This window comes from Opisthorchis viverrini (genome assembly GCF_000715545.1).
Source record: "Opisthorchis viverrini unplaced genomic scaffold opera_v5_148, whole genome shotgun sequence".
NCBI lineage: Eukaryota > Metazoa > Platyhelminthes > Trematoda > Opisthorchiida > Opisthorchiidae > Opisthorchis > Opisthorchis viverrini.
In genome coordinates, this window is record NW_008751805.1 from 393,605 (window position 1) to 458,444 (window position 64,840).

Genomic DNA, 64,840 nt, shown 5'->3' on the forward strand with positions numbered 1-64,840 from the left:
AACTTGGCCAAAGTGTTCAACACCGATGTTTCGCTACCAACAACAAAGAACGAAACGAGATGTCAGCGTAATTGTACGCTGGCTTCTGAGGTTAACGCTAACTTAGCTCTTAAAAAAAGAGACAGGTTTTGAGAGTCATATATTATGAACAGGGTCTTCTTGTTTGTGGGCCTAAGATCCTAGATATTTGGATAGCATGCATTGTGTCGAGCAAGTGAGGCGAGAGACTGGCTGATTACAGTAACAGAAAGTCTACCGTTGCAGATCATATAGTCTGAAAGTAACCACAAAACAAATTGCACCAATTTGGACTAAGTTGGAGAGAATGAGTTAAACCGAGACTGTTGCCAGTTGGCAGTTACAGTTTAACCTTGCTATCTTCCGTTTTCTACTTCATGCAAAGACTAACTAACTGTTTTGTGAATAGAATAGCCAAAGGTACAGGTTTGGTCACGATACGGATTTAGCTTAGACTGCTCTGTACATCACTGGCTTTAATTGAGTGCGCGCATACATCTTTCGCTCCACTGACAGATCCGCTGATCAACCGAATCCGGCAATGTGATTTGTAAAGGCCCCCATTAACTTAATCAACTTTTCGACCACTTTGCTTAAGACCGGCAACCAAATAGTTAGGCCAGTTGATGTGTATTTCAGAATGAATGATGGTTTCGTTATCTAGAAGAGTAGGAGTCGAGACAGGCCCAGGCTTAAAAAATGAGATCAATGAGTTGGTCAGTAGAAAGTGTAAAGGCTCTATCGGGTTCCCTAAAGTCACTATGAGGTAGCTTGAACTATCATTGGATATGGCAGCGGGTACCAGACCAGTGAAATTATGTTCAGTGCGGTAACGGACTCTGAGAGAGCCACACTATGTAGGCCGCAAAAGCGGTTTAAGACGGCCACAATGTACAAGAAGTTTGGAACCATTTGAAACCTCTGAGATGATATGAGATGGATTGTTCTGTGCCGGAGTTGAACCTACAATAATCTGGACCACCTCTCCTTATGCTAGCCATCTCATCATCTGTTGGAAAGGGCGTAACATTGGCACAAATGTGGAAGTATGAAGATCTAGTGTTCTGACCAGTTCAGTGAAGTAATGCGTACAAGAAAGACGATCATCAAATGCCGGTGAAATGTATTTGGATCCAAGTAGTTCAGTGAGGCTGTGGAACGATTGGGACTGAGAGTGCTAGCAACAGTCGGTGATCATGCATGATGGGTAAGTCGAAATTGGAGATCCTTCCACTGTTGACGTGTATAAGAATGGACATCAGGTTGAAAGATGGACACACCTGAGTAGATAGGAGTGATCCATGGATGTCTGGACAGGACCGGCAAATTTGAGTTGAGCATGATCAAATCGGCAGTGTGAGGTGGCAAATATTCTACTGGGTTCGTCTGGACAGGACCGGCAATGTTGAGTTGAGCATGATCAAATCGGCAGTGTGAGGTGGCAAATATTCTACTGGGTTCACCAATTATTAGTAATAGCTACGACAGAGTTACGTTCTACCTGTTTCATTAGGTTTTTTACTCAATAGTGTTAAATTGGCTGCGAATTAGGCCAGCTCCGAATCAAGTTCTTTCTTTTTCATTTGGAGGTATCAAGCTTTGTTTTGCAAGATAGGCGGTGAATTCGAACTCACCCTTAGCTATCTAATAATTTTGTTCTTGATGCGAGCAACTTGACAGGCTATATTTTTAAACAAAGAACAATCTATTTTTGATGATATAAGGTATTTTGTGATTTGTGAAACTGTTGCATGAAGAAACCGTTATCCATGTCTTACAGCCTAAATGAGATTCGCAATACGTCCAATGTTGACAATATTTTAAGTTTGTTTTAAATGAAGTTCAACAACATGACAAACTTGAATTTCCGAATGTTACTTTTTGAAAACAAAATCGATTCTCAAATTTGTTTGACTTTCCCATCCTTTGTGAGATAAGCCTTCACACGGGATGAAAGACCAGTGCTATAGGCACCCATAGCCTCTTCAAGGAATACAGTGATACTGGATGCAGCTGAGGTGTACTGAATACTGTCGGGTAGATATGCTATTCAGTACTTACAGCATCGCAGCTCCATCCAGTTAGCGCCTTCTGCCTCCAGGGACTTATAATAAGCTCACTAGTCGGCATATACGTAAAATCGTCTACTGGAAACCGTCGAATGCAGAAAGGGATGCGCGTCTGCCGACAGTTTTGACAGCTGAACAATTACGTCCCAACTTCTGAACATGAATGACAAGGCTGGACGGCCTAGTTAAATCAAAATTCATGAACAAGATCTGCGCAGCAGAATGTGGTCAATCAAGGTAATTAATAAAAGCTGAAGTCCATCTAGACTGAGTGGGGCAACAACAGTGTTTGCTGAAAAATCAGAAAAGTCCATTCACGATTTTACTCCATTTGTCTGACTTACGTTCTGAATGACACATAAAGGCAGCTCTGCCACGCCAAACTTTACAATATCAGGTGAAGAATCTGCGACTCTCCAAAAGCTGACTTCCTGGTAGGCTGGTTGACATGGGCTATGTCAGATCTCCGGTGTTACGTGTGAGTATGCTGTGAGAAGACAATGCTTTCTTGGTAGCCGGTAAGAATGCTTATGCAAAACAGCAAAAATGTAGTTAGGAGGGAAAACGTCGTTCTTTCTCTGCATTTTTGAAAGTTTTTTTTCTAACTGGAGGCTGTAGTTTTTTGGGAATAAACTTTTGCCATTTCGTCACCTCAGCTAGCCCTCTAGACNAAATTGGAGATCCTTCCACTGTTGACGTGTATAAGAATGGACATCAGGTTGAAAGATGGACACACCTGAGTAGATAGGAGTGATCCATGGATGTCTGGACAGGACCGGCAAATTTGAGTTGAGCATGATCAAATCGGCAGTGTGAGGTGGCAAATATTCTACTGAGTTCACCAATTATTAGTAATAGCTACGACAGAGTTACGTTCTACCTGTTTCATTAGGTTTTTTACTCAATAGTGTTAAATTGGCTGCGAATTAGGCCAGCTCCGAATCAAGTTCTTTCTTTTTCATTTGGAGGTATCAAGCTTTGTTTTGCAAGATAGGCGGTGAATTCGAACTCACCCTTAGCTATCTAATAATTTTGTTCTTGATGCGAGCAACTTGACAGGCTATATTTTTAAACAAAGAACAATCTATTTTTGATGATATAAGGTATTTTGTGATTTGTGAAACTGTTGCATGAAGAAACCGTTATCCATGTCTTACAGCCTAAATGAGATTCGCAATACGTCCAATGTTGACAATATTTTAAGTTTGTTTTAAATGAAGTTCAACAACATGACAAACTTGAATTTCCGAATGTTACTTTTTGAAAACAAAATCGATTCTCAAATTTGTTTGACTTTCCCATCCTTTGTGAGATAAGCCTTCACACGGGATGAAAGACCAGTGCTATAGGCACCCATAGCCTCTTCAAGGAATACAGTGATACTGGATGCAGCTGAGGTGTACTGAATACTGTCGGGTAGATATGCTATTCAGTACTTACAGCATCGCAGCTCCATCCAGTTAGCGCCTTCTGCCTCCAGGGACTTATAATAAGCTCACTAGTCGGCATATACGTAAAATCGTCTACTGGAAACCGTCGAATGCAGAAAGGGATGCGCGTCTGCCGACAGTTTTGACAGCTGAACAATTACGTCCCAACTTCTGAACATGAATGACAAGGCTGGACGGCCTAGTTAAATCAAAATTCATGAACAAGATCTGCGCAGCAGAATGTGGTCAATCAAGGTAATTAATAAAAGCTGAAGTCCATCTAGACTGAGTGGGGCAACAACAGTGTTTGCTGAAAAAGCAGAAAAGTCCATTCACGATTTTCCTCCATTTGTCTGACTTCCGTTCTGAATGACACATAAAGGCAGCTCTGCCACGCCAAACTTTACAATATCAGATGAAGAATCTGCGACTCTCTACAAGCTGACTTCCTGATAGGCTGGTTGACATGGGCTATGTCAAATCTCTGGTGTTACGTGTGAGTATGCTGTGAGAAGACAATGCTTTCTTGGTAGCCGGTAAGAATGCTTATGCAAAACAGCAAAAATGTAGTTAGGAGGGAAAACGTCGTTCTTTCTCTGCATTTTTGAAAGTTTTTTTTCTAACTGGAGGCTGTAGTTTTTTGGGAATAAACTTTTGCCATTTCGTCACCTCAGCTAGCCCTCTAGACTCTAACCGTCGTAGTGCGTCGCATGCCATGAGTTGCGTTTGTCCTAATGTGGCTGAGAAAAGTAAACTGTTCTACACGCGAATGGGACGATATATCCGTAAACAGTCAACTGACCAGAGACCTGAGTACTCAGAGTATACACATGTTTGGTGGGGTGTTTTGTACCACAGTCAACCCAAAAACTTATGAGTGAATGTGAAGTCACATCAATACTTTTATTGTGTCACGGTGAGATTTTTTCATAGTCCAACCACACCACATTTTTACGTTCGTTTGCTTGCCATCCGATTCTGCTGTACTGAGTCCTCTAAGTGAATATCTGCTGCCAAAATTTCGTTTTTCATGTCCTGGAATGCCTAAACAAAAAAAGGCTCTCAAGACGGTTGTGATTTGTATTCAGCAAAGTATTAGAATTTTGAATAATAACGCCCGTCGCATTGAGTAAACAATGGGCTTGGATGTCAAAAAACAACGAGAGGCAGCTGACAGCGCCAGATTATTGTCAATAACCTATTGTTACGAAAGTTGATATCTTGAAACTGACCCAATTGGAGTGTCGCCCACAGCACGATTGTGAAGCAAATTGGGGCTTTCGTTAGGAAAATAACTCAGTATTTACACGTAATACATACACTATGCGCGAGTTGAACAGCTAAGTTTAAATAAGTAACACCCTCAAATGGCCTCCCGAATGAACGCGAAAGCTCAGGTTTCCAAGAGCCGCCGGAGTAACATTTTACAGGGCCTGCTGAAGGGAATGAACGCATGAATATTTTACTTCCTTTAGAATTAATACACATGCGCCCTAAAAAGGAACTAGGTTTTAATGTCCAGTTCTCATCCCAATCAATCAACCGAAGCGTTTTCTTCCATTGTGACCACTACCAAAATTTTCCCCATTGTGTTGTGCACATCTTCGATTCACAAGTATGTGTGGACCATCGCAGGAACATACTGTCTAATATTGGCGCCAAACGGGGCGTCAAATTCATTCCCGGAAGGAAAATGTTTTTGTGACATCCATCTTCTTTTCTGACCAAATACATCTTATGTGAAGTTTAGCCTCTGTAACTTTTGTTTGGTGCTGGAATTCTCCCACGGTGGATCGCTAACATCTCGAGAATGCTAGTAGGGACAATAGTATCAGCTCGGATCAGTTGTGCCAGCAAAGTTTAACCGACTGTTGTGGGTAGGTTGAAGTAAGAGTAATATTGTGATGACATCAGAATGACAATTGTTATGTACTAACGTCTCATGCACCATCGTCCTACCCACTGCATAGAACCAAGCATCCCCCAAACTTGAAAGAACACGAGCAGCCTAATGCAAAGATTTAAGAATCTTTATGATGAATGTGGTTCAAAAAACGTTTATGAACCTTTACTTGTTTGTCCTATAGATGTCACAACATTCTGGCATTGCCCGTTTGGCCGTAGCACTCTTTTGGTGCTCAGCTGCCATGTCACCAGAGGGAAGCACAAGGTCTGGGATACTGCCAGGTTGCCCAAGCCTAGACAGGGGAAGTCGACAGGCAGAGGTCGGGTACGAATCACGGACCTTCCGGTAAGTAAATTCATGCTCTAATCACTCAGCCATGTCACAACTCATCTTGCCTCGTCCTTCGATATCAGATTATGTAGCATAAGAGGTAGATACTTTTAGAGGCTGCTTCTGAAAGCTTCTCCCTTGGGGCCCATTGGCTCTTGCAATGCAATTGATAGTGAGTTCGAAAGACTTTCCACGACGAATAAAAATGTGTTATCTCGCGAATCCTTCTTTTCGAGTCTAGTGAACCGGCTGTAATGGGGTTCGAGTTTTTTCAGCCATGCAAATTTCGGAGAAGCCTTCAATTACTCCGCTAAACGATCAGTATCGGAGAACTTGAATCTGAATCTGGTATTCCACCAGCCTGCAGGTTGCTGACTGTTTAATTCATGAACGTCGGTTTATTGATGAGATGGTTAGCATAAGGAGAAGTGGTCCAGATTACTGTAGGTTTAACTGTGTATACAAAAAGTTCTAGGCCTTTTACAAATCAACTTGGTTTTCTCGGAAACAGTCCAATTTGTGTTCAAGTAGAACATAAGGTTGACGGAAACTCGGGGACTGCGTCTACCTGATGAGCCCAAGTAGGGCGAAACCGGTCGTGGGCTGTCGAGAAGTTTTCAGCAACCTCGTGAGTAGTTTCCTTTATGAGTTTTACGCCTCTTCATAGAGCAACCTTCAATGTTCTAGGCCTACAACATTCTTCACAATCGAATGATGGAGCCGACTTCAGACCAGCATAACTTTTGTCAATAAGAAGCGAGACAATAAGCTGGAAGAAGCTCAACCATTCAAGTTTCCTCTGGCCATAGGTTGCTCAGCTGTTTCATGGCAGTTTAATTATCTACCCCTTCATCTTGCAGAATATTGGGAGACTGAAGGGGAGGAAGTATGCTGACTTGGAGTTCCTGGTAGTCAAAGAGCATGGTTGTATGTAGAGAAGGGTTACGAGAACTTTGGTATTGCTTATGTTGCCAAAATCACCAGGCCTGTTCACATTACGCGTGTAAGGAGTGATGCATCCAACAGAGACTTTGGGACGCTGCCGCAGGTCCGATCAGGATGAGGGCGATCCTCCCGACATTTTAATTTTCCACATCTGGTTCCACAGAAAGTAGTCCATAAACTCCATATACGCTACTATTTAAGAGCGACAAGGGTAGAAAGAATGTCAAAAACTGGAAAAAACTGCTGCAATAGCCGTAAACGCTCTCTCCAACATATCTGCAGCCTTCAGATGGTCAGTGAATGTCTTGTCGCAATCCTCACAAATAGAAGTTCAGGGGAACGTAGAGAAGTCATTCGTACTTCATTGAACGCAAAAGTGCAATTGTGCAAACTTGTTCATTCGAGAAATGTGACAGTAGACTGACACTATCACGTAATACACTGCGCGCTGTTATCCAAATTGACAGAATGTCTTGTTCCCTGCAGGCTTATATGCTTGATTTGGGATCGAGCACAATATTGTCACTTCCTACTCCGATGCGTGGCCTCGGAGCATCCGCGTTGATTCTACTAAGGTCACACCTGTATTGTTTACAGTATTCTAGCCGTCTTAGTATCGTATTGGTTGGTGCTTCCCAGGATAACGAAAACAAGGGTCTCAATAAAGTACTGGCTGTAGACTAAAACACGGTACGGTGGCCTTTGTTTCCACAGTGTTCCTTAGGGCCAACTCTGATGGTAGATGCGTTGAGTGTGGATAGATCATTTGAGCCACTGAATGCAGTCCAAACGCTAGCAAAAAAAAGATTTCGCCCCGAAGACTCCATAAAAAACAGCACTTTGCTTTGCACGCAAGAACAACAGTTCGTGGCGCATTCCGAAAGCACAACAGGCGCGAATAGCAGTTTCGGTCATTACATCCGATCTGCCTTAGAAATGTGAGATTCTAAGTTCTGCTGTACAAGTTTTCTATTAATCTGTAACTGTCTCCTCACCGATTTGGGGTAAGAACAAAAATGCAAAGTCCTTGCTTCCTAAATTCCCAAAGTTTTGCAATCCAAAAGTTACATTGGGTTTTCAATAAATTCAAGGCTTCTCGCACTCTTGTCAGATGAGTGGGTGTGACACAGGTGGCTGAACGCCATATGGTGTGGCCCGTGACTGTGGCCATTTGGTTGCCAGCTTCATTAGGATTCTCACATCCCAACGTACAACGGGAAATTGAATTTGGTTACTGGGTAAACTAGGTGGTAGTCTTGTCAGACCGACCGCTCATACAGTGTGCGAAATGCATCAGCTACTGGAGACATCACAGCGAGCATACTGTCAGAAGTTTGTGGTATCCGTGAAACACCTTACTAAGTACATCGGGACGGCTGGGCCCAATCTGATTTTCTATCTTCGATCTTTACGCAACGTAAACAGTAGAAGTGGAAACCACGGTTGTGGCCTGTTCATGACTGATCTAATCCATCTGACCCCCGGAACTGCTGAGACAAGCTCGCAGCTGTTGATCACAGACAATTTTAGGTCTTCGACATGCCTGATAAAGCTGCACACTAGAGTGAGGGTATTCAAGTTAACTACCTGAACTATAGATGAATGCTGGTTGTCTAGTGAGGGCCAAAGGCATGATGGACGTCGCGCAAGAGCCGAAATATCTAACCGTGAAATAACAGGCTACCGAAACTTCCTTGCTGAATGAAATTAAGACAAAAATAGATCTTAGCTTACATAGGGGAAACTACTCACAAGGTCGCTGAAAACTCTTCGACAGCCCACGACCGGTTTCGCCCTTCTTGGGGCTCATCAGGTGGGCGCACTCCCCGAGTTTCTGTCAACCCGATGTTCTGCTTGCTCTTAGCTTGGTCACTTGACGAACTGGATCAAAAGAATCAAAATTTTTTTGCAAATGTCCCATCAGACTAGCCCGCATAGAACTATTAATACCAATTCCACTAAAATTATGCAATACTAAAATTTGTGTAAGCGAAAACCTGCAAATCAGAAATGATTTTGAAGTTATGAAAAGTGCCAGCTGATATGACCGAATAGTTCAGACATTCATTCGATTACGCATGCGGGTCTCATAAAACAGGAAACCCAGTGGGCCTTTGGAGTGGCATTCTCCAAAACTCATTCGGGATTTGAACCTGACACGGAAAAGTCTCTTTGAACGGTCGTATTACATTTTGCCAGTGATTGTTTTGGGTTAGAAGATTCACGGCAGATTGAGCGTCGATCAAAAAGCCGAGTTTATTTCAAAGAGGCAAATGTTTATCAAAACTGCATGCAGTCTGAAACGAGATCCGTAGAAATCCCGTTACGGAAAGTTAGAATATTCTGTGTGCATAAGCTGTTCTAACCATAAAATAGGCGCCCAGAGATGGTTATCAAAGGAATGAGAGGGTAGGTCTACCAATATTTCGCCTTTGCTTCCATATTATTCCAGTTTAATTCTCCGCATTACATTCTCATCAAGTATTGCTTTGGCAGTTGCCCGACGTATTCAGTCTTTTTTTTTCAAATTTCTGTCGAATAACTACCAATGCTCATTGTAATCACGCAGTATAACAAAGTATCTTCACATTAGGCAGGGGAGTCCTTACATAACGATCAAAATGCAATGACATTTTCAATATTACACATTGTCGACAAAGTCAAACGACAAAAAATATTTCCTCCTGTTTATGTTCACTCGATTCCGAAGAGTGAACATACTGTTCCACAATTTGACCGGGATTTTATAATCACTCGGTTAACCCTATTATGCTTACATGAACCATTCTTATACTCTTGGGAAACAGAAAGTTTTCTAAAAATCATCCAGAGGGATTTTAAATTAAATCGCTAGGTTTGTGAAAAATAACGTAACGTGTCTCCAATCATACAGTGTACGAACGGCGAGTTGGTACAAGTACTCTGTGAAAAAATTTGAAGGTAAATTTTTCATTTTGGTGCCCCTAATAGCCGAATTCGTAAAATATACTTGTCGAGGTAATCCAGGTTACTGATGCCACGTAGAAGCCTTTTAATTTGATGGGAATATGTGCAAACATAAGCAGATGAGTCACTCGCTACTGACGCCTATTGAAGGACTTCCAGCTGATCTGAATTTTCGGGGTTTCCATGTGTTTAGAAGACCATATCGATTTTCCAATCAACTGCCGCATCGATTATGGGGTTTCTGTTTTATTTTCGGGTGTCGGACAGCATTAGCCCTGGTCAAATGGGCAGCCTTTTCGGAAGATTTGTAAATCGTTAGGTCTACCTAACCTTTTCACCCCTTCGTTTTTAACTCACTGGTTCGCGTAACTAACAACAACGCATTGCCAAGGTAACTTTGGGCTGATGTTGATTATTTAATGTCCACACAACTTTGATGTCTGTCCCCCTACTGCTCGCATTAAAATTGGCAGTACCTCCAGCCAACGCCTACTCTGCGTTATGTTCATTTGTTAACTGGCATTATGTTAGAACGCCGGTCGCTGATCATGGTTGGCTAGATGCCGGGCAAAATCAGCAGCAGCGTTGTGGCCAATCAGGGCACGAGCAATTGTGACTCAGTCAAATAAGTGAATCCGATTGGCTGAATGGACCGAGGGTCAAGCAGCTGTTTGCACGCCCGACTACATGACAAGTAAACATATACACGAGAAGAATGCCGGGCTATTAGAAATTGTAGCCAACGCATGTAGTTTACGTTGATTTTCGAGGGGATGCGATTGTTCACGCAATCAGTGGGACTAATCGTGTCCTCCATTGGGATTCGATGATTTTTTAAACCTTGTGCAAAATGTCTAACAGCCCCAGACATCCTGCTTTTTACACCTCACGTCGACAGCTTTGGGCAACACTTCCCAGCCCAAAGTCAACGTGCACTAACAGATGGCTGACAAGAACAGGTCTTGGAACTAACTGTACAAGTCTGTTTGATGTGTGGCACGCACTGTTCACCACAGGGACAGTCCTGTGGCTCATAGTTAATGCAATTTGGAGATATGGAGAGGTCAAAGCTCAAGCCTACCATCCCCGTTTCGGTGGTGGTTGGAATGATATCTTCACCCTGAACGTTCAACTTTCTGCAATGATTATCGCCCTGAGCCTACTACCGGTGCTGGTTTATGCCACGACCAGCCGCACTGGTCACTTGGCTAATGATTCGGTCATCCTTGGTCGGGATGTAATGCATTTGCACAAATGTCTGTCCTCATGTGAACCACTTCAGGGTGCGTGGAAGTCCTCCGTCTCTGGTTCTGCTGGCAATTCTTTGGATCATCCTGCGGGACAGAAGTCCACGCGTGCTGGGTCTTTTGAAGATGAAGAACTCAACAAACTGATATTGAAGAGGAGGAGAGGAACATTTTACCGCAAACTGGCTGACAAGTTTCGCCCGTTTTCATCGGTTCTCTACGTCGTGATTGTATATATCCTCCTATTCCCGGTTTGTTTGATAGAAACGGAGCAGTTGCGCCATGAAGCTATCCATCCACGTAAGTTTTGCTCTGTCAAAAGTCTTTTCATATTAATAATATGGATAAAGAAAAGTATGATCTGAAATATGGGAATAAAGACATCAGTAGTTTAGTCTTTCGAAGGTGATTTCGACAAGCTGGACTGCTGTAAGAAAGATGAGCTTGAAACGTACAAAAGCTCTATTGCACCTTGCAAGATTGAATTCTGTTTATCCGTTTGTTGCTATTATACTGGCTGCTGATAAGTTTCGGAGGCGTACTCTTCTCTCAGGTGCTGAACATCACGAACGGATTGATCCGTTTCGTTTTTCACAAGGTGATGGATGTTCAGTCAGAGACCCTTAAAACGCAGGCGCAGGGGGAAAGGGGTTCAAAGGATAGACAACCAAGGTACGAGAGTATCATATGAGGTCACCCGCAGAGCACGATTAAGTTGTAAATTCATTAACTTGTTGCGCCTCGTTTAGTGTTCATTTGGTGTTTACAATCCAACATTCTAAATGTGGTTGCACACAACAGTGCACGGTACCATTCAAACTTTGGTGATCAGCGCAATTGTTTATAAGAGTGAATCATGACCCAAGGAATTCCAGGGGTAAGTTCGTGGCTAAGTTCTCAGAGAGCAGGCAGAAGAAAATGAAATTTAACAATTTGTGACTCTATGTTTTACAGCATCAACTTCCTTGAGCTTTAGTCAACTCAAACTGACTCGAGTATACTTGAACAACAGAGAATTTTTATTTCAAACGGAATACTTTTCACAGCTTATAAATGACACTAGTGTTAGTAAAAGACCAGGAACTCTTTAAACCTCAAGTAGAATAGGGGGTAGCGACGGCACCAATCTAAATTTTAAAGTGTCTGAACAGTGGATTGTTCACCGGTCGATTTTTTTCAGGTAGCCCTTTCTTCAGGTAACCTCTCTTATGTAGGTTTTGCGCACCATGTCCTTTGCAATGAAAAACACCGTTTTTTAAGCCGCTCAAACGTGATGGTCCATGAAGCAAACAACATCACTTCTCAGCGCAGAACCCTCTGTACAGCAGTTTAAACGAGTTTAGTCAATAATTTGTCATCGTTTAACACTTGTTCGCCTGTCTTGTACATGAGCAGCAAATTGTGTCACAGTTGTTTACCTCTATGGAAATCACTTCAAGGAACCAAGCAGAAGTGAATATTCCTGGGGTTTTTCTCCAAATCTCACGTATTATCTGACACTGATGCGGTGATCCTACATGAAGGTCTTACAAAGGAAATTGAAATTCTAGAACGTTGCTCTCATCGCGCTGCTCCTACCTACAGTAAAACAATTTACACTCTTTGGTGCTTATTATACGGATTACAACCATATTGATTTATACAAATTAGGTTTGCGGCATGAATACTGCATCTAACCAAAATCTCCGTGGTAGAGTTCATTGGTACGATCGGTGTTGAGTTACGATCTCTATATCCATTCTATGGATAATTCAATGTCTGAAATTTAGCCGTTGGCCACACTACACAGTCTTGGTTCACACATTATTCGAACTGAATCTCCCTTTTCACCGAGAAGTCTGGAGGTAACACCCGTGACACCTTAATGAGTGTTTTTCGGATCAAGGTTCATTTCACGGGTGGTTCGTGAAAACAAACAAAATATATTTTTTAATGAGGAGCTTTACCGGGGCTTGAAGTAGAGGTCTTCAGGACCGCTTGAATTTTGGTTGCACGAAGTTACATACGATTAGACACTTTATTCTGTTTGTTGCGGTTAAGAAATGGGCCTTTGGACAAGCTTGCGTTGTGTATATTTGATCGTCGCGTATGAATATTTCAGGCTGAATGTTTCAGATGAATCCCATAAAGGGTGAAACCGGTCGTGAGCTGTCGACGGATTTTCAGCAACCTTATGAGTAGTACATTACAAAGATATAAATGTTTCAGACTATTCACTTATGAGTATACATTACAAAGATATAAATGTTTCAGACTATTCATCTGTTTTGGGGGGAATATTGCTGTTTCAGAAAGTGAGTATTTATAGTAGTATCGTTTACTCTATCCTTCATATGGTTCCAGCCGGTTAAATACCTTTGGGTGGCTTCATCAACCTGTATGATACGCACGAAACCCTATGCTGTTACATATCCTGACTGAGATCATTTTGTACAACGTAGCAAACATCTGTTTTTGACTGTTATTCCCGATTACCTGGGTTGGATTGGATAGTATCCACATTTGCCACTCTCCTAAACATGACCAAGTAAAATTTGCTATGGAGTTATATTCAAGTAGTAGTGGCGAGTTTTTGTGCGTTTATTTGCTCACCGTTCCACGTTTAGCACCCGAAATTCGAATAAAAACTGTGATATTTATATTTCCGTGGTGCTGTCTTCGTATTCATCCAGTAAGAATAATAAACTATGGTCGAGAATGGCCCATATTACTCTCCCAACATGAGGACTGGCAGGCGGTTTTAGTCTGATAACATAAGAAGCTTTCATTTTTTCACAGAGGTGTGGTAAACAATCGGTGGATTTATTGTTGGGCAAGGTTTCACTTTTGGAACAAAAGCTTTGTAGGGCCAACTGAGTAAGTAAGCAGGTTGATTGGGTTTTAAGGCAGTAAGGGAACCAACCCATGAGATTTCTTATGCCTAGTCGACTCGGTCAGTCTTGCGTCAGTCTCTGAAACGATTACTATCCAATTGGTCCCAAAAATTTTCCAACTGATTTAAAGGCTTTCATTTTTGTTAATTTAATTCATCGAGGCTGTCCTTTCCATCGTCAAAAAGTAAATAATTTTAACTAAACGCAGTGCCAGCCAAATCGTCGCGCTGATGTAGGTACAGCCTATTGGGGGGTATTAATTGTTGAGGACACACTAGAATAACAAATGAAAACCAAATAATCAACGGAGATTTCGTCCTGCAAGTGAAGTCAGTTCGTGTTGGCTAGCCAAGGAGCACTTTTCAGCTGTTTCATCCTTATTGGGAATCATCTCTAGTTGCGCGACTCGCGCATTTGAAACATCCTGGATTTCGTGAGATACGCACTTTTGATGATTCTCAACAACCTACAACATAAATTCTCTTAACTTCGAGAACAAAATCGCGATTGGAAATCATGAAATCCCCTTACACTAACAATACGCTGATAAAATCTTTCATAGCTGGAGGTGACGTTTGATTGTGCTGCACTTGTACACTGGCCAGCCATACCCTCAAGTTACCTTATCTAATAATACTTCAAGCTATTCTTCTGATGTTGTGTTTGAGCAGCCATCATTGCCATCTTCCAGAATATTCGTTGTGCATGACATTTTACTTCAATATGTAATCCATCCCATCGTATTTGGGAAGCTGAAATGCCACCTGCTTCTATTCATTCCTCTGCAGGACTGTCAACAAGCTGAATTTTATGCACTCCATTTCGCGCTTCATATACCCTCACAGACCAACTCCTCAGTCTTGAACTTACATATCCAGGATACCATTCAAAGCGTCAGGAGATCAACATAGATGAGGAATTATCTACCTTCTGTGTCGTAGTTTTGAGTATGAAGAGCAAGTTAGGGTGAAGAATTTAAATTTCCTAATAATCGGTACACCAAGTAAACCGGAACAAGACTGTGGTTTGATCAACCCTTTGTTTGACCAGAAACGCCAAATAAATTGAAAACGATAAATCTAAAGAAAAAATGAAGTTGCTCCCTCTTGAAGACAATCTTTATTTTTGGAAAACACTGGTTCTCCGGTGAAGTACTTATGTGTGTACATAACGCGCCTGTATACTCATCGTTTTGGTCCTCATACTGCGAGGAAATCAGCCTGTCGCAAATACGTGACCGGAACGTCGGGTTTCTAAAAGACAAGAATATCTATTTTTTAGTTTTACCGGACACAGGGCTGTATGCTTTTGCATCACGCGGTGATCAATATATTAATGACTGACAAACAGGAGGTTCATAACAACAGCTTTAAATAAATAAGATAAACGAAGTAGATGAGTTAGATGTTTTAGTCTTCTGGAGATTTAGCTGTCAGCATGTGCCAAGACAAACAAAAGCAAAAACCACGAAAATAACTCCAAGAGATGCACAGGATCACGCTGTTCACGAACCGTATGTAGGGTGAGAACAGTGCAGAAAGTGAATGGTAACTTGTTTATTGAACCGCTGAATTGTTGAATGCAGGTTGACAGGATGACTTTAAGACGTTGAAATTTGCAGAGATAAAATGGTTTACGGTACACCACAACAAAGGAGCTCAATGGGGGAATGACACAGGTGTTTTGTAATGTGCTCATCGGCTTGAAAAATGCTTTCTTTCCTGTTTTTTTGGAAGTAATTTTAGTAAAAAATTGAGCACCGACAGGAATCATCATCATCAACATCATTGACAACACGATATCAGTGTTCAATACTGATGATACGAACTCACACAGTTTTGATGGCATGGCAAAGTGGATAAAAACGAGGTAAGATGAATTGGGATTTCAAAACCCAGGTGCCACGAATATTAGAAAAAATTGTGAACAATAACTGAAAAATTACATCTGGCAGGAGTAGCGAACGCAATAGTTCGACCACCACTGGTAACCCACATAAAGACTCGCGCAATCAAATCAGAGCGTGGATGTGAATAAATGTTCACGAAAATTGGGATGCAACTCTGATTACTCCTTGGGCTCTATGAACGTGCTGATGGCCAATATACCAAATCGTTTCCAAGGTCTACAAAACTGGTCTTCTTAGTCACCAAAATATTACACACACTATTAGGGACGTTGAAAGATGTCTCACCAGACAAAACAATTTTGGCGAACGGCGGCATCGCAATACATTCTCGTCAACTCAGTTTTGCAGAACGCCTCACATAGTACATCGGGCAAGCAAGACAGAATCACCGTCAGCATTCGGATGCCTCACATAGTACATCGGGCAAACAGCAAGACAGAATCACCGTCAGCATTCGGTCAACGATCACTGAACATTGGAAACAGCCGAGTTGGAAGAAACTAGGTTATTGTGTTAAGTTCTCATTAGCACCGTTTGGCGATTTTAGGTCGTAGGAATGGCGGAGGCACTGCACAAAACAGGCCTAGAAGGTGAATACACACAGTTCGCATGCGACTAACACTTGTCACACAAACTACGTTCACAGATGCATCGCGTATTAGTTAACCTAAACTCAAGGACTCGACACGTAAACAGGTACTTACCACTACAGGAGCAGACAGCTGAGCACAAGCTATTTAACGACCAGATTCTATGATGGTCTGCTGATTCGATTAATCATCTTGATATTACACGTCCGTAAGAAACGTTATGCATGGTGGTAGGAGCGTCAGAATTATTACTAGTCGTCATGATTTATTGGAGAAACTTCTCCATCTGACAAGTTATACATAGCGGCAGACTTATTCGGCGGAAATCCTAGATTGATTTCGCTCTACTTCACACGGCAGATTAGAAGCCTGAGGGAAATTCATCAACGAACTTTGACAAACGTGATGTTGTATAAAACTTGGTTTATCGACAGACACCTATTCAGTGCATTCGTCTAGTGTTCAGTTGTGCGAATCCTCTTGCAGTGCTCTGTTGCTACGATTAGATAGCAAACTAAATAGTTGTCAAGTTTGGTAATCCTTTCCAGTATGTCAGTTAAATTACTTTATCGTCAGTGTCTTGAAGGGTACTCCTTCATAGAAACACGGCATAGCCAACTGTGTCTTGACAGTTTGGGTGACACCTCACCATCGTTTGAATACGCTAATGTATTGAGAACTGCTCAGTTCTGTACGTAACAGGCCTTATGACATCAGGCTTCCACTGGGTCAACTTTATCAAGTCGGCCTCTTAGGGGACTCAGTGCAAACCGTCGGTAACGTGGACTTCCTGGATTGGGGTATCTTAAAATAGTCCGACGTAACAAACAAATACGGAAGTGGGTGCCAGTGAAGTACATCATATTAAGACTATTACGAATGTAAATAATATGACGAGGTTCCTGGTTCAGTGTTGCAGCGCCTCCATTAGGTCAGTACCTGAAAAAAGACGAACTTCATAATCACTGAACTGAGTAATATCGACAATTCAGTAACGAAAAGAGCGCTAATTACCACCTTCAATTTTCGTAGGAAAACAGTGTTTGGATGATGAGCCACAAGGTGAATTGTAGTATGCCTCCTAGGATTTCTATAGATTTGGTCACTCCAGTAGGTATGGTATTCTACCGGATTTTCTTATGGTTATTTCAAAAGTTACTTTGTTTGGAAAGACCCTCCTACAAGGGCACGTTGCAATTAATTCCTACACGGTGGAATGTTTATCAGGAGGCGCCGAGTAAAACCAAATGGTTGTTAGATAAGAATTTGAACTCTGAATGTTCTGGCCACTATAATGTACCACATCAACTGGGACGACTGTCAAGAATTGCGGATGAACATTTGGCCACAAGTGGTGAGTCACACAGGACTAGTAACTGGTCCAAATATTTCTGGAATCACTCTGTTCCCTGAAAACTCTCAGATATTATCCATCCCGTTGCGCGTAGAATTTAGATCATTTAGCCCCTACACACATTATTCCACGTACGTTTGGATGGTCGGTAATGATTATTAAATTCTCACCTAACGCTCAGTTCATTCCTGAGAACAGTAAACCCACGCACGTCAGCATCCATCACTGGTGTCATAACCGGCAGCAATAGCCAATCAATCAATTCTATTCTTCATTTGCTGTAAAATGAACCAAACACCGACGCAGATGAGCCGTCAAAAATCGTCCTGCCTCCGCCGTAGGATGTGACCGGCTTTGTCTCAGCTACAGAGCGAAAGAAGATGGAAGTCACAAAGGGAATCCCTCGCGCAAAGATATTTTGTTGACGGGTGTTACATTGTGGTGACTGAGTCTTTCTCGTACCAAAATTAGGCGGATTTGCATTGGAAAAAAGACTGCAAAGCTTGTTTATCCAGGATATCTTCAGATGAAAGTTTCCCTTAAATCAGATATAGTGTATTCATTAGAAAAATTAATAACTGAAATGACTATTGTACTTCACTTTGTCACATGTATTTTCCGGGAGCAGCTCGCTCGAAAGATTTTCCCAATTGGTCCATTTATTTCAGAGAAAAGTGACTAATTGAGTCCACCAGCTCGGTTGAAATACATAGCTCCCCCCAGTGCCTTCATCATCCTTGAGTTTAGAAGAACAAACTAAAGGTCAAAAAGGCCTTCACTACGGGATACTTTTGCACCATGAACTAGCAGAATGCCCCGCATTTGGATGCGAACTGTTTATCGGGTTGGAATCGGAGGGTTAAGTAAGAGTACTCAGTATTGACACGACCAATGGTAATAGAACCAACAAAAGCAACTGTTTCTCCGCAGTCAGGCTGTGCGTCATCTTCAATGGCTTTTGGCAAACTCGTTTACTAAGCGACCTTTGCGTTACGAATCACCTTTATTCGATGTGAGGTGAGAACAAAACCAGAGACTGAATGGAATGAGTAAGTAAGGATATAACGCTAGAATGAGTGAAAGGAATCCGGTACGCCGTAAGCCCGGAGCTCCAACAAACTGTCACCAAATTAGACAAACCTGATATGTGGGATATGAAACGTATCGCTCTGTTTTTTTTTGATGCCGAATCTGAAAATCGCTTGAAATGCTGAATTTAGCATACTTACTTGGCTTAGCATACTTACTTACCTGTTTGTTCAAACGATAGTCATAACCGCGTACCTTGGAAAATTTCTGGTACCTGGTGGCAATTAATTTTCACATCGTTTTAAATTAGACAGGAAAGACTGAAGCTCAGGGGTGCATAAACTAGTCGCTGTATTCATGACAGATCGAAGTCATTTTGATTCAGTGAGGTCCTCATTCCAGCAATTTCACATTTAGGTTTTAGCTACGTAACTCAGCACCGTGATTTCTTTAACAGTTCCAAGTGTGGTTTTGTCTTTCACACATCTATGTGAAGTCATAGGTTTGTGTGTGCGATAGTAACCAACATATTTTCAAAGGAAACCTGATACCAGTTTCCTGAATGGGAACAGTTTGTGTGACCAGTCGAGGAGTAGCACCAAGTCTATGCGATCTATCTGAAGGACTTTTAAAGATGGGGAAGTTGAGTTTGTTTTCATCATTGCATTGGATGCGGAGTGCAACACCGGCAAGGCTAAAGTACCTTGAAATGTTTTCTGAACGTGAGACCTGTCAACTTTCAATCTGTTTTGTTCAATCCATTCCGGTTGTCAGGAAGCAGGTTGACTCTCAGTAAAGCCAACTTCTGTCGACGGTCGAAGTAGTTAGCTAATAAAAAAACTCGGAAAAATTAAGCGCCGAAGCATTTTCATTTTAAATAAAGTAAAAAAATAAACAGTTTTTATTGTTATTTTTTCCACTGAAAAACCTGATTTTTTGCAAATTATCCCAAAGAATTGGCCGGTCAGCCCAATGGAAATGTATATTTAGAGAATGACTGGTGTTCATTTACTGCTAATTGGTATTAAGGGCTATTTGGGAGTAGAACTAAAGTCACCTCACTCAAGTCAACTTTACACTTTTTATTTCGGACAGAACTCCTCATTAATTTAATTCTTGAGTCATTGTTCACGCCAAAATACGTGAAACCGGAAATTTAATGGTATCCGTCTATGTAAATATCAATTTCGTTCTCCTTTAGACAGTGAACAGCTCTATCGTTCTACAATTACTAGGTCATTTAGAAGCGTTTTATGTGCGTACCATCAAGCATCCGTTTCAACTACATCGAACGGTAATATGAGGTCGAATGTAACTTTCAAACAAATTTCTCTATACACCAGGAACTGGATCCTGGGACTTCACCCACCTGCTGTTCTCCAAGCGGTGGGAAACCGGAAGTACAATGTCTGGAAGTTCAGTCAATCGGCCCACATTAGCAATATAAGTCCTTGGGTTATGCTCGACAGTAAACAACTTTTCACAGTTCAACCAATACACTCATTTGCATATCAGCTTGGTTTTCACAGGAGGCTCACGTGACTTCCAGCTGAACCTCTCGTTCGTGATATTCCTCAGCTGAAGATGTTGATCGAAGGCCACCACATGTTGTAGTTGCCTTGATAGTCAGATATGGCAGCATATTTTCATGAAAGAAACTACCCATAAGTTTACTGTAGAGCCGTCAGCAATCCTGAGGGTAGGTGAAATCTCTGATGACCACAGTCCAGGCTTAGGCCACGTGATATTGGAGCCAATTTAAAAACAATACTACCAACGTACATCCTAATATCACCACTTGTTGTTACTCAGTCCAAACGTGCTTTTTACTGACCCATTTCACTCTCGGTTCATGGGCTCTTCAGTCATGTTTACGCCGTAAAACAATGTAGCCCTTGCGCTGAAGCCATCACCAATTCTCGAAAATGATTCGTTGGTCAGGAATCAAAGTTTGTCTTTTGCTAGCTAGGACTGTCCGGTTAACACTCACATCAAATGCGAGTACCAGAAAACACTAGACATACGCTTCACTGCTGGGGTTGACAACATGTGATTACTACTTGTTTTACTACCTCGCTCGCCTAGTGATATCTAGAAATGCAGGACTTTATTCTGAATAGATTTATTGCTTATAACCTTCAGAAAATTACCTGCGGCCAAGATAAAAGAAACTCTGATACTCCTTTCATTCTTTCATTTTGAAACTCTGTTATTACGATGGTAATGAAAAAGAGAACTTCATTCCATTTGACCCCATCATCATCATTTCGATCACAGTCACACAATGTGCAATGTTCTCATTCACTTGTGTCCTGAATGGTCGCCTCCGATGAGGGGGTGGACCTGAATTTATTTATTCTGGTCAGTCTTGTTGACGTTTATGTATGAAAAAGGTACTCATCAAATGTAGAGTAGCCGAGGAGACACACACTAGGGTAATCTAGAAAGTTGTATCAGTATCAAAAGCAAGTTACACCAAAAAAGTTCACGTATCATATTTTCCTCCTTCCGGAGCTATTGCAGTGTCCGTTATTAGCGAGCGTTTGTTCGGCTGTTTGGAAAGTTTTGTCGTATAGGAAGTTAGATTCTTTATGAAAGCAAGGATGTCCAAACTATCTGCAACTAGAATTTGTCACTAGTTATCTAGGATTATACCAATATAACAGGAGTCCGGAGTTCATTCATGGTCAATAAATAAAGGGATAAAGGAGCTACTGGGGCCTGAGATCAAAAGATCTATCAATTATGCGATGAAAAAACTCCATTACAAAGTCGTCGATTCGTCTGTCACCTGATGGCATTTTAGGCAGCTGTAAAAATGGATGATGACTCAACTTAAGGCAACGGGTTGCGAACAACATAAGTTAGCCTCTTGGGACGATTCCCAAACTATCTTCCAACTTGTTCACGGCCATGATTTAATTGTATCAGACCCAACACCAACGGTAAATACAAATGGTTGTGACTTAAATATACCGTCAGTAGCTTATTTTGATGGACTAAAAAAATACTGCGATAAATCTATAAAGACTCTTCTCACCGAGTTACTATTTATTATTCCCGTTGAGGATTACTACAGATAAATGGCGTTTTTTACCTGGGAGGTATTAGGTTCAACAACTGCTCATGACCGCCAACAAGTAGCCCTTAACTTGGAGCTAACTCTGGAGAAACATTCAGCGTTATGCTCCTCTTTTGGTAGGAATTTCAATAGTTCTTAAAAAGAGGTTTTGATATAAGAATTTTAAGTACAAACGGCGTGAGAGCAAAATCATGCCCACCACTGATGGTCTGGAAACTTGAATCTACTTATTGAACTCTTGGTGTTTCAGGTCTATTCCAGAGTGTCGCGTTCATGATACGTTTTATTTAAGTCCTGAGTTCATGAAGTGAGGCTCATAATACCTGGTCTGATAGGGGTGATTTTTTGTGATTATTTGGCCAAGGCGTTGTTAAAGTAGGGTAATATGATGCTGCTAAAAGCTAGGAAACGATAAATCATCTCCATCAGAAGAGTTCTGGAAAAAACTTAACAAGCTTTAGAACAGAATTCCTAGTCATCTACGATATGCCTGCTTATCAGTCTAATCGGGTTTTCGGTGTAACTTTTGGAAGCTGCTATCTTGGAGGTGCTTTCCATATGACATAAAAGTTCCACTTTCGAGGATGCATTAGCTGACTTTCCTAAAGCGGAATTTCGAACAGGGTGCGGTTGTTAGACCATATTTCCCGTATTTGTTGGGCTCAATGTCTTTTGTCTATGCAGTGTGGCAATTGAGACCTTGGATCACAACATTGCTGTACTATGGGTGATCACAAACGTACCAGAGTGTGTCTTCGAAAGTCACGCAGTGCTTCCGCAAAATCTATGCGAATAAGCTCAAGGTTGTGTAATACGCAAAATTCCATAACAGACATCCCTATAACTTCCTTCCAAGTCTAAGGGACTCGATGGCAGATCAGCCGGCACGAAACAAGTGGCAACTGTTGAAGGAAAAAAACGAAGAAGCTCACTCAGTCGCTGGCCTAATTTGAGGATCTATTCCCTTAAGAAGTTGCCGGAGTGCATTTGATTTCTTGGAGTGGTATTCGTCACGTACCTATGAGATAGCCTTTGGAACTGGTTCTTAAATAACTCGGGAATTTTTCTGAAAGACAAAGAATAAAATAATCGAGCGACCGGGTAGAAGAGGACAGAAATTTCCAGCGCAGTCATTTCCTGCTCAGAAGTTTGAAAACACATCACCAGGAATGTCTCGCAATTTAGTGGATGTGACGCTTAGGTGAAGTAAAAGTTATTCCACCTCTGAACTGGGATAAACTAGGGATGCGAGCAACCAGAAACATATTCCGACCCACGCATGATCGCAAGTGTTACATAGGTTTGTTAAAATATGGTAAGAGAAGGTAAGGTAGACAGGCATGTAAAATAATGATCGCTGGTTTTTTTTTGCTGAGCTGGACAACTCGATTGCCCGGCTTGGTTAGTTGATTGAAGCTTCGCCCTGGCTGGCAGCACGTATATTATCATGCACGCCACACTACTCAACGATCAACCACCGTCCAATGGGTACGCTCCAATACGCTTCATGACAACGCACTGATGATGTCACCTCGATTGGTGATGAAACGTTTCAATCAAACTGCCCAACTCAGAGAATCAACCAACGACCATCTACCCTACCTGGGCGACCAACATTTTCCTCTATGTAAAGCGCGCGTTATTGGACCATGGACGTATCCTTTCACTGGTTCTAGGAAGTTTACCAAAGACGAGCAAGCTGGATACATACATCGTCTTTGTTTTCCATAATTAGATTCTTTCATACACATTGCGCCTAACTAAACAGGTCGTTGACCTAAAGAAAATATCGTGGGCTTGAAATTACCTTCCGCTTTTTCGACTTTCTTGCGACTAGAATAGTTTCATGATTACAGAGTTCGCCTGAAATCTAAAAATTCTGTTTTTTTTTAAGTTTTTTTCTGGAGAGGGTCAAAATTGTCATTTTAAAGGATAGGTTAATTACCCTGGACACACACCTGCGCCTGTAAAACTGCCAACGTTTTGCACCTGGTTAGGACAGCATAAACGGGACGTTATTACTGGTTTCTTATTACGTAAACGAAGATGCTTTGAGTTCCTATTGTGTTATTCCTATGATTATGCCAAAATATGTGACTCTTATCAGCAATGTAATGCAAAGATTCCCATGACCTTGTGTATCAACTGTCGTCAGAAATTCAGCTTTAGATAGATGCTTTCTTATTTAAACCTAAGCTGGTTTGGGGGTAAATAGAGTGCAAACACCAAAAGGGGTGCTCAAATTAAAAAAATTATACATCTAAGCCAATCTGCTTTGCTTATCTTGATCTATTGCTTAAAAAACTCAAGTAATCTGGCAGAACGTTTTACACATACGTAACAAAACCTGTCATCAAGGTTTCTGTGCGTTTGCTGATGCTGTATCCTATCGATCTGTTTTGTTTTGGCACGAAGGGAGTAAATAACAGTGATTAGTGAATTCATATTGATCATGCGAGGTGTTGGCTTGTTTCAGTGTCCGCCCTAAGCTATAGGTTGGAAATACTTTGCAAGCGAATGCACCTATTCATTACTTTCAAGACAACTCGATCAGATATTAAATTTTTTATGATGTAATTCAAACTCTCTGTTGAGCATTCAATTATCTGACCATAGCGAATTGAAACTTCAGAGCACTTTTCTTATTGGACATTAGTACCTACACATGATGGGAGGGTGAATCCGCCCTCATACCACATATTCACAGCGTGTTTTGTGTGGAAATATCAAACCCCTATTCAAGTGGTGAATCAACGGCTACAGGCCTAGACACATGAATGGACTACCATTTGAGTGACGAAGCAATAAACTACTGAAAAAGTTTGCGAGTCATTAACCAAGTGATCGGTTTGCGAGGAGGATGAGTTAGGTTTCCTATCGGCCCTTGTCTGAATAGCTGGTGTCAGAAACTCATTGTTTTGTCTCACAAGTGAAGATCCTTAAACCTCAAGGCCGGAAACGAACGCAAGAAGATTTTTCGTGTAGGTTTCATCAAGGTCATCCTCTTATCAAATCGCATCGCAACTACAGACAACGCAGATACAGAGATAAGCAATGCAGTGATTTAACTACCGTACTAATTTCCGGCGGCAAGTAGATTCACTGTTTGTTTCCCTAGGCGATCGGAACAGGCCATAGAATCCACAGATGCATGAAAAAAGAAAGAGCAGTAAAAGAAACTAATGTCAGTGTTGCTCATCTCTAATAATTGTTCACGAATGGCGAAATCCCACACTGATGCACGCAAACGACAGAAAGGCGGTCAAATAGTGCAGAATATCCTAACTAAAGGGACGCAGCTTCTCCATTCTGTAATGCATTTAAGTTAGGATCACTCATTATCTGTTTTCTTCTGTACAGTATTTAAGTACTATTTTTAATTCAAAATGCTGGTAAATGATAAAGTCCATGGAGAATAATGCGTAAACTTAGTACTACGGGACATTACCCATATTTCAAACCTATTTACTTGTTGTTGCCTGACCTTCACAGCAGGCATAGCTCACTTGCCCGGGCGACATCTGGCCTAAAGTTCACAAGAAAGGACTACCGTGTGAGGTTTGTTGACCTTTGTGCGTTGTTTTAGTTTGACCTTTACAAGCTATGATTCAGTCTACACTTGCTTCATCTATTTCGCGCACGGAAGAGACATGTGTAGTGAACTGAAACAAGACTACCTGAGATGGTGTGCATAAAAGCCGATTTCAACAAACCGGTTATTGGGATTTGTTCCCCTTGGATGGAATGAAATGATCCGTGCAATATGGCAGATAAATTTCCTGTGACCTTAACAAATGTCTTGTGGCTTATTTTTCTCTTGGTCGGCCACAGAAGGAAACAAAACGAGTCTGTGGAAAGGCTAACGGAAAGCAAAGATCTTATGCAGGTAATCGCACTCAAAATCAACCGCCTCAATATGATCTATGCCTTGGCAACAAAAGCTCTTACGGAATAAGGTGGGCTTGGGAGCAGCTGTGCTTCTGTTGGTTCTGGCAAACTTAGCGAGTGATTTAGGGCCTGCTAACATTACCTAATGTATTAATCGCTACTGGAGTTTGTGCTGTCAGGGATAATGGGGCCTTGGAATAACTACGTGAGAATCCCAGTCACTTATCGCCTTAATTGCTGACAGGGCTTGCTCTCATCCTCGGTAAATCGGTATCCCGTTGGGCTAACCTAATGAGCTTCTCTGAATTCGACTACTATTTTACCTTAAAACAACTGTTAAGTTCGCTAATTTTTTTTATGCTAGACAAGTCCTGGTTGTTGGTGAGTGACTTTGGCTTTCTTTGTTCCCTGAGGAAATCGGCTCCCCGTTTCTACACCACAATGACGGCGATTGATGTGTGGATACATTTCTGTGGGCTGACACCAACGAAAACGTACAAAAACACTGTCCAAACACAGCTGACCTTGTGATTCGATTGGGGACATGAAATCTGAACCACACCTCTTGTTTTTAATCCGTGTACCCAATCAAAACAGTCATATGTGTCCAAAGCTGGGCCAGCTACTGATTGACTCATTCGGGCCAGAAAACAGGGGAACAGGTCAGCGGTGTGACAGCGCTGCGACTTCTCTGTTCCCTACAAAGTCCACACGACATTCGTCAGTACGTGAGCTGTACGTAAGAAGGAACAGTGAACGGTAGCTCACTACAGTCTAGAACAATGTTAAAAACGTTGGTTACTATTTTACTTCATCCAGTCCATAAAGCACAGTGGACAGAAACGATTTTAGCTAGGGCGTTCACGTCACCGAAGTATGCGAGCGACCAATCAGGAGCGGCCGCGCATCGCCAATCAACACATGACTGTGTGGAAAGTATTGGCAGACAAGATCTAGCCCAAGAACACGGTGTATATGGGCGTTACCTCGGATTCAGTTTTCACTTTAAATGACTTTCATTTCGTCATTACAAAACAAGCAGCCGCAGCATTCGATATCCTTGGAAGAATCGAACCATCGGATGTTAACAAAACGATTTTGCTCATTAGTCAGCCGCTAATCCAGTAACCATAAGCTAGTCCATAGAGAAAGTTAACGGAGAACGTAAATACACCACTTCAGCGGTTTATATTCAAATTATAAATCTATCAAGAGGTATTCCTTGTAGTGTAGTTTTTCACTTTAAATGGAAGTTTTTAATGACATAGATATCCCGTTAGGTGAACGTTTCATCCATGGCAGATAACTATACACCTATGATCTGCGGTGATTCTCCCGTTCTTGCCAGTGTTTGCAGTGTCACGTTCTGACCGCAACTACACGGGACAAGTTGAGTATAACGGTGGATACTACTGATGGGGCATGCGAGTAGCGTCTTCTCGTAAATCCGCTTCGCGTGCAGTGAAAAAAGAGATATATTACGGAATTTGTGGAGTCACTTTGTAGTAGTTGCTTGCATTAGAGTAACAGTCAATGAATATATGGGGAAGTTCAGGGAGACGCGTTCAAGGAGAAGATGGATATTCAGTTTTGTAAACAAGATACATATGAGAGTTTCGCTCCCATGTCCAATAGGGTGTAGCTGTTCAGGTGATGTTTCTCTGATACATAACTCCGCAGCGGAGGCCTTCTTCCTTTCAGTAGCAGGAATTGCGCAAAATCTCATAAAAGTAGCTAGTTAAGCCATCCGAAAGAATCCACAACAATTCATAGACCTTGTTGTGTTTCCAAGTTAACAGTTATGAATCAGCAGTTAAAGTTGCTTTCATCTACTATTCGGTTAAACCAGGGGGCGAGATGGCCTAAGTGGTAAGAGCGGGAATTTATTGACTGGAAGGTCCGTGGTTCGAATCCCACCTCCGCCTGTCGACTTCCCCTGTCTAGGCTTGGGCAATCTGGTAGTATCCTAGCCATCGTGCTTCCTTCGGGTGGCATGGCAGCTAGGCACCGGAAGAGTGCTACACCTGAACGCGGTTGAACCAGACGAAGAGATTTACTAGGTGAACTTAGGCCATTACATTCGCCACCGGACAACGCCATTGTAACACTTAGTTCCTATTGAGAAAAAAAGAGCCGAAGTGACCACCACCAGTTTGTACAACTCACTGAGCCAAACATCAGTTCTTGTCGCACAAACACTTTGTTTTCCGATTCCTTCTGTAGAAGCATGGACAGTCAGTCCATCGCCTATTTGGTGCTGTTACTGGGTCATTACTACACATGTTGGCGCAAGCATAGCAACACAATGGCCTACGCACCCATTCGTATCTGCGTTTGTCCAAACGACGAAAACTCAGAGAGCAAACAATTCCTAATGTGTGGTTTTGTGTCAGCGCTTGCGTAGTGTGCTGCCTGCATGTTGGTGTACGTGTGTCGGGAGGGTTCTGGACCCAAACGCAGCATTTTCTGTTTGTCTTCATAGTTGGTGCGGGTGGCCGAGACGTTACATACATGTTAGCCTGAACCGGATGCAAGACAACATTGTGACTGAAATCTCATTTCGGGCCACGTGCAATACATCGTTTGTTTAAAGCGATGAACCACCTATGTTTTTACTCCAAAAGCGACACTTCGAATGCGATGCAAGGTGAAACATCATGCTTGCTGGAATTCGTTTCGCCGGGTGTTTAATAGATACTCTTATTTAAGAGGCTATGGGCGGCGTTGAATATCTCCAGTATCCTATCTTCTGAATCGTGACTTCAAAGGTTGTAGTGATAAGTACATCAACTTCGTCGGCATTGCTTACTTTTCTCGGATGATGGCGACCCAGTGGCTTGCGTGCATGACAGTCGTTCTTTGGGAACCAATGATTCACAAAGATTGGATGTGTGTGGCAACCTCCAAAGAGATGTTCAGCTTCCTCATGTGATCAATATCCATCCTGTTCCCAAGTATTCCATTAAATTCACAATTAGTCTGTACACAATCGTGTGGGAACCTGTTGGAAATCTGTTTTCAAGACTAGGTCACACAAATTAAGGAGTGAGCTAACGTGACGAACGTTGGAACTGGTAAACCTGATCTTCCTAAGACATTACTGAAGTACAATCAGCAAAGCAATGGCCGCGTGCTTTACTTCCGGGACCCAATAGTTCCGCGAAGTGCAATCGTCACAAAACTGTCTCCCTCCTCCGAGAGAGAAATCTGAAAAACCACTATCAAGTGGTCAAACTCAAATGTTTCCGGTTAAGAGAGAGAAAGCCGTTGATTTTTGGTCCGCTGGAACACCATAAGAAACACAGCCTCGATGTTCAACCCGAGAATATTTAGATACTAGCAGAACCAGAGCAAAGGTGTTTAAATTTTGGGTAATTATCGCACGGCGCTAATTTTATAAATAATACCAACGTCCAAACGGTGGAAAAAAAACATGCTAGATAGAATAACTCAAGGCCAGAAAATGTAAATTAAAACAAGTAACTGTGAAAATGATACAGATATCAGAAGAATGACATTTTGTTTACTCTCTGTAGATCGGCTCTGAATGTTGCTTCTGAAAGTCTAAATAACCGGTAATAGAATAGTTTTCTTTTCCTTCTCGTGTTTCTGTTGAAACCTTCCGCAGACAGAATACCTGGAATTCGCACACATTCAACTCAACTCAATTTGGTGTGACATTTAACTCACATGGGCTTTGTGCTGTACGTGATTTTCTGGCAAACAGTCCTATGGTTACTGCACTCCAGCCAACTGTCCGTTTCGGCTAGCAGACGAAGAATGTTTCGTGTTTCGGGAGTGGGAGGGCGTGCTCGAACAGGAGTTGTGATACGGATTAAGCTAATTTACTGCTGCCACTGACTAATTCTTCACCTTGCTCAAACGTCAGGTCTACTACCCGGATGGGTTGTTTTCTTGAAAACCCGCATGTAAACAGCCGTCTGTAAAATGGTCAAACGATAGAAACGTACGAGTACGCGGAACACATTGTACGTTCGTTCGGTCATAGAGTGCTGACAGCACCCTGCTCTGCGTGAGACACATTATCTTATCGACCGGATGAGCAGATTTTTTGAGGGCCTGCATCAACATTGCTAAAGCAGCACTTGTCAGAGTATAGATAGACAGAAAGGAAGTGCACCTTCTTTCTCTGTTTCTTTTGACGAAGCGCAATAGATCTGATTTCAAAGTTAGCTAAAGATTTTCCAGTTACTGTTAGCAAATACCTGAGGGTAATGAAGAAATAAAACGACCTCTCTATGGAGCAATGGATTTCCTTTTATTTTCCTAATTGTTGTTACAGCAGCCTTCATTAGAAGTAAACTTGTCCGTAGTACGAAATTTGAGCTTCGGAAGAGTGACCAGAATACTCGCCTTGGGCAAATCTTCGTTAAACCAAGTGACCGAGATGGTAAGATCTCGTTCGTCTTTTAGGAACAGTAAGCAACTAACCGATTTCAACGTCACGTACATCCAAACTTCAGTTCCAGTCTGCTATCCAGTAAGGTAGATAAAACAGACCTGTCTGTGCTACGGACAAACATCATCCCTTGTGGTCTGCATAGCATTCAAAATGGACAAAACCTCAGTGTAGACGTGCACATTATACTGTACTACACTGTACTTTACTATAATATAATCTAAGATGAAAATGTACTGTCTTAAACACCATTCAACTTGCATACCACACTCCCTCCTCTACAAACGCACGCATTCAGCACCAACCCCTTTCACAGCTATCGTTGACCAAACATTAAGTTATTTTCTTTCTTTATTAGTCGTTTGATCACGTGGTCAAATGACAAGGGCCTGACGAAAACCCCAAATCCCCAGCATAGATCCAAATTTTAACGAATATACAACCCAAAGGGCAGTTTATTTCACAGTATAATAAGTGCTTCTGTCCATGTTTTCAGGAGCTGGTTGAAATTTTAGCCTGGATGTTCCCTCAAATTCTGAAGCGGTGGTTGTACTATTCTAATCTATCATTCAAGTCAAATAAACATTACTACTATTGAAAGAAAAAAGGCCTTCGCTACGGATTCGTTGATTAGAAAATGCCAACTGACCAGTTACAGACTATTGGACAGAGGAGCAAAACTCTCATTTGCATCTTATTTACAAAAACTTAGCATCCATCTTTTCCTGAACGCGGCTTCCTAAACTTTACTGGATATTCATTGGCTGTCGCTCAAATCCAAGCAAACGCTACAAAGCGACTCCACAACAGATCTCCCTTTTCAAGAGACCCAAAGCGAATTTACAAGAAGAGAACAAAATACTCGCATGCCTCCCACTTCAGTAGCATCACCGCCACACTATCACTTAACTGATTACTTTAATAAATGAATTCATACAGCGAACAACATGAGCTTGAGAACCGATAGCTATAATTAAACTTCTTGAGCGTTTTGTTTAGGTGAATGAAAGTGGAGTGAGTTATCGACAAGGAGACTGACATTTCTTATCGAAAAAGTTAAACAAGCAAGTGAACTCTGATATCGGCGTAAGCCCGAGAGGATTTCCAGTAACCATTGCATCATCCAAATATGGATGGAAGATAAATCTATCCAATCTCCTAAGTTGTTTCTGATCTGCTCCGTTCGAATTCTGTTTAACATACCGTGTCATAATTACTGTGTTACAACCACATCTGCCCAAAATTCGAATAAATCTATCCAATCTCCTAAGTTGTTGTGGCCTTCATCTGATCTGCTTCGTTCGAATTCCGTTTCACATACTGTGTCATAATTATTGTGTTACAACCACATCTGCCCAAAATTCGCCCTCATTAGTTTTCCTCAAGAGTTCTGCTTCCCCGGGAACCCAACCTTCTTGATGCAGCACCACAGTGTACTGAGGGCGACCGAATCGGAAGCTCGAGGTTCTGGTTTTATCCGCCCTGTGAACTTGGAATAGTCCCGGCAGAATAGTTGATATACTACTCAAACAAGAGTGACGGGGATGTGCATTTGATATGTGTTTCTGGTTACGGACATTCTATTAGTTTTCGAACAGGTTAAACGCCCTCCATAGTAGGCCATTTTTAGCACCCGAGCCAGAAGAAGTGCCTCAGGTAGACGAAACTTGTGAATGGTACAATCTGTTATGTCCCTCTCCGACCAGTGAGCGAATATTCTTTCACAACGGATAGGTATACTGTTGCTCCGTACAACTGGGGTATTTAGGGACAGTTCGAAAAAGTAAAAAATTATCTATGTCCTCTCATTAAAAGTGATAAACCCTTGAGCATGGATCAAATGATCGTGTTCATTTTACTTCGAATGGTGCATATACTATTTGAGCAGGATTTCCTTAGGGATAATATATATGACTGTATATTTTATTCGTACATTACTAGGCAACGCTTCAACAAGCTGATAAACTTGTGGTAGCTCTTGCTACCCCATCAAGCAGTGCCTGTGTCTCAAAATGTATTTGTCTTTTCTTCCTTGAATGCCTGGTGGGAGATTTTTTCTGATATCGGAGAGGCACTTTGTCAAAGTAAATATAGACATTGTCTTGAACGTTTCTTTAGTCCAGATGTTGCTTAGATGGAATCTTCTTGTAAATGACGGGTACTGTATCCTGGGTTCCTAACGTAAACTATTAAGAAGTAACGGTACCACTTGTTCCAACTCCATTGGTTTGCTGCAGACATCTGTTAAACACGTCCGTGCTTGACAATCCCCATTGATTTTTGTCTTTCTAAATTTTATACATCGACTTTGACTATTATGAACGCTGTAAGACCTTCTGGCGATACTACCATTGCTTCACATCCTGTCTGAGCGAGCGCCTTCCCGTGGACAAATTTTTTGAAAATTGATTGACACCTGTGAACGCATTCATTGTAAACTTTGTACAAATGTGTAGCTCTGTCAGGATTCATCTGCTGGCGATTGTACGCGGGAGTTACATCAATGGAGTGTTTTTGTATACTCGTATGCCCAATGTGATGATGCGCATTCCCCCACCCACTGATCCCATCATGCAGCGATCGGCTAAGATATCATTATCACAGAATCGCAGTTGAGGATATATGTTACCTTGTACCAGCTTCGATTCTCTGTGCCAATGTCTATGATGACTTGCTGATCAAATTTCACTGGGTCCTCACGGAAGGTTTTCCAGAGGATGGTGGCCAGTAATTTAATACTCCTGTTATTATACGTTCTCAGATAGGTTCACATGGCTGCATGCCAACGGTTTTTATGCGGTGGACCAATTTTTAGCCGAAGCTGACTACACCTACTCTAGTTCCCTCTAGTTGATGAGGAAAACAATGCGGCTAGGAGAATTATATCAAATTGAAGGCAATCGACAGACCGTAATGGCTAGCGTATTTATCGTTATCTCTGAAGTACTTCCATTATATAATTTCACGTGACCCTGATGTCATGAGGCTGAAGTCACAAAAATAGTTCCTGGGACACAAAACAATCTAGTCACTCAACAACACTTATTTCAAAATAGGGACTGCACGTAATTATAATGAATTGTTGGGCCCATTAGAATGGAAAAAGCGCTTGTTTCATCCGCGAGACATCGTTTTGAAAACAAAGTCTTAGCCTATTAGTTCACCTTTTGCATGAGACTGTCTTTCGTCAACCCTTCTGTAGAGTATCAAAACCCACTACACCGTTACAACCGTATTCCTTTCCTCGCCTCACCAGGTCTCCCTTTGCTTCAACAGCACCAATCTTATCCGTTGGCAGCAGCCAGTGGAGCGTGTGCGCTTCCGGACAACTTAATTGCACAATACTATTCCAACTTCCGATTACGTACGTGTGGGCACTAAGCGGACAGTGACACGAAACAGTGAGATACACGCACGCTCGCTTGCCTACAAAGCCTTCAAGCTATGTGGTTATATCCTGGTAACTAGTCTGTTTTGCCTTGGGGGAGTTGATGCGGAAATTTCACCATACAAACCAAAGGTGACTGCACAAGAGACCATTCCGTGATGTTTGCGTCAAAGTGGCTGGTAAATGACAAGTGAAGGGAATGCTGTTGTGACCATAAATAAGTGTTGTAGTTTACGTACACGTATTATTGCATTAACCTTGCAGGACAAACTCAGTTATAGGACATATAATGCGCACATAATCTTACAGAACTTAGGAGGACCGAACGGACTATGCGTTAATGATACTTTATTTTCCAAATGGATTAGTACTCACAAGAAGAAGCCGATAACTGGTACACCATGATTCTTTCCGGAATACAAAGAAGGGCAAAAAACTACGGTCGGTTCCATAAAATAAAAGCTACAAATTTCGTCTTTCCTCTGAGAGTTGCAAAGAAGGACCAGGGAGTTTATCTATGATTGAAAATTTCTCATGTTACCTCATGAGGCAGACAGTCCCCAATAGCCGCTTATTTCAGTCATGAGGATTCAATATTGCTTCGAGCCAGCTCCTAAAATAAACTAACTTATCTGATGGGTAACTGGCCCCGTGGTTGTAATGTAAAAGTTCACTTGTAAACAGTGTGATTTTATCTCATGCAACAATATTTTCGTAAGAAAAATTGTTTCGAAGAAATAGGATTTTTCTGGGTTCTTCTTGAGAGTAACTCCTTGTCCTGTGAATAAGTGTGTGTTGGACCATATGAAGTCCTATAAGATTCAACACTTTGCATGAATAATATTCCAGAAAAGCTTTGGTGATTCTCCTTTTTAGTGTTACTGGTTCTGCCACCCAATACAGATAGGGTAAAAATGGTACTGAAATTCTCTGGCCATTTTCAAATATTTTATTTGTACGTGGAAGCAGACGCCCTAATAAGTTTGACCGGATAAAAATTTCTGTTTCTCCAAGTTTTTTTCAAAGAAGTTTTTTCAAAGAACTTTATGTGATTTCCTGTTATTCTTGAATTCTTTTGAACGCATGCTGTACAACATTTCGAGGGGGCAGTTGAATACGGAAAGTTTAAAGTCCAAACGCAGTGGGCTGCAATAAGATCTCATTATCCAACTTTTCGATTGCCACGAGTAACATTTTTCAAAGGATTTTACAATCAACTACACGCTGGCCAACACCAGCGTTATTTGCGTTTTCCATCTGATTGGCGTGTTCCTAAGACCATTTGATTGTCAGATGCGACCAGCATGAGTTTGCTTCTTAGTCCCGTATCTGTTAGAGTGTGACCGTCTGTATTTCCGGCAGGATTTTCATCCGTTCGTTTTTGTGTTGGCTATGTTAGAGTGTACTTCCGACAGGAGTTTCATCCGTTCGTTTTTGTGTTGGCTATGATACGTCATTGCTGAGATTCCAGCTTGATTTCTGGTCACAGCGTCCATCACGGGGTGCGGTAAGCCCATGTCAGGCCGGTGAGATGCTGGCTACATCACGAAGTCTGATGCAGTTCGGTTGTATTGATTTCTAGGGATAAAGAGCGCGTCCGTTCCACGTACGACTTGAATGCTGTCTGGAGCACACGAGTGCCGTCGAAATTGAAATGATGGCTTGACTCAGGTGCGTGGAGTGGCTGCTGTATGTAGCTAGACATTCTGTAAGGGGAATTCGGTAGACGCAGTTTTTTCGGTCTTTCTGTTCGCTAGGGTCCTTAGACCGTATAGAGTGTTCTAAGGAAGAAGGTTTTACTACCATAATACCAAAGCATCTTCCGAATGACGTCTGAAGTACCATTCCAACGGGTTACGCCCCACAGTGACTAACGGGTTTTTTCTCCTTGTCTCACCGCTTCGGGCAACTTTCTTACCCTTTACGCGCAATGAGTTTTATAGGCAATTAAAATGGTAAAACCAACGAAACGTCGCATAAAAATTCTGACGACCACGGCTTGATGATAGTTGCTTGCGGCTATCGGTTTTGGTTTCAATCAATATCGTATTGCAATTACTTATGTAAAAGGTATATTCGTCTCTCCTGAGACAGTGAATTTAACAGCTTCTGCCCAAACTGTGACAGGAAAACTTCCTACGTGAAATAAACCTTGATTACGTTTATTGTTTAGTTGTATTCTGGATCCACTATTCCTCATTAACTTCAGTAACCAGTACAAGAATACTCAGAACAATCAAATGTTAGCAAAATTAACACTGTAATTGAAAACGACTTCATAAACTGTCATAGGAAAACTGCGCCACGTAACTACGCGCCACGTAAATACTCATCGGGAAGGATGAACGAATTTTGAAAGCCGTAAGTGAGCTGATTTAAGCTCCGTAGTATACATGACTGTTACTTTTTTGGATTTTGTCATGGATGATGAAACTCCTATTTTATCTTGGAAGGGTAGGATAATCTCTGGGAGAACCGTCGTTAAAGTTTCCTGCAGCTTAGGAACGAAACCTTCAGAAACATGAACTTCTATAGTGACTTTGGAGAACAATGTTCATAGATTAGTTTTCTATGAAGAGATAGATCTTACATGGATCTTACACTTACTCGGGTATCCGTCAGGAACTTTGGATAGCGTCTTCGGCTTAACTAAGCTGCCGGAATGCAGTCTCCTCTTTGAGTAACTCTATGGACCATTATTCAACAGCATGGGCTATCACTTATCCTTTATGGTTGAAAATAGTGTTTTTCTGGTCTAGAATAAAGATTTTCATATCAAAAACGAAGTGTGCCAATTCCACCGGAACTGTTAACAATGAGACTTCATTTTGCTAAACGCGTGACAGCTGAGTAGGTGCTTCGCTTTGAGTCATGTCTGATCTAAGAAGGACGTTACTTTTCACTGACAGAAGCAGCTTTTGGACATACACACCAAAATCATCCTGGCTTAGTTTTTTTGTCATCCAGCCGGAAACATTTTGGATTCCATTCCTCAGGTGGGAATGGCAGACAATCGCCCCATGTCCCACCAAATGCTCAGATTGCTTAACATCTTCCCAAGGGAAATCATCCCCAAGGCTGATGATAGTTCTGTTATCCCGCAGACTTCTTCTGCCCCAAAAGATGATGCCTAAAACACTCAAGTTATAAAACGACCATAAGATAAGTCCAGATTGAATTCGCTCTAGCATGAAGCTGTTCAGAATAAAAATACTTGGACATAGACAGTGGACGAGTGTCGTGTTCATCAGTATTCACGGAATAATTATCCCATGACGATGTGTGTTGGAACGCTTTAAAACTGGGATTATACTGCACCCGGATTCTGCGGTTGTTGTTAAACGATGCATGAGAAACCCAGCTGGTACTTCTGCACTGTAACCTGTGGAATAATCTTTCTGACATCGAAGAGTTTCACTACATCTGCCTAAAAGTAGTACGCTTTCTTCATGGTTCATGTATATCAATGCGATGGAGGAGTTCAGAACTCTACATTCTCTATGGGCCAGTATTGTAACTGAATGGTAGTCTTACCGATGATCACTTGTTTCGTGCTGACTAGATTTTAAGGCAATTTTTGAAAAAAAACAGCCGATTAATTTTTTTTTGAAATCCATTCTTGCAATTTATTTCACTGTTGGTAGCAAACGTGCGTATTTTTCTCATTGTAACTAGCCCTTAGAGACTGACATTCACGCAAGATATTCAAAATTTCCCTGAGTATGTAATATTTCTTCGTAAGGAATAAAATGGTCTTTTTGTCCAATTGATAAAGAATGTAATAGGTCGTCAAGTATTTCGAAGTAGAAGCCCCACGCATTCTGCTATTATTGGAGGTTACCATGTTTATCTGGGAGTATTCCAAACGGTAAACTTCAACCAGAACAAGATATTTGCCTTGCCAGTGGAGCGACGGAAGATTCTGCCCTGCACAGTTGGCTCCTTGTCTATGGGAATTGCTCAAGAAAAACTGAAATATCAGATATCTCAAATTAGGTTCATTTAACTCTCCAGTGGACGATGTGTTCTCGTTTGCTTTCCTGTACAAAAGAAAACTCTCAAAATCAAATAAACAGTGCTGTTTTCATAAAGGAAACTACTCACAAGGTTGCTGAAAACCCTTCGACAGCCCACGAGCGGTTTCATTCTTCTTGGGGTTCATCAGGTAGGCACAGTTCCCGAGTTTCGGTCAACCTTATGTTCCACCTGAACCCAAATTGGACTAATCTCGACAAATGCACTCATTTGCAGATCAGTTTGGCTCTCACGGGGGACTCAACTGAATCTCTCGTTTATGGTACTGTTTATTAAATTTTTAACTAAACCCATATTATTTAGTTGATTTCATGAAAAACTGAGATGTGTCGTCAAATCGCAAATGAGTCGCCGGCGAATTGAGAAATTACCATGAGTGATGAAAATCTTGAATTATTGAGGGACCCCTAAAACTAGTTCCATCTATTGACATATTTGCTGTCTTCCGGGTTCCTGAATCGACAAGTTTGCTGAACTCTTGGAAAACAATTTTCGGAAAAACGGCAAGCAGAGGGGCATTTCAAGAAAATTAACAGAAAATGCCTCGCAATGCATAAACAAGTTTTTGGGCAATTCGAGATTGTACAAAAAACGTTTCCAAAGAAAACAGCTGATTTATAAATAAAACCGTAAATGTAATCTGAACATACGCAATGAGAAATCTGTTATAGAAGCAGGCAAATTAAAAACAGGTAATATCAGCTTACCGTATGAGTTATCAAACTGAAAGATCCTATGGACTAAACTACTCTCTTTGATAGTATTGAGCGGTTTGGAATTTCTTTATTTGGGATTTTGTTCCATAAGCGAAAAGCCAAGAAACGCCACACAACTGTCTTTTTCTGCCTAGGTACTAGTTAATCGCACTTCCAGTCATCTGCTTGCGGCGGAACGCGAAGGAGTTCCAAGCTCTAGTCAAGAGGTCGTTGATTCGACACTTCGTGGAGTCCTGGGAGTTTCGAACAGCTGGTGATTCCAAACATGTATAAAACAACCGTACAGTGCTTCCCAGAGTTTCAGTAGCGATTACGTTTAATTACAGGATGAAAGCTCAATGGAAAGCAAGTGCTATTCAACGTTGATGAGCACACATGTCATATATTATGCGACTTACTAACCACTTCTCAAAAACGGTCTTTTCCTGCAGCAGTTCTTTAGATTTAGAACTCCGCAAGCGCTTTGAGAGGCTCATCATTCCTGGCTAGTCCCTGGCTAATTTCATTGTTGTCTGACACAGCATATCTGTACGATGGTCAGTTGTATGCTGCAATACCAAGTCTATCTTACTTCACCGCCTTATAGAAGTTCAGTTTTTCGTAGAGAAGAGTATCCATAAGTAGGTCATGCTGCCATCCGTTGTAAAGTTACAAAATATATAAGTTACAATATAGGTCATACAATGCAATTCTGTTCCAGCAAATAATAGCATTTGTACGTGAGCACTTCTGTGCCGACATACGAGGCTAGTTTTTCAAAGTAATTCAGTTATTCAGTAATTGGGATTTGAGATTGATGTAAATACAACACCATTGTTTTATTTTGGTAACCGTGCAATGCGTTTTGACCGATGGAACCCGGCCTTTTTTACAGCCGAGACAATCAGCATCACCCGCACAATGTGAAACTGTTATATAGCGATACACGCTATAAAGAATACTAGTTGGAATAAATTCTGGCTCAAGTTTAGGTGGGACCAGTTTTTTTAAGTTTTGTCACCCGATACTATCAACTATTCCGGCAGTTTGCAAAGACAACCTAGAATGACCTCGAAGCAGCACCCTTATCTTGTATTCAGTGATACACACACGTTTTTATTTCACTTGTGGTTACGTGTCGCTCCGGCTATAAAAAGTCATAATAAAGTGGCAGTTACCTAGGCAACGGTCGGCCAAAGAAGGACATTAGGTAGACAATTGGCAGCTATCGTTATGGGCCATTGTGAAACGTTCTGAGTTGCGAAAGGAGTGTCAACATACATCAGAATTCCGCTTCTGACAAGACCCAAATGAAGTGCCTCCGACTCTGCTTGCTTTTTGATTGGTTTGTTAGAGCGAAGTTCGACGGTTATTATGTAATTAAGCTAAATATTGGTCGTTCTGATTAATCGAACTCCTTCTAGGCGTACCCTTTCTGGGTATTCTCTTGTCTGTTTTGTGGACTTAACTGGGTAATTGCGCAGGCATGTGGATAGTGAAAAAATGCGTGGCCTTATCGCGGTACATTGAAATGACAAGCACAGCTCTCCACTGGAGATCATGATGATATTCCTGAACCTGCAAAATTATCACCGATTATTACAGAGAGATCTTCCGTTATAAGATGTCTAAGCCACACACACACACCTTTACTAGAAAGACTGTTCTAGAACAGTTGCGATCAGTAACACAACTATGAGTCCGAAACAAACGAAAAGATACGTCGCCTGGAAAAAGCATCATGTGCAAATTTTGTCGCAGGAGGATCAGAACAACCGCAGAACAGAACAAACCGATTTTAGACTTCAGGCAAAAGCCGACAAATGAGCTAGTGGCTGGAGTCATTGGAGGGGTCAATTTTGGCTTGTGAATGCTAACCTCACGCCCACTATGTATCCCTTATTCTGTAGATGCTATAAAGTTGTATTAGTCAGACCGTATGACTGTACGTTGTGAAAACTTGCCAGAATCTTTTTCAGAATTCTTCTTGGCTAGCTGTTTTGTTGTTTCCTTCATAGAAACAAGCAACTTCTCAAACACATCAGAGTAGTTTGTATGCGAAGCATCTATTCATCTCCTATTTTGTTGGGGGCTAGATCACAAAGATTACCGCATGGTTCTTTATGGTTCTTTCTGGTTTATCTTTGAAAGATCACAAAAACGTATGTTTGGTGGGCATTTTCTTCATACCGGTTTTATGGAACTTTACCATAAAATGATCTATATGTTCTTTTGTTCTAAACCGGTTAATCAGGAGTCCAATCTCTGCGACTGATTTATCTCCTCAACAAACCTTTTGCATCAAACATTTTCCAAGTTTCATTCGACTTCTAGTAGGATGGTTCTAGAAAATTCTATGTTGTAACTGGTCCATATACTCCTGGGGCGTGTATTGTATTCTATGTCTGTCGTGTATTAGAACTGAAATCTTTCTACCTCCCGAGTAAATAAAATCTGCACCAGGATATTGGTTAAACTGTCTGGAATGGCTTTCGACGAGTCAGGTACACTGATCACATCTCTCAAGTGTGAACACGTTCGCCCGTTCAGACGTGAAAATCTCAGATGCGTCCAACGTGGATTGGTGGAGTAGTGGTTACACATGTCAGATGTCCGGGGTTCAAATCCCGGCACGGCCATTGCACTGCCGATGAGCTCTAATGAGTGTGAAACTCGAATCCAGTGCTTCCCCCCCTTTGGTATGGACTCACCGGAATAATTACGCCAGAACATGAACACGGCCGTTCAAACGAGAGGTGGTGTGGCATGAACAAAATTTGTGAAATCCTCGTATATGATAAGTGCGTCACCACCGATGTGTGGTAAAAAAACCACGTTCACTCGCATGGTGCTCTAAGTTGTAAGTATGAACAACCACCAAGAACTGTAACAAGGACAGTCGTCACTTGCTCCCTTGTTTGTCTGTTTGAACCTTACCTTTGTGAACGACAGTGGGACTTCCAGAGCATAATATTGCGTGTATTCTTTCGATTAACACTGAGGTATTCCGACAACTACCCAACATCCCTCAGTGTGTGAGACATCTTTGTGAGTTGTTCCTTCACCAGGTAGCACTTACGTAGTAGGATTTCTTATATGGAGGATTCCACATACGTTTGTTCTTTTGAGTGCTTCTGAAATGACGGCAGCCAGCATTATGACGAGTCCACACCTACAGTCACTCACCAAAAAATCGTGAGCGAAAATGACATGAAGAACTCCACTGGCATCAATTATCAGCCGTATATTGTAGCGCCCCCAGGTATTCCCAGGGATCACGTGCACGCCACCTTGTAGGACGAGTCGTACGGCGACCATCACTGCGCGCTGAACGGTAAGATCTTCTGCTGACGCTTGAGCAATAAAACTATAAATTATATCTTGGTGTCTTCCCAACGACCGATGGCATGCCTTGCAGTCGGTGAGAACGGTATTCTGTCTTGGCTCTAAACTCCAGTTGATCCTTCAGTCAGCTCATTTGAATAAAAAGGGATGTTTTCCGAGACGCCCAAACATAAGATTTGGTCTGTTTTCTGGGTGTAGTTTTTACGGCAACTGCACGTGAATTTGTAGGCAACGCATAAGGCCGGAACTTTATGCGAGTTATGCATTCGATTCCGCAAGTTGATCTGTTTCGTAGCAGAAAGTAAGCCACTGCGAAGCTGAGCAAATGAGGCTATTCGTAGCAAGCAGTTAGAACTCATTGGACATTTCTATTGTTTCTGCTATGTTGTTCCTCTATGTTGTTTTCGTTGTATGCTGTGGAAGGCCATAAATTCTGTTGGCTAACCGCTGGATGACAATGACTCAGTGCAAAGTTGACCTGCTTATTTCAGGTCTTCTCTACATTAAGGGGCGATTTTATCTATTGGTTTCAATATATAGTGTGGTAAAAAAAACACTTAGAGTTTTGGACCCAAAAACGTGTTTATTCGTCTGAAAATTTTTTCTCTGTTAACCGTGGATTTCTCTACCTCTTCTGTCACAGGTTACGCAATACGTTCCAAATTGGATGGTCTCTTGGGCAATCCGACATTGCTAACGCAGGTGGCAAGTGACGTGTTCGTGTTGAATACCAAAAGTGAACCGGAAAAATCAGCGGTAGACGTGAGCCCGCCAAATGAACGGCCATTTCCCGGTCATCCTTATCCGGTCGACCCAGCCGATGTATGCTTGGAATATGCCTTGCTAGCAATCGGATTTTGCGTGTTGACAGTCAGATACGCAGGTCCTTTCTATTTTGCCAGCCGTCCGTTTGCACTGCTGTTTTCCGCATACACCGCAACTAGCGGCCTGTTTCTGCTAATCGATTCAGCAACTATGGACGTGTTGTACAAACTTGCCGTTGTTGGGGTCCGTGAACCTGGAGGAGCTATCCTACTTGATCTTGGGGAAGTGGACAAAACATTCTCTCCATTCTACTGCTTGATTCTGAGTGCATCAGCTTGGCCTGTCATTCTTATTAATCTGATGGCAGTCTATGCTTACGGTGAATCCCAGTTTGACCGAGCCATATCAAATTATAGCCAGTTGTTGACCTCCGGTGATCTGCCGGTTCCATGTACGTATCGCCCCGGGACCATTAGCAAACCAAACTGCAATGGAACGATTGCTGTCGCCGACTGTTTGACGAATAACGCGCAGGATTTGACCAACATATCTTTTGGAACAGACAACCATCTGATTGACGTCCAAGGAGAAGGAAATTCTCATGAAACGATCCATGGACTCCCAATAACTCTTGCAGTCACAACGAAACTCTGGCGCCCACCACCACCGCCAACATCTGGACGAGCTTCTCGTATGGCGAAACGAATAAACACACCCATTCCCGGACAGTACACCTCAAACGGAAGTGAAGCGTCTGGTACAATCAAGCGCAATCATGCACAGCTCAATGGAACCGGGAGTGCGGATCTCACGGAATCCGTACACACGCTAACAGAGCTCAGTGGCCCCGGTAAAACCACGTCCGCCAGACGATCCTACTTTGCTCTGTTGTTAGTTGCAGCTTGCTGTTTCTCTTGGTTGCTTGTAAGCCGCATCTGCCTGGCTGGACCAATCCTCAGATGTTATTGGAAGACCGGCCTGTCAATCACCCTGACAAATATTCTTATGACGGCATTCTATCTGATTTGCTGGCTCCTTGTGTGGTTTGGCCTCGGTGTAAAGAATGCATGGCGATTTCGTCTGTTGCATACAGTACATCCAGGTCTCGAAATATCAAATCGGTTTGAAACCAACAGAAAAGATACTAGTGCGTTCTCTTACCCCCAAGAAGGAACTCTATTACCGATACCTACGGGGTACCCTACAATTTGGCCATATGTTACCTACGCACCCTGGCTGACGAATGGTAGCCACAACAACATGACGGGAGGTTTACCAGTGTCAAATCCCAATGAAGAAAACACGCCGATCGCCAATGGTAACATGAATATCATTCCTGAGACAGGTAGTGGGGGTGACTCTCTCTACGGCTGCTTCGCTGATGTCAATCATCCCACAGAGCCAGGATCGATGGTGGGCGGAGACCAGTTTCATGGACAGATGCCTGGGATTGGCTTACGCGTTGGCCCACCAACACTCTCAGATGAATCAGATGGCGTCCCAGCTCCCACTGAAAGGCCTAGAACAGATTTAGGCTATGTTCAAACCCTTGCAGCCTCTGAAAGTTTTCCCGTAGGGCTGACGAAATCCAAAAGCTTTCAGCTTTCGTCCCAACGCTCCTTTAGTCCCAACCCGTTCAATATTCCTGGTGATGTGAGCTCCCGTGAAACATCACCCGTGGAAATGATGAATATGTATACCAACGGTTCTAGAATAAAAAGCCAGAGGATTTCTGCGGCACAGAATATGCTCTTGAAATCAAATAATAGACATGCAGATGGCTTGGAACCGACCTATGCAACATTAGCCTCGCTTTCGAGACCAGTTAGGCCGCCATCGATCAGTTCGCAGCTTCCTGACTCAAGGGAAATCTCACCCCCTGTGCCACTGAATCGTAACCTTTCGTGTCGTAGGAATGGCTCCCGGGTTACATTTAAAGAAAACGAGAGTGATAACTACAGAAACCAGCCAGATGCTGCAACCGGCAGTAGTGACAGTGGAGTGTATACAAACGGTCATGGAGGTGGACCACCAATGAGTGAACGTCAACCACGATGTGGGCGTCTCAAACCCGAGTCCTTGGCACCGTTTGCAAACCGTTCGATTATGGGGGCAAGGGGAAATTCCGTCACCCCTACAGAACATGGTTTTTACGGGGCAAAAGATCACCGCATGTTGGAGGTGGAAATGCACGGCGATGGGAACCAGTCTCCTTATATGGTCAACGGGCAGACTACACTATCTTCATCCAACGATCAACTGTGCAGCCAAGTCTAACTGGCGTGCACAACACCAAACTCGCCCACCGGCATCTCATAATTGTTTTCCAAATTGCATTTTCAGAAACGTACGGGCCACACATCGAACTATACCTATGAAACTGTACATAACTTATTCGCTGTCCTAATTCCTGTGCATCTACTCATTCCATGTTGTAAGTGGAGACGCCATAATTACCCACCAGCTTCTTGTAGAAACCTGATGAAATTTCGCTGAAACTTCATTCCCTTGATTATGAGACCGCATGAATCGAACCCGTTGGACGTTTTGTACACTCTTTTGGGCGGTTCAAACCCGCCTCATCACCTACTTCTATTCTGCTCCCCGCCCTCTGACCATGTCCATAAAATACACGTACAGACATAAGGGCTTTCCCCTGTAGGGATCTCCTACTGTGGATCAAATTATGTCGTTTTTTTAACATGATGTAAGTATGCAACTTCCCATGATGCACACATTGCCTCATCACACACTCTGTTATCACACTCTGTTTCCTGGTAGGGTGCGCCCAAGACTTTCAGGTAGATGTGGGAATATCGATCCGTCGACTTGAAATTTTCAAATGACACGAACGTACGAAGTAGTGAAATTGTTCGGAGACGAGTTAGATTAAACTCACCCAATTTTCTTCATTTCCAAACTGGTTTAAAAAAAGAGTGGATGGCTACGCTGAAGGCAATCTTGTGAGGTAGATTGCCGTCTTCAGACGGCTAGCTGCTACACTGAATGACCGAGACCGAATTAGAGCATGCGAAAAGCGTTATAAATAACCAATCGATGTCCCATAGTTTAAAAGTAATTATTAGATAAGGCAACAGGAATATGGAAAGTAAGAGCCTATTGGGATCGGCTTCATATGTAGTCAGTCGGGTAAAAAAGCCGCGGATAGTGTGGAGAGAACGACTTTATCTGTTTTCATAAAGGAGACTACTCACAAGCCTTTAGGAAGCCCACGAAACAAGTGAATCCCCCGTTTATGATGTCCTTCAACTAAATGTGCAGTACAAAAGCCGCTTCATATTTCATTTGGTACGATAATCGAGATATCGCAGTATAGTCCTTCAACGTGCAGTACAAAAGCCGCTTCATATTTCATTTGGTACGATAATCGAGATATCGCAGTATCTTTTCATAAAGGAAACTACTCTACTCGTTGCTGAAAACTCCTCGACAGCCCGCGACCGGTTTCGCCCTTTCTTGGGGCTCAACGAATAGGCGCAGTCCCCGAGTTTTCAGCAGCCTAGTAAGTAGTCCAAAACATTATTGTGCTGCTTCCTAGAACGTGTAAACCGATGGCATTTTGTTTTGTATCAAGTGAAATAGTCATGATCTGTGAACAAACTGCAGATACCAAAAATGAGTCGATTTTTAATAAAATAAGGGTAACAATTAGTAGCAGAGGAGCGGTGTTTGCATTTTCCACCGCAACACCCGAGTGATTTATCAGATGTGAAGTGGTGGAAAACCCAAAGAAATAATTTCGTGTACGGCCCAAGAACTGTAACAAGGACAGTCGTCACTTGCTCCCTTGTTTGTCTGTTTGAACCTTACCTTTGTGAACGACAGTGGGACTTCCAGAGCATAATATTGCGTGTATTCTTTCGATTAACACTGAGGTATTCCGACAACTACCCAACATCCCTCAGTGTGTGAGACATCTTTGTGAGTTGTTCCTTCACCAGGTAGCACTTACGTAGTAGGATTTCTTATATGGAGGATTCCACATACGTTTGTTCTTTTGAGTGCTTCTGAAATGACGGCAGCCAGCATTATGACGAGTCCACACCTACAGTCACTCACCAAAAAATCGTGAGCGAAAATGACATGAAGAACTCCACTAGCATCAATTATCAGCCGTATATTGCAGCTCCTCAAGGTATTCCCAGGGATCACGTGCACGCCACCTTGTAGGACGAGTCGTACGGCGACCATCACTGCGCGCTGAACGGTAAGATCTTCTGCTGACGCTTGAGCAATAAAACTATAAATTATATCTTGGTGTCTTCCCAACGACCGATGGCATGCCTTGCAGTCGGTGAGAACGGTATTCTGTCTTGGCTCTAAACTCCAGTTGATCCTTCAGTCAGCTCATTTGAATAAAAAGGGATGTTTTCCGAGACGCCCAAACATAAGATTTGGTCTGTTTTCTGGGTGTAGTTTTTACGGCAACTGCACGTGAATTTGTAGGCAACGCATAAGGCCGGAACTTTATGCGAGTTATGCATTCGATTCCGCAAGTTGATCTGTTTCGTAGCAGAAAGTAAGCCACTGCGAAGCTGAGCAAATGAGGCTATTCGTAGCAAGCAGTTAGAACTCATTGGACATTTCTATTGTTTCTGCTATGTTGTTCCTCTATGTTGTTTTCGTTGTATGCTGTGGAAGGCCATAAATTCTGTTGGCTAACCGCTGGATGACAATGACTCAGTGCAAAGTTGACCTGCTTATTTCAGGTCTTCTTTACATTAAGGGTTGATTTTATCTATTGGTTTTAATATATAGTGTGGTAAAAAAACACATTGAGTTTTGGATCCAAAAACGTGTTTATTCGTCTGAAAATTTTTTCTCTGTTAACCGTGGATTTCTCTACCTCTTCTGTCACAGGTTACGCAATACGTTCCAAATTGGATGGTCTCTTGGGCAATCCGACATTGCTAACGCAGGTGGCAAGTGACGTGTTCGTGTTGAATACCAAAAGTGAACCGGAAAAATCAGCGGTAGACGTGAGCCCGCCAAATGAACGGCCATTTCCCGGTCATCCTTATCCGGTCGACCCAGCCGATGTATGCTTGGAATATGCCTTGCTAGCAATCGGATTTTGCGTGTTGACAGTCAGATACGCAGGTCCTTTCTATTTTGCCAGCCGTCCGTTTGCACTGCTGTTTTCCGCATACACCGCAACTAGCGGCCTGTTTCTGCTAATCGATTCAGCAACTATGGACGTGTTGTACAAACTTGCCGTTGTTGGGGTCCGTGAACCTGGAGGAGCTATCCTACTTGATCTTGGGGAAGTGGACAAAACATTCTCTCCATTCTACTGCTTGATTCTGAGTGCATCAGCTTGGCCTGTCATTCTTATTAATCTGATGGCAGTCTATGCTTACGGTGAATCCCAGTTTGACCGAGCCATATCAAATTATAGCCAGTTGTTGACCTCCGGTGATCTGCCGGTTCCATGTACGTATCGCCCCGGGACCATTAGCAAACCAAACTGCAATGGAACGATTGCTGTCGCCGACTGTTTGACGAATAACGCGCAGGATTTGACCAACATATCTTTTGGAACAGACAACCATCTGATTGACGTCCAAGGAGAAGGAAATTCTCATGAAACGATCCATGGACTCCCAATAACTCTTGCAGTCACAACGAAACTCTGGCGCCCACCACCACCGCCAACATCTGGACGAGCTTCTCGTATGGCGAAACGAATAAACACACCCATTCCCGGACAGTACACCTCAAACGGAAGTGAAGCGTCTGGTACAATCAAGCGCAATCATGCACAGCTCAATGGAACCGGGAGTGCGGATCTCACGGAATCCGTACACACGCTAACAGAGCTCAGTGGCCCCGGTAAAACCACGTCCGCCAGACGATCCTACTTTGCTCTGTTGTTAGTTGCAGCTTGCTGTTTCTCTTGGTTGCTTGTAAGCCGCATCTGCCTGGCTGGACCAATCCTCAGATGTTATTGGAAGACCGGCCTGTCAATCACCCTGACAAATATTCTTATGACGGCATTCTATCTGATTTGCTGGCTCCTTGTGTGGTTTGGCCTCGGTGTAAAGAATGCATGGCGATTTCGTCTGTTGCATACAGTACATCCAGGTCTCGAAATATCAAATCGGTTTGAAACCAACAGAAAAGATACTAGTGCGTTCTCTTACCCCCAAGAAGGAACTCTATTACCGATACCTACGGGGTACCCTACAATTTGGCCATATGTTACCTACGCACCCTGGCTGACGAATGGTAGCCACAACAACATGACGGGAGGTTTACCAGTGTCAAATCCCAATGAAGAAAACACGCCGATCGCCAATGGTAACATGAATATCATTCCTGAGACAGGTAGTGGGGGTGACTCTCTCTACGGCTGCTTCGCTGATGTCAATCATCCCACAGAGCCAGGATCGATGGTGGGCGGAGACCAGTTTCATGGACAGATGCCTGGGATTGGCTTACGCGTTGGCCCACCAACACTCTCAGATGAATCAGATGGCGTCCCAGCTCCCACTGAAAGGCCTAGAACAGATTTAGGCTATGTTCAAACCCTTGCAGCCTCTGAAAGTTTTCCCGTAGGGCTGACGAAATCCAAAAGCTTTCAGCTTTCGTCCCAACGCTCCTTTAGTCCCAACCCGTTCAATATTCCTGGTGATGTGAGCTCCCGTGAAACATCACCCGTGGAAATGATGAATATGTATACCAACGGTTCTAGAATAAAAAGCCAGAGGATTTCTGCGGCACAGAATATGCTCTTGAAATCAAATAATAGACATGCAGATGGCTTGGAACCGACCTATGCAACATTAGCCTCGCTTTCGAAACCAGTTAGGCCGCCATCGATCAGTTCGCAGCTTCCTGACTCAAGGGAAATCTCACCCCCTGTGCCACTGAATCGTAACCTTTCGTGTCGTAGGAATGGCTCCCGGGTTACATTTAAAGAAAACGAGAGTGATAACTACAGAAACCAGCCAGATGCTGCAACCGGCAGTAGTGACAGTGGAGTGTATACAAACGGTCATGGAGGTGGACCACCAATGAGTGAACGTCAACCACGATGTGGGCGTCTCAAACCCGAGTCCTTGGCACCGTTTGCAAACCGTTCGATTATGGGGGCAAGGGGAAATTCCGTCACCCCTACAGAACATGGTTTTTACGGGGCAAAAGATCACCGCATGTTGGAGGTGGAAATGCACGGCGATGGGAACCAGTCTCCTTATATGGTCAACGGGCAGACTACACTATCTTCATCCAACGATCAACTGTGCAGCCAAGTCTAACTGGCGTGCACAACACCAAACTCGCCCACCGGCATCTCATAATTGTTTTCCAAATTGCATTTTCAGAAACGTACGGGCCACACATCGAACTATACCTATGAAACTGTACATAACTTATTCGCTGTCCTAATTCCTGTGCATCTACTCATTCCATGTTGTAAGTGGAGACGCCATAATTACCCACCAGCTTCTTGTAGAAACCTGATGAAATTTCGCTGAAACTTCATTCCCTTGATTATGAGACCGCATGAATCGAACCCGTTGGACGTTTTGTACACTCTTTTGGGCGGTTCAAACCCGCCTCATCACCTACTTCTATTCTGCTCCCCGCCCTCTGACCATGTCCATAAAATACACGTACAGACATAAGGGCTTTCCCCTGTAGGGATCTCCTACTGTGGATCAAATTATGTCGTTTTTTTAACATGATGTAAGTATGCAACTTCCCATGATGCACACATTGCCTCATCACACACTCTGTTATCACACTCTGTTTCCTGGTAGGGTGCGCCCAAGACTTTCAGGTAGATGTGGGAATATCGATCCGTCGACTTGAAATTTTCAAATGACACGAACGTACGAAGTAGTGAAATTGTTCGGAGACGAGTTAGATTAAACTCACCCAATTTTCTTCATTTCCAAACTGGTTTAAAAAAAGAGTGGATGGCTACGCTGAAGGCAATCTTGTGAGGTAGATTGCCGTCTTCAGACGGCTAGCTGCTACACTGAATGACCGAGACCGAATTAGAGCATGCGAAAAGCGTTATAAATAACCAATCGATGTCCCATAGTTTAAAAGTAATTATTAGATAAGGCAACAGGAATATGGAAAGTAAGAGCCTATTGGGATCGGCTTCATATGTAGTCAGTCGGGTAAAAAAGCCGCGGATAGTGTGGAGAGAACGACTTTATCTGTTTTCATAAAGGAGACTACTCACAAGCCTTTAGGAAGCCCACGAAACAAGTGAATCCCCCGTTTATGATGTCCTTCAACTAAATGTGCAGTACAAAAGCCGCTTCATATTTCATTTGGTACGATAATCGAGATATCGCAGTATATTTTCATAAAGGAAACTACTCACAAGTTTGCTGAAAGCTCTTCAACAGCACACGACCGGTTGCGCCATTATTGGGGCTCATCAGATAGGCGCAGCCCCCGAGTTTGCGTCAAGCTTATGTTTCACTTGAACCAAAAATTCCTTAAAAACATAATAAACGAAAGATTCAACTGGATTGCAGGTGAGACTCCCGTGAAAACCAGATTGGTATGCAAATGAGTGTTGTTTCGCTAATTTCGTGCGATTTGGTTTCAAGTAGAACATTAGGTTGACGGAAGCTCTGGAACTGCACCTACCTGATGAGTCCCAAGAAGGGCGAAACCGGTCTTGTGCTGTCGAAGAGTTTTCAGCAGCTTTGCGAGTAGTTTCCTTTGTCAAAATATACTGCGATATCTCGAATATCGTAACGAATGAAGCATGGGTCGGACTTTGTGTAGCATACTCAGTTGAAGAGAAGCATAAACGAGAGATTCACTTGAGTCTCCCATGAAAACCAGATAGACTTTGTCTGTTGTCTGCACAGCGGTGTCTAAACCTCACGTACCAGTGACTGTATGAGAAATATGTGGATGAATGCAACTTCCCTCTGACTTTGTAACCATTGAGTGGTCATACGTAAATATTCTGTGCACTGGTAGCGCTCCTGACCACCGTGAACTCAGGAAAAACCTGTATGAATTTCCCGTTCAGTAGAACATCCATCCCAAGCATGAAATCACGTTTTGTAGGCAAAGTACTAATTTTGTTTCCCAAAAATCGCAACAGCCACCGGCAATAGTAAGTAGACAGTTGGTAAGTGTACCAAAGAACCTTTATTTTCCTAAACAAGGTTACTTGGTATCTTTAGCATGGGATTTTTTGCTGGAAAACACTAAATATGACGTTTACTTACTCAGATACCTCTAGTAGTCTAGTTCCGGTGTGTGAGAATGCAGTTGGAGGGAGAAATACCGCACCAATCAGCCTCAAACTGATCCCGGAGGTAACACATCCAGAAGGCAACAATGTCACCGATTTCCGGTTATTACACAAGCATTATCCGAAATGCTATTGCAAGGATGGACTTGCTACTAAACCCGCTTAAGAGGATGCTATAGAACATTCTATGCGTACAGCGATCTGAACATTTGACAGCGGGTATGATTGTACAAAGTACACGGCTGGTCTAAATCGACCACATGAAGATCTTTGATGAGGAACCCCTAAATTATATATTGTGTGTGGAAGTACACGAATAACTGCCAACTAAATGGTGAGGTTTCTGACTGAATGATTTTGAATGCTGCAAATATTACCTGGGATGCTCAACGATGCAGTTGATATATATATATATATATATATATATATATATATTTTTCGTAGTACGTAGTCTATCTTTGGGGAAATCTTACAGTAAATTCTACCTGAAGGGAGAGTTTTCAGTAGAATTTCCTTTGTCATTGGCATCTTGCCCGTGGGACTGAAGAATTCCAAGATGGAAACAAAAGTACACATGTGAGTTGTATGTTAGATGAACCTTGAACGAGAGAATCGTCGTGAATTGCCTACATGTGTTTTGGGGATCTTTCGCAACCTGTGCTTGCAATCAATGCCCTCAGCAGTTCCAAAACTGGAATGAATCCATCAAATTAGTAGCCAAAACATGTGTCTGGCAGGTCACCGAAAGCCCACCGGTCAAAATCACTAGTTCACAAAAAGTTCCATGCAAAAATTAGAGGTATTCACGTCTTCCACCCATTATAGATATAGTAAAATGGGAACATCTGTGTTTTCTAGCAAATATACACTCATTTACAAACTAATTTGGTTTTTTGATAGACTCACCTGGAACCCAGCTGAATCTCTCGTTTGTGATGTTACAAGGCAAATGAATGTGCTGCACCAGGCTGCCTCATGTTTCATTCGCTACGGTATTCGAGATTTCGCGGTGCACGTAAGTATTTGTGGTGTACTACTCATAAGATTGCTGAAAATTCGTCGATAACCCACGACCGATTTCACACCCGAGAGGTACATCTGGGTTCCAGGTAAGTCTCTCGAAAAACCAAATTAGTTTGCAAGTAAGTATATCTTCGTTAATTTCGGGCAATTTGCTTTCAAGTAGAACATAGGGTTGACGGAAACTCACGCCTACCTGATGAGCCCCAAAAAGGGCGAAACCGGTCGACGGCTGTCGACGGATTTTCAGCAACCTTATGAGTAGTACGTCAAAAATATCTGTGATTTCTACTTTTGTTTGTAATTACTTTATGCGGCCCAGTTGATAACTGTCTACTTTTTGACTCATTTCAACTCAAGCTTCTACGGGTTATATATCTGTATGACCTTTGTGCGCTCTGATTTTTTGTGTGCTAGGTAGATGTTCTATTACGAACGTTAATCGTCTGGAGTTATTTTGGGTTGGTGCATCGGGTGACTTTTCCTAGAGTTTAAGCTGCTTCTCAGTTGCCCAAGTATATTTGTTTGGGCTTGAAATTGACCCGCTTACCTCAGTAGAAAAAATGTGGGCCAGGTTCAGTCATCATCTCTACTTATGGAGGTATTCAGTCGCTGTTTACGGCACTTGTGTTCTGAAAGACCATGCACCAAGTCGTGACAGAACAATTCAACTGGCAAAAGAGCCTCTTGTGTAATAATAAACATATTCTATGAAAATAAATTGAAGTAAATTACCTTATCACGAAAAGTACACTTATTCGAGGAACATCCTGCGATATTGCTTGCTGACTTTGCTTGAAGAAGCATTTAATCAATAAATGTGATGAAGCTCATCTCGACGTAGATGATAAAAGCGTAGTATGAGTTTGCTTTTCAACTTACCACTGCATAGTAAAAAAGCCTGAGAACTTGAGGGCAGGCTATCTGAAAGTAGTACACACAAACGTCCAATTATCGGACCGGCTACAAAAATAGCTTTTTGGTAGCGATCCAAAAGTGAAAGTTCGGCCATTCTTACGTGCTTGTCACAATACTGAACGATTATGCTGATCAGAGTGAGAATTTCTGTGGACAGACGGTTAGCCACTGGCGGCACAAAAAGCACAAGATCCTCTGAACGTCCCGTTGGCGCCAAATAAAAAGGAAATTTTTACATAGACTACTATCATTTGACTATGAATGGAATGCACCTTAGCCCGGAAATACCAATACCTTGCGTCATTTGTTAGTTTTATCGTATATTGATGCCAGTGAAATATGTAAATAAGAAGGAGAATTTTGTTTAATGTTACTGCGGGACTAGCAGGATTACTCTCAGTTTGAGCATCACGAATATCACAGGCTATTATTCACCGGCCAAACGGTTGGTAGCACAATCGTTCCTGGGCTGCTAAATGCGACAAGGAAGAGTAAAATCCGCATAAATCACCTGTGTTGGTACAGGTCATGAGGGAAGCCGGTAGGGGTTTCTGTTTTGCTGTGAATTTGGCGTCCAAAACCTTGTGGCGATAGAATGGCCCTCAAAGAATGACGTCCGGTAGCGCACTGAGTGCCAGCAACTGTTGCAGGATTCGGCCAGTAGCATATACATTTTTACCTTTTGTTGACCGAACTAACAGACGTTTTTGAAATAGCTTGATTAACTGCCGACATGGTAGTCGGTTGATCCCCAAACTGTCGTACAGCGGGCTGTGAACAAGAGCAATATAACATCAAAGCTTGACATTTGCGAACAAAACTTCACCAGAAGGTGATGTGAATAATTTCTCGGCCTCCGGTGACATTACTTCTTGATTCGGTGATCCGGTTGCCGAGCAAGCTTCGGACAACAAAACGCTTAATCCAGCTCAAAGCCCTTCGTACTCGACCTCCACAAATGATATTCCAAACAGATCCCGAAAAGTGTGCATGGTTTGTACTGTTAAAACTCGCGCGGGTGAACCTGAATTCCTTCCATGGTAAGAATGGTTGGTCGAGTCAAGTATGTGACACATCACGAGGGCCTTGTGTTTCAGATTGGGATGTGCAAAAGGCAACCGGAGCGGATTATATCGATGTTGGTTAAGACCCGTGATTAACGTCAGGCATAATGGCTTTCGAGAAGCGGTTCACTTGGCAAGCGATGTAAGTGTGATGCACAATAAATGACCCAGAACAGTGGAAATTTGACATGAAAACAAATAGACAGGGATAGTTTTAACTAAAATCCGAATAGCTTCACAAAATCAAGGTGATTCCAAAGAATACTATGGCATTTTAACTACCAGTACATGCCGAGGGGGAATCGGAAATAATTAAACAGAACACAACCTCAAATACTAGGGCCGAAAGATAATCCAATTCAATTTCGGTTGCACATTTCGTAGGTTCAAGCCACCAGGAATACACAATTCATAACAATATGTTTATCACCACTGTCCACGAGCCCTTATACAAGCCACTCACTGCAGAGATCTCGTGAACGATATGATCCGAAACTAGGTTACATGATCCCTACCGGTTGGTCGATAAGGTTGAACAACCTAACAATTCCAACGAAACTGCGTGCACTATAAAAGTTTGCACGTATTTGGCCTACATCCTCGGAGTTACAGCTCAAAAATGTTGCTACTGGCTTAATAATGGAGCTTGAGAAAGAGCTAAAACATTTATTGCTCAAATCTGCTCCATTTTCAGTTGAAACTATCGCCAGTGAATTGATAGTGTACCATTTTCGTTTACCGCTTGGGACGTTGCAGGCTCAATTGCTGGTATTCAGGTACATCTTGACATTTTGTACTTGACGCTAGCCACATCTTGCTGCACACATAATCAAAAGTATTGGCTTGCATTTTCGAATTATTGGGGATGAATGTCACTGGTTCATTGATGGCCAGTAACGGCAGATATCTCTCGACCGAATAGCGTGACAAAAGTAAAATCATCAAAGAAGTCTCAAAGAAGTGTAATGTTCGATTCCATTTGCAGATATGTCGGCTGGAAGAAGCCTGAGAGGTGAACTTCAAAAAATTTCGTTTTGTCCTATATAAATAATGCCCCTGAACGTGAGATGTGAATTGAACGTGCGCTAAAATAGAAGTTTATTTTGAAACAGTATGAATAATAAAGTCGACGCTTGCATTGTGGATTGGGTTACATGGGTAGCTTGTAGACTATATTCGGGTTTGATGCATCAACAAAGACAAAACAGAAAAATAAAAGAATTCTGTTACAAATTTGAAATTTGCAAATTGAGTAGATAAAGTTGAACAAATCCCGTATATTAAATGTTCAGAATTAACTACATGTAACTCCAAGTTGCATTGCTATCCAAAGAGATAATAGGAATTTGTCACATCCACCATGGATTAGAGACCTATCCGTGTACTTTTAGAAGTCTGTATAACCTAGGCACGAATGCCCCTATGTGTGCCGACCGCCTATTGCTTATCTATCCAATACATGACTAACTTTTACTCTTGGTTACTTTAGCAACTAGATGAGACATCACCCTATGTAAGCATTTTGGCCCTTCTGGTTCATACCGCTCATCGGGGAAAACATTCATGATCTCGTCCCATTTGTTTATTAGCACCATTCCAGCATTTTTATTAGCACTGCAAGAAATGTATCATAATGACTACGTTGATGTCTTTAGACCTGTTTGTTTTCTTGAGAGTGGCCCCGTATGCTAGAATCAACGGTGCTGGCAAGTTCGATATGTGTTCATTAGGTCTGTCTTAAAGCGTTTCCTATTCATAGTATAAGCCCTGAAGAAAAACTTCAGTTTACATATGTGAGTTAATCAGCGATGCGGTAAGCGGCCTAAATATTTGTACCATGCCACCTACCATACTATACTAGAATATATTAAATTATGCTATACAATACACCACACACTACCACACTATATATATGCTATACTATATACCATGCTATATTACATCATACTATACTAGACTTGAATATATCCACTGTGTGTTTTAATGCCAACGTTGTTTTTTGCAAATAGAGAAATTGCGCCGCTCTTGGCTCGCAAAGTGGACCTTATTTTTCTGGAACTTTCTTGGGCAAACTGGACATTTTTACCTCATCGGGTTCAGTAAATCTCATTCTTTTTGTGGTCATACAAATGAGATGGTCTTAGGTAGCTATTTCAAACGAACTATTCACGTCTGCATTAAACGTTCGTTCCGCCAAGTTACAGCGAGACAAGAGTGCACAAACTCGTTTTATTTTCTGGATATGGCCCTCACAGGATAACCCGATGTCAGCATAGGATGTGGAATCTATGGAAGTTAGGAGTAGGTTGAACAATACGCAAACTCTAGCAGCACATGTGATAATTTCTAACACAGAACCTTAGTTCACCTTCTGGCGAACAGGTCTGGATGGTTGTGTATACTCAACATTCTTCACAGGAGGCTCGCAAGCGTAAGCTAAACAGTAAAACAAAAGCCATGCTCCTTAAATTTCGGTACGATACACATATATCCCACGACAGTGACAAGGCAACTGCTCACCGTCAGTGAAAAACCTTACACGCGACTGCTTTTTTGGAGTGGGAGCGATTTATAGTATATTACGAATCGGAACAAAAGGTGACTTAGTATTATGTTTATTCACGCCGAAAAGCCGTTTACTTGTCCAGCAATGAGCAGTACAGATGCCAAATTCAAGTCATGCGCCACTGACTCCTTAATGGTTGTGCGCTAACATGTTTAAGCGTTCGGCGGGAAGCGCATTAGTCGTACGACCCGGTGCCTGTCAGAGTGAATCCAATAACGTTATCCGAAATCTCTCGGAATAAGGGCTAAGAATCTGGACTAGGGCGCAGTACCGGGCAACATAACGGATGCAGACAACAAGAACGATCTCGGACTAATCGTTTATCGTCACTGATGGGCTGCAGTCAATCGATTAAGATTATATTTAGGGTAGACGCTAAACAAGGCGTAATCGATTGCTTTCAGACTACAACGCAGGGTCTTCACTCCAATCAGGTCGACTTGAAAAGAATAAATTCTATTCTTACCATAAGGCTAGTATTCAACCTTTTATTTGCCCGACTTCTAGACTCACGTGGCTACATTCTGTTTGCAGTTATGTTGGTTAAATTTCAACCAGAAGCCAAGTTGAGTTTTGCCCAATAGCATTTGTGTTTGCTGGACTCTGGAAATACGTAGTACACTTATCAAACAGCAGTGGATTGAGAACCACTTCTTTCGTGTGCTGGAACAGTATACTTTTATCACATTTTGACACAGAGATAGCTCATATTCTGGACCACATGACAGAAACTATTTGTGTTAGCCAGTACATGAACGTTTTCAGTGCTGTTCTACCAGAAATGAAGGAGCATCTGTGAAACTTATAGCTCTGAGACCGCATGATATCTGCACAGACTAGTTCTGCAAGTTGCGCTGGATTCATCCAAAGGCATACTAAGTAACAATGGATATACAGGGAGATTCCCCTGGGAAAATGTATACCTTAGGCAACCTAATACTGCCATTGTAACAAACTCTAGGGGAGAAGAACCCAACAAAGTTCCATTTATCTGTTATATCTTCTGCGGGGCTGCTATAACGTTTTGCACTGGAAAGGTCCACAAGGTCAAGAAAACCAACCAACTGACAAGCTTCCAACAGTTCAAAGATTGATATAAGTAGTAGGCAGAAAAGCTTCTAGTTTAATCCTGTAACACGCACTGGTTTCAAATCACAGCATTCTATTCACATTCTCCTTAACGTTCCAGTGTTTCACAGGCCATATTTTAGGCAATCTTGTCGTTCACAATTAGATTCGGAGTTTAGTTTCATTCTGGCCTAATGGATGGAGACACTTTACGGACATTTGAGCTGTCAATTACTATGCCCAGGTATGATGCCTGTTCTATTCAAACTGTGATTATTATCTTGCAAGAGCTTAATTGAACTATAGCAACTTACGTCTGCATTTAGTTCAGTCAGAAATCACTTTTTCGTCTGCTCGTTTTTTTTTACTTTTTCCAACGAAGGAATCCGATGAAGCAAAGCATTGAAAAATCATTTTCGTCACGTATATTTGTAGTAAACGGGCGTTTTCATCTTGTCGACTAGACTAACTGGCAAGAAGAAAATGCTCAAAGTATCTGGAGTTACTTTAGCGTAACTGTTGAGAATTTTCGCTGGGATGCTCGCTTTTCAGTAGATGTATGACTGACTGGTATCTGAAGCGGATTCGCTAGCCCAGCTTCGTCATGCCGCTGAACAACTGCGTTTAACTGATAGAACACAGTCGGTTTCCACACGTTCAGAATTAATGCTTATCGCGAGTCTTTGATTGCGATGTGGACCAGAGGGACTAAGGAAGGCGGGCGAGCGAGAATAGGCCTCCTCCTAGCCATCATTCATTCTGAAGGTTGTGGAAGGAGATTACTTTCTTATAAGGGTGACCTTGGCATTATTCGCCGCTTTCTCTAATTTCTAGCGTTGTATTGCACTTCTGTCTTCAATAAACCGGAATAAACGTTCCTGAGGCCTGCATATCAGCGGGCATTTAGGGGGGTAGTAGACAACCTGGTAGTGTTGCCGGATGGATTAAATAGTTGATGTTATCCTCTGTGCGATGACTTATCAGGCGGGTGGCATAAAAGAATGAAATAAGCTTACGCTGGTCCATTTGGTTTTATTTTTTTAGTTTGGCAAAAGTGAGTACTCTGATGAGCATAAGATGTGTGCATCTAGATGTTGTGTGGGACAAAAATGTCCCGTTTCATTGTTCAAATGGTGCGTTTGGTTTAGAAAACTAGCGTGATGTCTTGCAGTTTGGGGCATTCGTGCAAAGTTATTCTTCCAAAGTTTCCATAAAGCGCCAGACTATCTCTTGGCTAAAATGCTAGCTGGGGTTTTTTAGACTTAACTTTTCATTGTCGCACTGGAGTGTTCCGGTATCCTCGAGTTTGCATTCAGTTTTCCACACAACTAAGTCATTCGAAACCAGTGGCCTAGCAAAGAAATAATTTTTGTACCAGCGTATCTTTGGTTTGATTAGAGATATTCTGTCTGTCCACTTAATCCAAAGAGCACTGCATAAACATCGCGTGTCTAGTCATCTGAACCTACCCCTCACATAGTAGGGAAGTCGCACAACACGGAAAACAAGCAATCTTGGTTTCCGGACTCAAGCAGTTGTTGAAAAAATGCTCTAATTTGCGCTCTGGGCCCATCATCAGGCCTTACTCTTGTGAAAAAATTGTTGGCAAGGCAACACACGTTTGCACAGTACGCTCACTCAATTTTACGACATCCTAGCTGTAAGCTGATGAAAAGCATGCGTATTCACGTAAAATTAAGGCGCTACTGAACGAAATGGTGAAATGTTCGACGGCAACTTTGCTTCGGAATGATAAACAAAAGCGTAGTCTTCTGCGGAAAACAGGATTAGACTTGTTTAAATGTATTAATCCAAAAAGCGCCTACACTTCAAAAAATATCTATTCAGCAGGTATGAAGTTGGTGTATTGATTTTCCGACGGTAAAACGGCTTGTAGAGTTTTGTTATGTTCGACCTGAACAGGGCTGGGACTATGATACAATCTTACTTCACTCTCGTATCGGTGGAAAACTTGGCAGAGGCAGTTTTTGCAGGTCTTTACCAGAGCTTTCGTCACGACTCGCAAACTGTGGATGAAATCGACAAATTCATCCGGGCGGACAGTGTTTCTCTCTTGATTTAATCCCGCAGTCTTATGGAAAGCAGACCGTAGATTGGTTCTATCTGCCTACATTTATTTCGTACCTAACTTGAGGCAAAAGTGAGTCGACCGTACTTCAGAAACATTCAATTCTAACAACCATGGCTAGTGTATTAAGCAGGATACTGCCCAAAAACTCTACTTTTGTGCACAAGTGACACCTTAGTGGGTTCGCGTTGCAAACTCGAACAGTCTTGTGGAAGATCTTCAAACTCCTGAAGTGTGCACAGTAAGAGAAAAGGCCTACTCGAATCTTCGGACTAAAACCACTGTGTAAAGTTCTCGCTCATTTTGCTGTCCCATTTTCCAACTGGCTCACGGTTTTCCTCGGTTCTGCTGAAGTTGGTAGATCATATGAACAGGTTTCCACTGATTTTCGGGAAAGTGCGCCACAACCAGACTTCTTTTGTGCCAAGTCGATAGCAGCAAAGTGTGACATTTATAAGCCATCGAAATTCTGCCAAGCTGAATAATTCGGTCACCAGTTCGGGTCTTTTCTGTCAACTGAGGCTTATGCTTTTCCAATTCGTAGATCTCTTTCGGTCTGACAATCTAGTCGTTGTGAAACCGAAGCGATGAGTTCGAACGTAAGGATGCATTGAATGTTGGTATTTATTGCGGCCATCTTTGAAAAGAACGCAAACACTACATTGTATTGATTACGTGTCAGTCCTTGTTGAAATGTCTTTAGTAAACGTAACTTTCGATGGATTTTCGTGTATATTTTCTATAAGACATAACATTTTCTGCATACGACGTTCACAATTCAGTTCATGGTTGGTCGTTAACTAACACAGGTTGTGAGGGTCACCTAGCTAGCTGGATATGTGATCGCCAGTGCCTGCATAAATCAAAAGTGAACGAAAAGAACCGGCTGGTTTTTCGCCGTCACAAGAGTTTTTATCCTAAGAGACACCGGCAAGTTTCCGCTTACTTTGCAGCTGGGTGCATTAGCGAGTGATTTGATGGCAGTTAATCTATTTGCCAGGCCTGGCCGGTAGCTTGAAAATGTTCCGCCGTAATATGAGGCGATATCATCTTTCTTTTACGATATTTCTTCTATACTGCGACGTTTGAAAAGCAACCAAGGAGTTTGGTGAAAAGAAGATTTACCTCCTGATGCGTAGCAAAACAGCCAACTTGAGCCACCAACGGTTCGACCCAGTGCAACAGACGTTACGGTTGGATTCACATGGAGCCCAGCTGTTAGACATTATAAATAGCATACTAATCTGAGTCTCAATGTGAAATCTCATCAATGTCCAAACGCGTGATATCATAAACGAATGAGGGGTTTCGTGTTGGGTTAAGAATTTAGATGAATGAGGTTGGAACAGCGACTGATGAACACCAAGCAAGTCCGTAAGAGGCTTTGGCAGTTATCAATTAGCACGTAACTTACATTCTAATTACAAAGTTTATTTTTTTCAAAAACACTGTTTATACCACTTCTTCGTTTCTTCCAAATAAATCCGTTGTGAACAGCACCATTGGAGCGAAAGAACTAATCTGCCATGCAATAAGCAGCGTGGGAATCCAGAAGCTCATTGCCTTATGCGGTATTCCGCGCGAAAATGTCTGCAAATTAATGGGCATGCTATTAAATCTCCCTCCATATATTGAGCTCTGATGCCTAATCAGTTAGTAAATCCCCAGTCATTCAGAATATAATATTTTGTGCAATTTATGGGACACAAAACGTCCAGGATAATCACACCCAAGTGATGATGAGATTTAAAAAAACCATGAGATCGGTAGCTCATCATCGTCCATCCAGAACTGTGTGTGATTTGTGGCACCTCGATAAATATACTGGCATTGATTCCTAACAGTATCAAACACCTTGATTTTGATCCTCTAGAAAAATTCTTTTCGTGGATAGACATCTGGAGAGCAAAATAAAAAGGTTATAAATGGAAAACATAATTCGTTCTGCCTGTGCTTTACTGTGTGAAATTCACGTCTTTTTTGCGTATACCCTCGCAATACTGTTGCCCGAAAGGCAAAAGTTTCAGCACATGGGTGTTGATAAAAGAATATCATTTTTGTGCCCAACGGGAACTATACAAGATGGCTTATTTCTCCACCTAGCTTTCATAAAAAATACACGCCTTATTCCCGTACGCAATTGATCGCTTTCAAGCTTGTTTGTGAAAAAGCTGCTCATAGAAACCGAGCGGACAGCGCGTAGCAAGCCCATCTATTTTTCTGAAGAATATTCCAATAGACTGGGTCCCACAAGGAACGCGCATTATGAACATCGTTACTTTGTGTAAAAACTAGCCATCTGGACAAAGAGATTCAATGAATCAACGCACACATGTATAATGCATGATCTCTATGAGTACGACGTCAACAAACGAAGGATCACAGAGATGTACAATTTTTTTTCAAAATTTGAATTTCCAATTTATAGATCGAGATGGAGAAATGTTATTAATCAAAAGGATCACAAGTTCAATCATTAATTTTCGAAACAAATAACTCCTTACAGGTTCTAAAATCTCTACTGAATTTGGTTCGGTTTTGTGATAGGTTTTGTCGGTCAAAAAACACTCCACAGCTGCCCAACTCCTCTTCGGAACACCAACACTGCGTATGTAACAAAGTTTCATGGAGATTCGAAATGGTCTGGTTATTTTAGGCATTTATTCCGATTACGCTATCCAGTCCATAGCCTAGTTGTAGTCGTGTAACAGTGTACGCAAAACTTGTGTTTGATGATAGATGTGAGGACATCTATCATTCTGGCCGGGGGACGTTAACCTTCGTAGACTCGAAGTCGACATGTGTTGCGTATGTGTTGACAGATTCCTGAAACTGATTATGCGGTGCGCATGAAATAGCATAAAATCAGCTAACGGATGTACTCTGGCACGTGAATCGAGTCTAGTCACATGTGAGTTAGACGTTCTGAAATGTCGAACCAATGGTCTTTAAGTTTTTCAGTTGTAAAAGTGAGTCAGACGCTCATATGTATATACATTTGTATATATATATATATGAAGTAAAAAGGAAGAAGTCACTCAGCTGTAATCCCCTTTCGGTGCCTAGCTGCCATGCTACCCACAGGAAGCACGAGGGCTGTGATACTGCTAGGTTAACCAAGCCCAGACAGGGGAAGTCGAGAGGCAAAGGTCAGTTTCGAACCACGGACCTTCCGGTCAGTAAATTCGCGGCTCGGCCACTCGAGGCATCTTCCTCCATATATATGTATATATATATATAATACATATAAATTAGACCACTAGCTTAACTAAATGTTATGGAATAAAAAATTCCCCTTAGGAACTGAATCTCCCAAACATTGAATGGACTAAACCACGTGCAATCAAGTTAAGCCATACATATGAGTTACGCACTTAACATTTCTATATGGCTTCTGATTACTAACTTTTAAATATCACTTAACTCACGAAACATAAACTACCTCGATTTAAAACAGCGAAACCTCGTCACATTTAAATCCCCTGGGATATCTTTGTTTTCCGAAGTCTATTGTCGAATACGTTAAAGATTGGGTTGCTCCTCGTCGAAACCAGTCCCACCAGCTCATCAAATTTTACTTATAGGGCAAGAGTGTAGGCTACAAACGCCAACGATGATTTAGGAAATTGTGCATACCACTGTCATTCGTTTATGCATCAGCTGGAGATGTTTTTGTCAATTTATCAAGCTCCGAAGAACTTTCACTGGTTGTTGCGTAGGGAAAGTAGTTGTAGTTGAGGACATGTGATCGATTAATTTGAAAATTCGGTGTAATGATTTAGAAAGCACATCGCTGATCAAACACCACCTGAAAAAGGCCAAGTAAACAACAGGATGTCAAAGCTGCAATTGAGTGTGTGATTGCAGTAAGTCCTTCGTCCTGATTCCGAGAAATTTCTTTCAGCCATAGTCCTCAAGTGAAAAACGGATCGGTGTGTCCATGACGAGAGATATACGGTTTGCCTGTGGCTGCGAATTCGATCTTCATTCCTCTTGTATTAATGTCAGCTCTTTTGGATGCCAAGTGGACTCTAACTGCCCGTCGGACCGCGGGTGAAAATCCGGTTCAAAAAGGCCAGAGGATCGACGGAAGTGATTGCCGGATGCCTATTGGCTGCCGTCAGAGGATGGCTCAATGTTCAAGCTGACACGAAATATCATATCTAGAGTTGGTTTATATACTTCCAACCCTATTCTGCAATTTCTTCGGTCACGGAAATTCTGCAAGAGACAGACAGTACTTAGCTTTTATTTAGCAGATATTCAAGGACGCAGTTTGAGGTACTACAACAGAGAAACCGAATTTCGGTCATCCGAGGCACTTGAACATGTTTGTTGGCACGCCTTGTGAAGAATACTGGTATTATGATGAGTGTATCCTGTCTGAATATGACATTGTCCTCGCACCTGCAAGCGGCACAAATAGTCTGCTTACCAGATCAACTAATGAGAAATGGTTCCCCATGTGCCTACCAATGCATTTAAGTAGAGCATAGGCATGAAATGATAAATAGTTAGATAGATAGACAGATAGATAGATAGATAGATAGATACTATCTATCTATCTATCTATCTATCTAACTACCTATCTATCT

The 64,840-nt window shown here is 42.2% G+C and overlaps 2 protein-coding genes across 2 annotated transcripts; both read left to right on the forward strand.

The window, feature by feature from the left end:
* Positions 1–10,494: 10,494 nt before the first annotated feature.
* T265_06848 (hypothetical protein) lies at positions 10,495–44,541 on the forward strand (the record flags this gene model as incomplete). The annotated part of the gene is made up of 2 exons (XM_009172230.1): positions 10,495–11,191; positions 42,143–44,541. The coding sequence occupies 2 exons, from the start codon at positions 10,495–10,497 to the stop codon at positions 44,539–44,541; spliced, it is 3,096 nt and encodes a 1,031-aa protein (XP_009170494.1).
* A 1,827-nt stretch (positions 44,542–46,368) lies between these two features.
* Positions 46,369–49,544, forward strand: T265_06849 (hypothetical protein; the record flags this gene model as incomplete). Its single annotated transcript, XM_009172231.1, has 2 exons — positions 46,369–46,420; positions 47,146–49,544. 2 exons carry the CDS (start codon positions 46,369–46,371, stop codon positions 49,542–49,544), a joined length of 2,451 nt encoding a protein of 816 aa, XP_009170495.1.
* Positions 49,545–64,840: the final 15,296 nt, after the last annotated feature.